Here is a 72089-nt window from a genome sequence, read left to right as displayed (position 1 = left end):
TAATACCGCTGGTCTGTTCGCTGTCCGACCGCCGCCTCTCCGCCGACCGCCAAGGTCAGAATGAGGGCCTAAGTCCGAACGTAAAAAGTTGACCGGGACCTCCCAGCCATCGTATCCGAGAAGGGCTCCATGGACGTCGGATCAAGATCCAGGTTTACCCCGGTCGAAGGATTTTCATCTCGAAAAAACGACTAAGGCCCATATTTATACTTTTTGACGCTAAACTGCGCTAACGCAGTTTAGCGTCAATAAGTTTTGCGCCGTCTAACGCCATTCTGAAGCGCCAAGCGGGCGCCGTATTTATGGAATGGCGTTAGACGGCGCAATCAGACCGGCGCTGCCTGGTTTGCGTGGGAAAAAACCACGTAGACCAGACAGCGCCGGCGTAGGGGGAAAATGGCGCATGGGCGTCTTAAAATGGGGCAAGTCAGGTTACGTCGAAAAAATCGTCTTAACCCGACTTGCGCCATTTTTTAACGACGCCCATCCCCCATCAACATGACTCCTATCATTGTAAAGATAGGAGTCATGCCCCCTTGCCCAATGGCCATGCCCAGGGGACTTCTGTCCCCTGGGCATGGTCATTGGGCATAGTGGCATGTAGGGGGGCACAAATAAGGCCCCCCTATGCCACCAAAAAAAAATATAAAAAATAAAAAATTATACTTACCTGAACTTACCTGAATGTCCCTGGGGTGGGTCCCTCCATCCTTGGGGGTCCTCCTGGGGTGGGCAAGGGTGGCAGGGGGGGTCCCTGGGGGCATGGGAGGGCCCCTGTGGGCTCATTTTGAGCCCACAGGCCCCTTAACGCCTGCCCTGAGCAGGCGTTAAAAAGTGGCGCAAATGCGCCGTTTTTAGCCACGCCAACTCCCGGGCGTCTCTTTTGCCCGGGAGTATAAATACCACGTAAAGGCCTGGGAGTCATTTTTTAGACGGGAACGCCTCCCTTGCATATCATTAACGCAAGGAAGGGGTTCACGCTAAAAAATGACGCACATTCCGGGAACTTTGGCGCTATTCGCCTCTAACGCCATAGTATAAATATGGCGTTAGTTGGCGTTAGTTTTGCGTCGAAATTGCGTAAAAAAAAACGACGCAATTTCGGCGCAAACGGAGTATAAATATGGCCCTAAGTCCGAAGGTAAAAGTCTCCACCGAGGAAACCCACATCGCGTATCCGGACAAGGGCTCCAGGAGGTCGGATTCAACTGGCAGGTTCGTCCCGGTGAAGAAAAACTTCAAAATAAAGACTAAGTCAGAAGGTAACTTTTTAACCGAGGCCTCCCGCGACCTGTAGCCGAGCAGGGCTCCATCGCGGTCGGCCTGAAAGTTTGACTTTGCCCCGGTCGAGGTGCAACCAGATGACCCGATTGGCGCTTTTTGTTTCTAAGCGCTAGAAAAGTAATAATTCTTTAAAAATTCATATCTCCGGTTCCCCTGAACCGATTTTAATCGTTTTTGTGTCATTTTAAAGATAAAAATATAAACTATTTTCATAAATTGGTTTTGGATTTTTAAACTGTTTCCTGTGTTTTATTTAATTACTGTTTTGTGATATTTGAATGCTTTACACTTTGTCTCCTAAGTTAAGCCTTGACGCTCGTTGCCAAGCTACCAAGGGTTGAGCTGGGATTAATTTACTGAGACCTAACTGTACCTATGTGGAGGTTAGTGGCTTGTTGCTAGGTGTAGGTACCTACCTGCCCTACCAATAACCCATTTTCCAACACTGCGCACTTTACCACTGCTAACCAGTGCTAAAGTGCATATGCTCTCTCCCTTTAAACATGGTAACTTTGGATCATACCCAATTGGACTATTTAATTTGCTTATAAATCCCTAGTAATGTGCACTATATGTGCCCAGGGCCTGTAAATTAAATGCTACTAGTGGGCCTGCAGCACCGATTGTGCCACCCACTTTAGTAGCCACTTCGGTTTGGCATTTAAAAGTACTTGCCAAGCCTAAACCTCCCCTTTCGCTACATATGAGTCACCTCTAGTGTGTGCCCCAGGTAACCCCTAGAGCAGGTTGCTGTGTGGGTAAAAGGAAGGCCATGTACTTGTGTAGTTTACATGTTCTGGTAGTGTAAAACTCCTAAATTAATTTTTACACTACTGTGAGGCCTGCTCCCTTCATAGGCTAACATTGGGGCTGCCCCCATACATTATTGAAGTGGTAGCTGCTGATCTGAAAGGAGTAGGAAGGTCATATTTAGTATGGCCAGAATGGTAATACAAAGTCCTGCTGACTGGTGACGTTCGATTTAATGTTACTATTCTAGAAATGCAACTTTTAGAAAGTGAGCATTTCTTTGCACTTAAATCTTTCTGTGCCTTACCATCCAAGTCTGGCGGGGCTTAGTTGACAGCTCCTTGTGCATTCACTCAGACACACCCCAAACACAGGGTATTCAGCCTCACTTGCATACATCTGCATTTTGAATGGGTCTTCCTGGGCTGGGAGGGCGGAGGGCCTGCCCTCACACAAAGGACTGCCAAACCCCCTACTGGGACCCTGGCAGACAGGATTGAACTGAAAGGGGACCTGGTGCACTTCTAAGCCACTCTATGAAGTCTCCCCCACTTCAAAGGCACATTTGGGTATAAAACAGGGCCTCTGCCCTACCACCTCAGACACTTGCTGGAGAAGAAACCTGAACCTGCATCCTGCCAAGAAGAACTGCCTGGCTGCTCAAAGGACTCACCTGACTGCTTTCTACAAAGGACTGCTGCCTTGCTGTTGGCCTGCTGCCTTTCTGAACTCTTGCCTTACTGCAGAAGTGCTCTCCAAGGGCTTAGATAGAGCTTGACTCCTGTTCCCTGAAGTCTCAGGACCAAAAAGACTTCCATCTTTCAACTGGACTCCTTGTGCGCCGAAAAATTTGACGCACATCTTGCTCCATGGTGAAAAATTCACCTCACGCCAATCCGGAAAGACGGCGCTCGACCCCGCAAGGAAAAAATCGATTCGACGCCTGCGGTGGGACGGAACTTTGACACATGGCCCGTCTGGACAACGCCGCCCGACTTCCAGAGAGGAAATCGACGCAACGCCTGCCGTGAGGGAGAAAATTCCACGCACAGCCCACTGGAACGACGCACAGCCGGACAACAAGCCCAGGAATCCACACACAGACCCCAGGGCGTCTGAAAACCCCGTGACCAACAGAGGAGACTGACCGCGCACCGGAAATTGACGCAACGCCTTCCCCGCATGAAAAATAATGACGCAAGTCCGTGTGTGAAGGGGCAAAACCGACGCACACACCATTTTTCCACGCATCTCCTCCTCTGCGGCCCTTTCACTCCAAACCAGGTACTTTGTGCTTGAAAGAGACTTTGTTTGCTTTTTAAAGACGTAAGACACTTCATATCACTTTTCAGTGATATCGCTACAATTTCTTATTGCATCTTGTATCATTTTTGACCTGCAAATACTCAGATAAATATTGTGTATTTTTCTAAACACTGTGTGGTGTATTTTTGTGGTGCTATATTGTGTTATTGTATGATTTATTGCACTAATACTTTACACATTGCCCTCTAAGTTAAGCCTGACTGCTCAGTGCCAAGCTACCAGAGGGTGGGCACAGGATAATTTGGATTGTGTGTGACTTACCCTGACTAGAGTGAGGGTCCTTGCTTGGACAGGGGATAACCTGACTGCCAACCAAAGACCCCATTTCTAACACCCACCTACACAAGTGAGGTATCATTTTTACAGGGAGACTGGGGGGAATGTTGGGTGGTAGGAAATGTGTCCCGGTGCAGTGATCCCACACAAAAATGTGGGAAAAATTTGATTTTTTTAGCTAAATTTGAGGTTTGCTGAGGATTCTGGGTAAGAAAATACTGGTGGATTCACGCAAGTCACACCTCCCTGGATTCCCTCGGGTGTCTAGTTTTCGGACATGTTTGGGTGTAGTAGGTTTCCCTATATGGCTGCTGAGCCCAGGACCAAAAACGCAGGTGCCCCATCACAAAAACAGGTAGTTTTGTATTTGATAATTTTGATGTGTCAAGATAGTGTTTTGGGGCATTTCCTTTCGCGGGCACTAGGCCTACCCATACAAGTGAGGTACCATTTTTATCAGGAGACTTGGGGGAACGCTGGGTAGAAGAAAATTCGTGGCTCTACTCAGATTCCAGAACTTTCTGTCACCAAAATGTGAGGAAAAGGTGTTTTTTTTTTGTCAAATTCTGAGGTTTGCAAAGGATTCTGGGTAACAGAACCTGGTGAGAGCCCCCTCAAGTCACCCCATCCTGGATTCCCCTAGGTGTCTAGTTTTCAAAAATACACAGGTTTGGTAGGTTTCCCTAGGTGCAGGCTGAGCTAGAGGCCAAAATCCAAGGCTTGGCACTTTGCAAAAAACAGCTCTGTTTTCTTTGGGAAAATGTGATGTGTCCATGTTGTGTTTTGGGGCATTTCCTGTTTCGAGCACTAGGCCTACCCATACAAGTGAGGTACCATTTTTATCAAAAGATTTGAGGGAACGATGGGTGGAAGGAAATTTGTGGTTCCTCTCAGGTTCCAGAACTTTCAGTCACCGAAATGTGAGGAAAACTTATTTTTTGGCCACATTTTGAGGTTTGCAAAGGATTCTGGGTAACAGAACCTGGTGAGAGCCCCACAAGTCATGCCATCTTGGATTTCACTAGGTGTCTAGTTTTCATAAATGCACAGGTTTGGTAGGTTTCCTTAGGTGCCGGTTGAGCTAGAGGCCAAAATCCACACCTAGGCACTTCCCAAAAAAACAGCTGTTTTCTTTGGGAAAATGTGATTTGTCCACATTGAGTTTTGGGGCATTTCCTGTCATGGGCACTAGGCCTACCCACACAAGTGAGGTACCATTTTGTATCGGGAGACTTAAGGGAACACTGAGTGGAAGAAAATTTGTGGCTCCTCTCAGATTCCAGAACTTTCCGTCACCAAAATGTGAGGAAAAATACCTATTTTTCACTCTTTATATTTCACCAAATGAATTGCTGTATACCTGGTATAGAATGAAAACCCATTGCAAGGTGCAGCTCATTTATTGGCTCTGAGTACCTAGTGTTCTTGATGAACCTACAAGCCCTATATACCCCTGCAACCAGAAGAGTCCAGCAGATGTAACGGTATATTGCTTTAAAAAATCTGACATCGCAGGAAAAAGTTACGTGGAGAAAAATTGCTGTTTTTTTCACCTCAATTTCAATTTTTTTTAATTTCAGCTGTTATTTTCTGTAAAAAAAAAAAAAAAACTTGCAGGATCTACACAAATTACCCCTTGCTGAATTCAGAATGTTGTCTACTTTTCAGAAGTGTTTAGCTTTCTGGGATCCAGCATGGGTTTCACACCCATTTCTGTCACTAACTGTAAGGAGGGTAAAAGCACAAAAAATAGTAAAAATTGGGTATGTCCCAGTAAAATGCCAACATTTTTTGAAAAACTTGTTTTTCTGATTCAAGTCTGCCTGTTCCTGAAGCTGGGAAGATGGTGATTTTAGCACCACAAACCCTTCATTGGTGCCATTTTCAGGGAAAAAAACACAAGCCTTCTTCTGCAGCCCTTTTTTTTTACCATTTTTTGAGAAAAACAAAACAAAACTGTTGCTGTATTTTGGCTGATTTCTTAGTTTCCTTCAGGAGAACCCACAAACTCTGGGTATCTCTAGAATCCCTAAGATGTTGGAAAAAAAGGATGCTAATTTGGTGTGAGTAGCTTATGTGGACAACAAGTTATGAGGGCCTAAGCGCGAGCTGACCCAAATAGCCAAAAAAAGGCCTGGCACCTGAGGGGGAAAAATTAAGGCAGTGAAGGGGTTAAGGCATTTTAGACAATTAATTTGGGGTACTAAAGTTATTGTGAGGAGTGACCACAAACCTTTCACCAATGTTCTCATTTTGCAAGGTTTAGGTAATGTGTTTCCAAGAATAGATAAGTTATCCATGCTGTTATTGGATTATGCATATGAGGTACGCTATGTCCCAGGTGCTCACAACAAAATAGCAGATTTTTTAAGCAGACTACCTTTACCGTCTAGTGATGAAAATAGTAGTGAATGGGAGATTGTTTGGTGGCCATGGTAATTGCAGAGTAATTACAAAGTATAGAACCTGAAGCATGGATGGTTTCCCTGGCACAGGATGATGTTTTAAATACGGTCAGTAAATATATAAAGGAAGGGTGGCCAGAAAAGAGCAACTTGGAAAATGTATTGGTGCCTTTTTGGGAAGTGAGGCATGAATTATCTGTGGAAGAAGAATTCTTATGGAGGGGGCGAATACTTATTCCACCTAAGGCGTTGAGCGATAGTGTTGCTAATTTATGTCATGAGGGTCACCTTGGTATAGTAAAAAACAAATGTAGAGACAAGCAATCTTATTGGTGGCCTGGTGTAGATAAAGAAATTGAAAGGTTGGTGAGAGAATATATTAAAATTATTAATTCGGACAAGACATTGACTAAGTTTAAACGCCCATTACGTCCTCTGGAATCTCCACATATGCCCTGGGAAAGAATTGAAGTAGATATTTTTGGTCCTGTATAAGATAGTAATGGCATACCCAAACTTGTACTAGTAATGGTGGATCATTTTTCAAAATGGCCCGAAATCAAGGTATTACAAAAAGCAGATTGTTGGGCATTAGCGGATTTCATGGAGGAAGTATTTGGTCAGGAAGGATTAGCTAAAGAGGTAATCAATAATAATGGAGGGCAGTTTATTTCCATTCATTTAAAGAACTGGCATTACTCATAAAACCACATCCATGTATCATCCAGAAGGAAATGAAATAGTTGGGCGATTCAACAGAGTGATTAAAGGGATAAATGAATTGTCCAGCAATAATAATTTGGATTAAGAAAATGAATTGAAGAAAATCATTGTTTTATATAGATTGATGTGGTGTAATTCAGCAGATCATAGCCCGTTTGAAATATTGAGAAGGAGATCACCACACACCAAGGAAAATGTGGGGTGGTTAGGAATCACAAAGGAAGTGAATTGGCCATCAAGAAGAGAAAACTTTGTGTGGCATCTGGGCAAGAGAAATATAAACAAAGATATAACCGTTTGCATGGTGTGAAAAAGGTGAATCTAAAAGTGGGAGATGTGGTGAAATGTGAAGAAGGGTTTGCTTGTCAGAAAAGAGGATAGCAGATTTTCTGAACCTTTAAAAGTAATCAAACTTTCATGTAATACTGGTCTACTGGCAGTGTTCAGGGGGGGGATTTATTGTCAGGAAGGAAGCTACAAACTAAACAATATGATTGGATTAATGACACGTCTATACCAAATACTTCTATGCCAAGTCAGGCATCTGTGCCAATTCTAATGAGAGATCTCAATCAAGCTCCTATAATACCGCAACAAGAACATGTGAGAGAAAGGGAGGAAAGCTGTGTTCGCAATAATAAGGGGTGCCGTTTAAACAGTAATCAGGGATCTAATACTCAAAAAATTACCAAGTCGAGTAGATTAATTGTGAAACCCAAACGCTTTGATGGCTTTGTCTAGTAGTGCTGATACATATATAGGTTTTTTTTTACATGCAAAATCTCATTTATCCAATGTATATAGGAGGAATATTATTGCATTGTAAGATTTTATGTATCAAATTCACACATGCGTTTCCTTGTTGTAAATATTCCTCTAATATGGATACTTTATCCAAACTTAGATTTCTCTATTATTTGTTATGAATTATTAACTTTGCTTTGCATTAATATTTAAGGGGGGGGGAGGATGGTGTTATGTTATACTTGTTAGTACCAATGGTTGGTTGTATCTGTATGTGACCTCATATATAGAGTGTGGGTGAAGATTCATGGTGAGAGACCGTTCAGAGAAGACGGTGGCTTTCTTGCTGTTGCTTGGATCGAAGCAATAAATATTTAACATGAACTAGCCTAAGAGTCCATGGATTTAGCACAAGATTAGTACCTCTCAATTGTGCATAGCACAATGGAAATCTTGAATTCAATATGAATTTGTATCATGTGAAATTAAATTCTAAACAACATTTGTGATTATGGTGTGCAGCCAGGGAGGTAGAAGATGACAAAAATTGCACTTAGCTTTATCTAGCCAAGTAGTAGGTTTGGTTCCCAATACAATCATCCCATACACTACAGTTGGTATTAATTTACTTCCAAATACCTTAATCAGGGCGGTTGTATCTGGGCCTGTCATGTGTGTTAGTAATTGTGGCCTTCTGAAATAGAGAACTATCTACTGCTGAAACATCAGCAAAAAGCAAAAAGCTTAGGTGTCATCACTGACTGCAAGCTCACCTTGAAAACTCAGATAGACTTTGTGATTTCAACCTGTTTGGTGTTTCTCATGAAAATTAAAAGGATTGCCAGGTACTTTACTCACGATGTCTGAATTTTGGTGTTCATGGCATTAATTACAACTCTTTAGATCTCAGTCTTCCCAAAAAACAGTTACGCCCATTGCAGATTGTTCAAAACCAGGCAGCCAGACGTATTCTTATACTACCTAGGAACTGCCATATCACTCCTTTTTTTAGAGCTCTTCATTGGCTCCCACTAAACATTGGATTTCTTTCTAAATCTGTTCTACCATCTTCAAGGCATTTTTGGGACAATGGCACCCAATTTTAAAAAAACAGAATTGCGAATGATTTACCAGCTAGGAGTCACAATCTCGTCCTCTAATCTTCTGATTATTTCAAAATGTAATAGGAAGAGGATGGATGATGCCAGGTTTTCTGTACAAGCTCCCTCAATTTGGCATTCTTTGCCTCCATCAATATGCCATAAGACTGATTATTTGAAATTTAGGAAAGCGCTAAAGACTTGGCTGTTTTGGCAAGCTTATTAGTCACTATTCCATTTTAACGTGCATTAGACTCGGTTTATACTTCCTGCCTGCATTTTCTTGGTGCCAAGAAACCCTCTGGTAAACATGCGCTCTATAAGTTTACTTTTACATAACATGACATTTTTGCATTGCCAAGTTTAAGGCTTGGTCTGAGCACTTTAGGCCTTTCACATGGGCTTGTGATAGACCTGTTCCATTGAGCCATACTCCTTGATATTTGTATGTTGTTACGCTCTCTACTTTCTCATTTTTCAAATACCAGGAGCCTTTTTCATTTAATTTGAGGCTGAATATTATTATTTCTACTTTTCATTTATGCAAATGATCAACATTCTTGCAGCTACCTTCAACCTACCTATCAACATAATGATATGTTCCTTCATGCCCATGTATTAATGAATCCCAGATTTTCTTGCCCACAACTCTATAATTACGCTACTTGTAGAAAGGTTTTGGGCCCTTGAATCTTAAATCTGCAGCATCATAAGTTCCTGAATCCAACCTCAGATGTGCTGAAGCAAATTTACTTTTTTAAGGTCAAGGACGAAATTCTGAGGACAGCACAGAAAGCTTAACCTTTTATGTGCAAAGAGGCCCAATCCAGCTATTTCAGGATATTTCAGCAGCTACTCTTGTAAAAGAATCCCTCAAGATCGTCACTGACTCTTAACTCCAAACACATTCAGGATATATGGGTACAATCTTTCCACCCATTCCTTTCCATAAATAGCAAATAACACCGTCTGTCCTCCAGAAAAGAGGCAATTGAGGCACTAGAACTCAATCCAGATCATGGAGGAAGAAGACCATTCATCTGAGAATATGTGGTCAGAATGCCAATCACAATGCTTGTGGAAAGCCAGAAAGTGAGCTAGGACATCTGCATCACCCATAGAGTTTGTCTCACAAAGAAAATTGGATTCTAGGGGGGTAGCTGACCTGGGGAGGTCTCCCCCTGGGATTCCTGGGGGAACGGAGCAGTCCATGACCTTTGAGGCGTTGGGTATTTAGTCGGCCATTTTAAAGTGAAGTCTACCATTTTGTCAACGCAATACAGTGGCTGGCTGGCCATCAGGGGTCAAGACATTTTTGGTAGAAAATGTTTTAATGCGGTAGTAAATAACAAGATATGATATTGTGGTTAGTGGTGGTGTTAGCGCTGTGCTAATAGTTTGTCACCATTGCCACTTCATGGAAGTGAACATTTTTCTCACCGTTACGATGGCTGAGGAGAAGGTGCATCAGGCTTTCCTATTACTCAAAGAGGCATGCAGATTGGTCCTGCTTGCACACACCTCGCTGCCTTAAGCGTGACTGGTGAGGCGAGCTGCGGCAGGCTAAGTGGCGGCGGTGTTCGCTTGCTCGCCGCTGTGTCCTGGAATTGGTGTGCAGGTAAGTTGTTGGGGCCGATCTCGTACGTCTGTGAGTGGCCCCCTGTGATCAGGGTGGCCCAGGGGAATTGCAGCCCACGTTTATAAGCTGCATTGCGACAATTCAGAGTGTTGAGTCAGTCTTGAAGGCTGTGGAGGGTGGTACGGCTTCTGTAAGTGTACTGCCCCTCCCAGCATTAAGGGACAAACACGGGGGAAGGAAAGGGGTGGAGCTTGGGCTGCGGCAGTGAAAGGCAGAGGAATGGGAGAGGTGGGAGAGAAGGAGGGAGGATGCCTGTTTTTTTGGGAAGTCTGGTCCCGGCAAAAAGGAAGCGTGGTGACCAGGATGAAGGCTGGGAGGTAGCTTCTGTTGCTCCTTATGAACCACAGATGTTTAGACTACCTGAAGAATTACTAGATTTGATTGGGGTGAGGGAGGCGATGGGGAAGGGGAGCAACAAGTTGAGGTTTCTTGGGAGAGAGCGGAACAGCACGGTTAGTGTATTAACCTCAGCAAGGACATTACGGGGGCCATGAGGCGGGGCCTGGGATGATGGTGGGGGAGCAGGAGCCAGGGGTTCACAGTTTAGAGGTTGGAAAGGGCCCAGCATCAGCGCTAGTAGCGGCCCTTCTAGAGTGGAGTGAGGCGGAGGAGGAGGATGGGGAGGGCGCACAGCCGTGTAAGCCTCCCAGTAAGATTTATGGTAGACGGGCAGCTTGGGACAGGGTGCCGGGGTGGTGCAAGGAAAGGAGTATGGGGCTTGGGGTGAGAGGTTGGGGATTTCATGAGTGGAGGATTTAGTTGGGGTGACCAGGGATGGGAAGGGGAGGAGTCGGAAGCGGGTTGGGAGGGAGGAGAAGCCTCAGATAAGGATATGTCCAGCACACTGGGCCTCTTTTCTCCTTTTCTGCAGCATACAGTGACTGGCACATCAAATACCTCAGGGGAGCTTGGGGCAGCTCATTACGCTTGAGAAGAGAAGGTAGGTCCCCGAGCGGCCAGCTGGACCAACGGGGAAATAGAGAGGGCGGCTGTTCTGAAACACAGTGACGTTGGAGCAGTGCACTGGGATGACAGGTCTCGTGCACCCAACACCTAGACACAGAATGCTATGGCTATGTGGAAGAACGACCGGGTGCGTCTGGCCTAGCTTCTCTAGAGTTCAGTGGTGACACAGTGCTTGATTATGATGAGAAGAGCTTGGAGGAAGGGCAGGTGTGCGAGGAGTATGGGTCACATGAGAGAGAAAGAAGGAATGGTGGCATAGTGAAAAGGGATCTGGGCAAAAGGGGATGCGGGTGTGGGGGACAGATGGTGCTGTTCATTGTGTATTACAGGTATCAAGTGCTCGGGTCATGACGGTTTGCAAGGTGTGGCAAAAATGGATGAACTGGCAAGGCAGAAGAGTCAAGAGCGGCTACTGACCTTTACGCCAGATAAGCAGATGCAGAAGCACAATACAATGGTACCAGTGGTAGGGGAGGCCATGGAACTGGGTGGGAGTGAGGCCCACCTTAGGAAAGGAGGATATATGTAACCTATACCGGTGTTGGGCACGGATGTGGACATAGGGTCAGAGGTGGGCTTAGTTTCTATAAAAGGTATAAAAGGGCAAGTGGCAGAGGAAGCAGCAGTGACTGGAGGGGAGGCCATAGGGGAGCAGATGGTTGAGGAGACAACGGAAAAAGGAAAGGAGGGCCCAGGGAGCAAGGAGGTTACGGTTAGAAAACGTACCTATAAGGGGACTTCATAGCTGCTGGAAGCGCATTTAATGCTAGACACAAAAGGGAAGATATGGAAAGGGGAGTATGTTGAAATGTTGAAACTCCTTCATAGGGAAGTGCGGGCTAAAGAAGGTTCAAAGGAAAGGAGGCTGAACTGGCTAAGCACCCTAAGGTACCCGTAGCAATTGAGAACTGGACTGCAGCTTTTTTTATAATTGCCAGTGTGTACTGCAAAAGGTATCCAGAGCGCTCAGTAGCCCTTCTTATGTACATGGATGTGATTAGGAAGGCACAGTTCAACTACAGTGGTTATGCCTGGGTGCAGTATAATGAGGAGTTCCTGCCCTATATGGTGGTAGTTCAATGGGGCGAGCTAGATCTGTCGTAGCATAGCATGGGTCTGGACAAATTTGAGAAACAGTATTTAGAACTAGAGGCCTTCCCATTTATCGCCCCTTTTGGGAACGCTCCACCCGCAGCAGGGTGGGGTCTACCAAAGGTCAATCTAAGAGGCTCAGAAGTGGAGAAGACGGGGCATGATCAGATTTTAATAAAGGTCTATGGTGGTCATTACAACCCTGGCGGACGGTGTTAAAGCTGCGGAAATACTGCTAACAGGCCGGCGGACAAAAAAAGGGAATTATGACCCTGGCGGAAACCGCCAACAAAGACAGCCACTTTAATACTCCGACCGCCACGGCGGTACAGACAAGCAGCGCGGCGGTTACCGCCAACAGACAGGCAGGAGACAATGTACCGCCCACACTATTACAACCCGCCAATCCGCCACCTTTTCCGGGGAGGATTCATCGTGGATAAAAACACGGCGGAAACAGCTTTTGCTATGGGAAAACGCTCACCTGAACACATCCCACGAGGAACGACGACTCCATGGACCCGGAATTACAAATACTCCCTGCCCTTGTCTTTCTGCTCCTCTACGAACAACAACTACGTAGGCGCAGAAGACACTGGTGAGTACTGCACCTACGACACAGGGGAGGGGGGAGGGAAAAGTTAGGGGGACACCCACCAAACACCCCACCCTCGCATATCACAACATACACACCAATGCATTCACAGAAATCACAAGAACAACCCACAATCCCCCCGGAAGAATGAAAAGACAATGCGAAATTCGGTCAAACATTATAATGTGCCAATATACATGTCATACAAAAATATACAGATATATATTAGAAAATGACTCATAATTATATACAATACGAGAAGTAGTGCAGATATGTACACAACAATGTCCGTGCACCAACTGTCCAAAAATGCATGGGCGAGGCCAACAAACGACACCTGACCACAATCGGAGAGAACACTGCCGGGGCATCAGATAGAAATACTACAGGCACCTCAGGGGGAAGGGAAGGGGGGGCACCTCAGCCACATGAATGCGAAGCCAGATACACGACGGGGCACCATGCTCATTGATGTGTCCTGGGGAGTGCAAAGCCACAGTCTCTCAAGTCTATACAGTGGGTGGTTTGCCCACTGTGCCATCCTGGGGAGTGCAAAGCCACAGTCTCTCAAGTCTATACAGTGGGTGGCTTGCCCACTGTGCCATCCTGGGGAGTGCAAAGCCACAGTCTCTCAAGTCCATACAGTGGGTGGCTTGCCCACTGTGCCATCCTGGGGAGTGCAAAGTCACAGTCTCTCAAGTCTATACAGTGGGTGGCTTGCCCATAGTGCCATCCTGGGGAGTGCAAAGCCACAGTCTCTCAAGTCCATACAGTGGGTGGCTTGCCTACTGTGCCGTCCTGGGGAGTGCAAAGCCACAGTCTCTCAAGTCTATACAGTGGGTGGTTTGCCCACTGTGCCATCCTGGGGAGTGCAAAGCTACAGTCTCTCAAGTAGATGCAGTTCTCTACTGGTACTGGGTGGGACTGGTGCCCATACTGGATGAGTCTCCATGTGAAAGTTCCTGTCCTGTCACTGTCCCAGCTGCACATGGGATAATGATGCCTGATGTGGCAGTCCATTCATTCCTACACGGTGCCTGCCCTGTTCAGCGGTGCTTTGCCATGGCGGTCTTTGCCCTGTTCAGCAGGTCTCCACCATGGCGGTCTTTGCCCTGTTCAGTGGTGCTTTGCCATGGCGGTCTTTGCCCTGTTCAGCGGTGCTTTGCCATGGCGCCCTGTTCAGCGGTGCTTTGCCATGGCGGTCTTTGCCCTGTTCAGCGGTGCTTTGCCATGGCGGTCTTTGCCCTGTTCAGCGGTCTTCACCATGGCGGTCTTTGCCCTGTTCAGCGGTGCTTTGCCATGGCGGTCTTTGCCCTGTTCAGCGGTGTTTTGCCATGGTGGTCTTTGCCCTGTTCAGCGGTGCTTTGCCATGGCGGTCTTTGCCCTGTTCAGCGGTCTTCACCATGGCGGTCTTTGCCCTGTTCAGCGGTGCTTTGCCATTGCGGTCTTTGCCCTGTTCAGCGGTGCTTTGCCATGGCGGTCTTTGCCCTGTTCAGCGGTGCTTTGCCATGGCGGTCTTTGCCCTGTTCAGCGGTCTTCACCATGGCGGTTTTTGCCCTGTTCAGCGGTGCTTTGCCATGGCAGTTCTGGACTGTTCAGCGGTGCTTTGCCATGGCGGTCTTTGCCCTGTTCAGCGGTGCTTTGCCATGGCGGTTCTGGTACGGACATTGGTGTGTGGCATGACGTTCCCTACGCTGGGCATTGGTGTGTGGCATGACGATCTCTACACTGACCATTGGTGTGTGGCATGACGTTCCATCATTGCCCAGCGGGGCTGTGGCAGCCGGGGCTCTCCTGGGCTGTGACTCCGGCGGTGGACGCAGTACCAGTGACGATACTCGGGCCCTCCTGGGCTGTGACTCTGGCGGTGGTCTCTGGACCAGTGACGATACTTGGGCCCTCCTGGGCTGTGACTCTGGCGGTGGTCTCTGGACCAGTGACGATACTTGGGCCCTCCTGGGCTGTGACTCTGGCAGTGGTCTCTGGACCAGTGACGATACTTGGGCCCTCCTGGGCTGTGACTCTGGCGGTGGACTCTGGACCAGTGATGATACTTGGGCCCCCCTGGGCTCTGACTCTGGCGGTGGTCTCTGGACCAGTAACGATACTTGGGCCCCCCTGGGCTGTGACTCTGGCGGTGGTCTCTGGACCAGTGACGATACTTGGGCCCTCCTGGGCTGTGACTCTGGCGGTGGACTCTGGACCAATGACGGCGGTGCTGGCGGTTGTGTCTGGACCACCGTAAATGATGGCGCACTTCTCTGCCGTGACACTCACAACAGGCTGGCAAGACTTCCTCTGGACCTTCCCCACCTTTGGTGGAGTCACAGCTGACTCTCCAATCCCCTTCGAACCCAGGTCAGTTGTTGTCCCACCAGGAGTCTTAACACGGTCCCGTCGTCCACTCTCCAATTTTAGAGCCTTTACAGGGGGTGGGCTGCCAATTCCTTGGCTCCGGGTCCTACTGCCTGCCCTAGTGGCCGGTGCACTCCACAATCCCTGAACACGCACCACTGGTATTGGAGGCTTTTTTGGCTGAGGCGCTACAACGGGACTGATGAATTGGAGGGGGTGGTAGGGGCAAAAAGGTCAATTTTACACAGGGACAGTTTCTGACGAACACTGGGATGGGTAGCTGGAGGGGGTCTGGGAGTGGAGGAAGAGGAGGTGGTTGTAGGAGGTGTTACTTTAGCTGTTTTGGGTGCAGGTGCAGGTACAGGAGGCTGTCGTGAGGTGAATGGATGTTGGGTGAGTGGTTGCCGGCGTTTGTGTACTTTGGGAGGGGGCGTCACAGACACACTGGGAGAGGACACAGGGGACGTGTAAATGGCAGTGGAGGTGGTGAGTGCAGGTGAGTGGCTTGTGGTGCTGGGTGTCCTGGTGCAATTCCTGGTGCCTGTAGATGTGGTGCATGCAGGTGTGTGTAGACGAGACTGGGAGGGAGGAGGGAGAAGAGGAGGTGTGGGACACAGTGGAGACAGTGGATGTTGCTGTGTCTGTATGGGTGTGATGCTTGTGTCAGTGCCTGTGGGATGTGTGGTGCCTATGTTTGCTTGAGCTACTTTTGGGTGTTGACTTGTGTGCATGCTGGTCTGTAGGTGTGCTTGGGATGGGCTGGGGTACAGGGGATTGGGTCTGGGTGGAGGAAGTTCGAGGGGGGATGCTCGACACAGGGACAATGGCTGCCGTGCTCCTGCACTCTGCACATGCAATTTCTGGATGATGGCCTACATGGCAATGGTGGACATCTGCGCACATGGATGCCACAGGGGCCAATATACCTCGACTTGGCACTCTGCTGAGGTGGGGTTGAGTTCCACATGGCCTACATTATGGAGGGGCCTTGCCTACCTAACTCGCCCTGGCCTAGGGACACCCACAGCCCACCTCCCCCACCCAGACACCTCCACTGCACGCAAAGTCAGCAGAATGAGGTTGTACTCACCCCCTTGTGTCTGCTGTGATGTCCTCAAGCACCCATCCAACTCCGGGTAGGCCACTGCCAGGATCCGGAACATCAGGGGGGTCATGGTGCGACGGGCACCCCTCCCACGTTGGGAGGCCATCCCCAGCTGAGCCTCCGCCGTCTACTTGCTGCAGCGGCGAATGTCCTCCCATCTCTTCCGGCAGTGGGTGCCCCGTCTGTGGTGGGCCCCCAGGGTCCGGACCTCCTTGGCGATGGCACGCCAGATGTCCCTCTTCTGGTGGGCACTGACCTACATGACATGCACAAGGGAAGAGGAACCGTCATTACCAACTGCACCGTCGTTGTGAGTGGCCCCCTCCCTACTCTGGCCATGTGGCCCATTCATTCCCATGCATTAATGTTCAATCAACTCTGCCCACTTCCCTCTTCCACCCAGCCCTCTCCGCCCAGGCCTAGCCCATACAACGTGCTCCCTGGGGGAGGACTTCATCCACTAGTTTCTCCAACTCCTGTGCAGTGAAGGCAGGGGCCCTTTCCCCAGATGCAGCAGCCATTGTCGCTTCCAGACCGAGGTCACAGCAGCACTAGCAGTGTAGGTCCTCTGCTGTCGAAGGTCAGGTATCTAGTGAGTGAACAGATAGAAAATGGCAGTGACGTCCGCGGCAGTGACGTCCGCGGCGGTGCGCATCATCACCGCCGGCACACCTGTTCATTGGCTCCTGGGACCCATAGGGTCCACTGTTAACCAATGCAGCATTGTGCTGCGGTCTGCGACCGCCTACCACAACGGTGTGCAACGCCAGCGCAGTTACCCATTGTCCCAGTTTAGAGGTCAGTCAGCCACCATTTCAGGGGCCCCCATGGCTTCATTTACTACTGCGTCACACATAGCTAGGCCTACACTCAACACACATACAGGAAGGGTTTTGTGAGTGGTGTAGTCTTGTGTGTAACTGTGAGTACATACCTGGAGGAATAGTGACTGGTTCTTCGCTGTTGTCCTTCGTAGGCACCGTCAGCTGGGACATATGAGAAGATGGCGGAATCCTCTGGTGTACCGACCGCTGGTGGACCTGTTGATAATGGAAGAAAGACATATCATCGTCACCTACCGGTTTGACCGTGCCACTATCCAGGAACTATGTAGCCAGTTGGAGCCAGACCTGATGTCACCGATCCGCCATCCGACTGGAATCCACCTTGACGTGCAGGTGCTGTCAGTGCTCCATTTCCTTGCTAGTGGGTCTTTGCAGACAACAGTGGCCATGTCATCAGGGATGTCCCAGCCTATGTTTTCCAACGTGCTGTTCAGAGTGTTGTCTGCCCTGCTGAAACACGTAAGGAGATAGATCATTTTCCCTCAGGTGGAGGATTTGCCTACAGTGAAGGGTGACTTCTATGCCCTTGGACATATCCCCAACGTCATAGGTGCCATTGATGGGACCCATGTAGCTCTGGTCCCCCCCCACAGTAGTGAACAGGTGTACAGGAACAGGAAGAGTTATCATTTCATGAATGTCCAGATGGTCTGTTTGGCAGACCAGTACATCTCGCAGGTAAATGCTATGTTCCCTGGCTCAGTGCATGACGCCTACATCCTGCGGAATAGTAGCATCCCTGATATGATGGGTCAACTCCAGAGGCACCGGGTATGGCTATTGGGGGGACTCTGGTTATCCAAACCTTTCGTGGCTATTGACCCCAGTGAGGAATCCCAGGACCAGGGCAGAGGAACTGTACAATGATGCCCATGGGCGGACTAGGAGGGTGATCGAACGCACCTTCAGCCTCCTGAAGGCCAGGTTCAGGTGCCTCCATATGACAGGTGGATCCCTATTCTACTCACCGAAGAAGGTGTGCGACATCATCATCGCCTGCTCCATGCTCCATAATTTGGCTTTGCGACGCCAGGTGCCTTTTCTGCAGGAGAATGATCCAGATGACGGTGTTGTAGCAGCTGTGGAGTCTGTGGAGCCTGTGGACAGTGATGAGGATGAAGCTGAGGAAGAAGAAAACGACAAGAGGGAGTCAGTCATACAGCAATATTTCCAGTGAGACACAGGTGAGAACATTTTCTGGTTTGACATTACATTAACTTTCACACATCTACCTCTATCCTGTTTGTCTATTTCAATCACTATTTGTTAACTGGGTTGTACCCTTCCATTACGGTTTCACAGGTGTGGTAACCTACGTGTCAACTGCTTGCATCCTTCAAGGGCTTGTGATGTGTGACATAGGTATGTTAGCCTTACAATGGTACAGCCATTATGACACTGTCATTGATAATACAAAGTACAAAATCATAGACTGACTCCAGATTGTTTTGTGTTTCAAGGGTGTTTATTTAAGTGCTCAAAAAATGAAGGGGGGTTGTAAATTGGTGATGGGAGATGGTGGAGGAATGTCCATGGCAGAGTCCAGTCTATTAGTCTCACAGGTGCACTGCCCATCTGGGCATAGGAAGTGGAGCTGGGGCAGTTCGAATATGGACAGGGTAACAAAGTGGGACAGTGGGAGGACAATCAGGGTGGTCTTATTTCCTAGCGGGGGTCTTGCCATCTTGCTCTGTCCTGTTCCTGGATCTCAGGGTCCGCTTGTGTGGTGGTTGTCCGTCTGCAGGGGGTGGGTGCTGGTGTGGTGGTCCTGTGGCGGGGCGTCCTGTCCACTAGCGCCGGCGGAGGTGGTGGGCATTTCATCGTCCTGGCTAGTCTCAGGGGCCCCTTGGAGTGCCACGGTGTCCCTCAAGGTCTGCTGTATGTCCGTCAGCACCCCTACGATGGTGCCCAGGGCGGAGCTGCTGATTCTGAGCTCCTCCCTGAACCCCAACTACTGCTCCTCCTGCAGGGTCTCCTGCAACTTGTCCAGGACCGTAGCCATCGTCTCCTGGGAGTGGTGGTATGCTCCAATGATGGAGGAGAGGGCCTCGTGGAGAGTTGGTTCCCTTGGCCTGTCCTCCCTCTGTCGCACAGCAGCCCTCCCAGTTCCCCTATGTTCCTGTGCCTCCGTCCCCTGGACCGTGTGCCCACTACCACTGCCCCCAGGTCCCTGTTGTTGTTGGGAGGGTGGGTTACCCTGGGTGCCCTGTAGTGGTGGACACACCGCTGATTGACCTGTCCTGGGTAGGGAGGTTTGGGCCCGCTGGGTGGGTGCTGTGCTGGTGTTACCAGAGGGATGGTAGGTCGGTGTTGGGCTGTGCCTGTGCAAGGGGAACCGACTGTCCTGAGGCCCACGATGGTCCGGGCTGGTCATCAAGATCCAGTAGGGCAGAGCTGCTTTCGTCACTGTGGGCCTCTTCTGGGGGTGGAGTGGTGTTGTCTGGACCCTCTGGTGTGGTGACGGTCCTTCGGGTTCCTGCAGGGGCATAAGAGCATGATTATTGCATGTGTGTGTGTAATGGTGTGCAATGGGTGAACCCCAGTGCAAGCATTTCTGTGTGGGGGCTTGTGTGATGATGGTTGGGGGCGGTGTTCTGGGTATGTGCAGTGAGCATGCTTTGGTGAGGGGTGACCATGCTTAGTTGTGTCATGCAGGGCTTGGTGTTGGGATGGGTGGTTGGTGTTATGGGTACATTAGTGATGAGTTGCAGTGATAGGGGGGGGCGTGAGGATGGGGGTGTGTGATAGCATGCAGGTAGGGTGGGGGATCTGATAGTTGAGATTTGACATACCAGTGTCCCATCCTCCACCGACTCCTCCGAGGCCCTCAGGATGCAGGATGGTCAAGACTTGCTCCTCCCATGTTGTTAGTTGTGGGGGAGGAGGTGAGGGTCCGCCGCTAGTCCGCTGTCCCACAGCGTTGACCCTGTCGACTATTCTGCGCCATAACTCCATCTTCCTGGCTATTGATGTGTGCTGTACCTGTGAGCCAAATAGCTGTGGCTCTACCTGTATGATTTCCTCCACCATGACCCTGAGCTCCTCCTCGGAGAAGCGGGGGTGTCTTTGGCGTGCCATGGGGTGGTGTGTGTGATGTGTGGGGTGGTGTATGTGTTGATGAGTGTGGTGAGTGTAGTGGTGTGTGGTGTTTTGTGCGTGGAAGTTGTGTGGGTGATGGTGATGTGTGCCTCTGTGTGATGGGGTTGTCAATTGCTGTGCTGTCTCTCTGGCCTTCTTTCAGAATTTGTGGTCGTAGGGGTTTGTGGGTGATGTGGGTGTGTGTTTTATATTGTATTGGGTGTGTGGGAGTGTTGTTTGTATGTGTATCAGGTGTGTATATTTCAAATTGTCCAATGTGGCGGTGTTTCGTAGATGTGTGTGTATTTTGAGCGCGGCGGTGTGTACCGCCAATGGAATACTGCGGTTGAAAGACCGCCGCGTGGATTCGTGGGTCGTAATAGCATGGGCGTGTTTCTGTTGGTGTGGAGGTGGAGGATTTGTTTCCGCATGTTTATCGCTGACCTTTGGTGTGGCGGTGTTGTGTGGGTGTCTGAATTGCGGCGGATTCCGAGATGTGTGTCATAATAGCTGTGACGGTCTACTGCGGCCGCGGCGGTGTATTGGCGGTCTTCTGCACGGCGGTAAGCGACTTTTACCGCCAATGTTGTAATGACCCCCTATGTACAAGAGAGTACTGCTGTTTCCGGCTTGACCGTTCTAGATGCTCGGGAAGGCACTCATTGCTCAACTGTTACGGGGAACAGGCACCTGGTGGGTCAGAGGGACAGTGGGAATCACCACAAGTGAGCAGAGGGGGTCTCAGCAGTTCAATACAAACACATCAAAGGGGGGACAAGGCACGCATGGCACTGGGGGAAAGAGCCCCAGTTAATCTGGAGAAGCTTGAATTCTCGTTACAGCAGTATGACAGGATGACACTACTTTACTATAGGAGGGTTTCACATCGAGGTTTAGACTGGGATACACAGGACATAGAGGGTGACAGTGGGCAGAGAATTTGAAATCAGTTGGGGTACACAAACAGGTGACACAGGCGAAGCTACAGAAGGAGATTGCTGAAAGCCGCATGACAGGCCCTTTTCTTGATTGACCAATGGAAAACCTGATGATTTTGCCCATTGGCGTAGTTCCAAAAACAGAGGCAGGGCACTTTCATTTGATTCAATATTTGTCATGGCCAGAGGACTCTTCGGTAAATGGCTTGATTCCTGAAGTGTCTGTTTCATACGCCTCAGTGGATGTGGTTTGCATTGGTGGAGCAGGTCAGACAGGGGGCCTTGATGGCTAAGAGCAACATCAAGTCAGCTCTTTGTCTGCTGCTGGTACACCCTGATGACCTTGAACTTTTGGGGATCCAGTTTGAAGGCTGTTGGTATATCGATAAAGCACTGCCAATGGGCTGTTCCATTTCATGTGCCCTTTTTGAATGTTTCAGCACATTCTTGCAATGGCTTTTTAAACAGAGTACAGGACATTAAGGAATAACACACTACCTAGATGACTTTTTCTTAGTAGGGAAACCTGCGTCAAACCAATGCATAGAAATGTTTGAGGCTTTTCAGGATGTAATGAGGGAGTTGGGGGTGCCTTTGGCACAAAAAAGACAGTAGGGCCTGTCACATCATTGTCTTTTTTGGGATTTGAGATAGATTCATTGAACATGGAGGCCCTTCTCCCTTTGGACAAGAAGGTTGCCATGGCTCAATTGTTAGGTCACATGCTTGATAAGGAGAAAGTCACAGTTGGAGAGATTCAAGTGTTGTTGGGCCATTTGAACTTCACGTGTAAAGTGGTCAGGGCAGGGAGGACCTTCTATAGGCGGTTGGGGTTGCCCTTGGCGGGCAGGCGTTTACCTCATCACCATGTCTGCTTGTCAGCGTGGGTGAAGGAAAATTTAAGAATGTGGCTAAAGTGTTTGGAAGAATTCAGTGGAGTACCTTTGAGGTGATAGCAGGACATGGAGTGGGATGTCCAGCTTATTTTCAGATGCAGCAAGGGGGATTGGCTTTGGTATTTATTGGCAGGGTAGGTGGTGTGCGGAGGAGTGGCCACAGCAGTGGAAAGGTGGAAGCAGAAGCATTGCCTTTTTGGAATTTGTTCCTTTGGTGTTAGCAGTGACCTTATAGGGAAGGGAGCTGGCACACAAGAAAGTTCTTTTTAGAGTAGACAATATGGCAGTAGTGCATGTTTTCAACTGACAATCTGCAAGGGATGTTCAGATGGCTAAATTGCTGCACACCTATGTATTGCTTTGTTTAAGGCATTATATTTCTTTTAGAGCAAGGCATGTTCTTGGTATGGGCAATGACACTGCAGATGCTTTGTGTCATTCACAGTGGGAGAGGTTCGTTGGTCTGGCCACGGATGCAGAACTCAGGAAATTGCAGATGTGTAGAAGGCTGGCCTGGTTTATAATGGGTACCAAAGGTACTTACACCTTGTAGGAAAGTACCATCTTGCCTGGCATGTCACCCCAATTTTTACTGTATGTATGTTTGTTTTTGCCTGTGTCACTGGAATCCTGCTAGCCAGGACCCCAGTGCTCATAAAGTGTGCCCTGTATGTGTTCCCTGTGTGGTGCCTAACTGTACCACTGAGGCTCTGCTAACCAGAACCTCAGTGTTTATGCTCTCTCTGCTTTTAAAATTGTCACTGCAGGCTAGTAACTAATTTTACCAATTCAGATTGGCACACTGGAACACCCTTATAATTCCCTAGCATATGGTACCTAGGCACCCAGGGTATTGGGGTTCCAGGAGATCCCTTGGGCTGCAGCATTTCTTTTGCCACCCATAGGGAGCTCGGACAATTCTTACACAGGACTGCCACTGCAGCCTGAGTGAAATAACGTCCACATTATTTCACAGCCATTTTACACTGCACTTAAGTCTCTTATAAGTCACCTATATGTCTAACGCTCACTTAGTGAAGGTTAGGTGCAAAGTTACTTAGTGTGAGGGCACCATGGCACTAGCCAAGGTGACCCCACATTGTTCAGGGCAATTTCCCCAGACTTTGTGAGTGCGGGGACACCATTCCACGTGTGCACTACATATAAGTCAATACCTATATGTAGCGTCACAATGGAACTCCGAACATATCCATGTAACATGTCTAGGATCATGGAATTGTCACCCCAATACCATTCTGGTATTGGGGGGACAATCCTACGCATCCCCGGGGCTCCAGCATAGAGCCCGGGTACTGCCAAACTAACTTTCTGGGGTTTTCTCTGCAGCTACCGCTGCTGCCCACCCTCAGACAGGTTTCTGCCCCCCTGGGGCCTGGGCAGCCCAGTCCCAGGAAGGCATAACAAAGAATTTCCTCTGAGAGAGGGTGTTATTTTCCTTTGGAAATAGGTGTGAAGGGCCTGAGAGGAGTAGCCTCTCCTGACCTCTGGAAATGCTTTGAAGTGCACAGATGGTGCCCTCCTTGCATAAGCCAGTTTACACCGGTTCAGGGACCCCCCAGCCCTGGTCTGGCGCGAAACTGGACAAAGGAAAGGGGAGTGACCACTCCCCTGACCAGCACCTCCCAGGGGAGGTGCTGAGAGCTCCTCCAGTGTGTCCCAGACCTCTGCCATCCTGGATGCAGAGGTGTGAGGGCACAATGGACAGCTCTGATGGCCAGTGCCAGCAGGTGATGTCAGAGACCCCTCCTGATAGGTGCTTACCTTTCTCTGTAGCCAATCCTCCTCTGAGGGCTATTTAGGGTCTCTTCTGTGGGTATCTCACCAGATAACGAATGTAAGAGCTCGGCAGAGTTCCTAAGCACTTCCCTCTTCGACTTTTGCCAAGGATCGACCGCCGACTGCTCCAGGACGCCTGCAAAACTGCAACAAAGTAGCAAGAAGACTACCAGCAACATTGTAGCGCCTCATCCTGCCGGCTTTCTCGACTGTTTCCTGGTGGTGCATGCTCTGAGGGCTGTCTGCCTTCACCCTGCACTGGAAGCCAAGAAGAAATATCCTGTGGGTCGACGGAATCTTCCCCCTGCCAACGCAGGCACCAAACTTCTGCATCACTGGTCCTCTGGGTCCCCTCTCATCTTGACGAGCATGGTCCCTGGAACACAGGAGCTGGATCCAAGTGTCCCCGACAGTCCAGTGGCCCTTTTCTCAAAATTTGGTGAAGGTAAGTCCTTGCCTCCCCACGGCAGACAGTAATCCTGTGTACTGCGTGAACTGCAGCTGCTCGGGCTTGTGTGCACTTTTGCAAGACTTCCTTCGTGCACAGCCTAGCCCAGATCCCCAGCACTCTGTCCTGCATTGCCAAACTCGCTGAGTTGGAGTCCGACTTCGTGGGACCTTCTTTTGTTGTGCTGAGTCGACCATTGTGCTCAGATTCTGCAGAGGCTGCCTGCTTCTGCGTGGGGTCTCCGTGTTGCTGAGCGCCTCCTCTGTCTCCTCCTCCAAGGGGCGACCTCCTGGTCCTTCCTGGGCCCTGGCAGCACCCAGAACTTTCAACCCCAACTCTTGCAGCTAGCAAGGCTTGTTTGCAGTCTTTCTGCGTGGAAACAACTCTGCATCCTCCAGCACACCATGGGACATCTTCTGACCAAAGGAGAAGTTCCTGGCACCTTCCGTTGTTGCAGAATCTTTGGCTTCTTCCACCCAGAGTCAACCCTTTTGCACCTTCATCTTGGGTTTAGTGGGCTGCTGCCCACCCTGGGCACTTGCGTGACTCTTGGACTTGGTCCCCTTCCTTTACAGGTCCTCAGGTCCACACTTGTTATCTTTGCAGAATCCCCTATCTCGACTTTACTGTCTTTCTGGGGTACTAGGGTAAACTTACTCTGACTTTTTAGGGTCTTGGGGTGGGTATCTTGGACACCCTTGGTGTTTTCTTACACTCCCAGTGACCCTCTACACACTACACTAGGTCTGGGGTCCATTCGTGGTTCACATTCCACTTTTGGAGTACAGGGTTTGTGTTGCCCCTAGGCCTATTGTCTCCTATTGCATTCTATTGTTTCTACACTGTTTGCACTACTTTTCTAACTGTTTACTTACCTGATTTTGGTTTGTGTGTGTATATTTTGTGTATATTACTTACCTCCTAAGGGAGTATATCCTCTGAGATACTTTTGGCATATTGTCACTAAAATAAAGTACCTTTATTTTTTGTAATTCTGAGTATTGTGTTTCATATCATATAGTACTAAGTGATATAAGTGGTATAGTAGGAGCCTTGTATGTCTCCTAGTTCAGCCTAAGCTGCTCTGCTATAGCTACCTCTATCAGCCTAAACTACTAGAACACTTCTAATCTACTAATAAGGGATAACTGGGCCTGGCACAAGGTGTAAGTACCAACAGGTACCCACTATAAGCCAGGCCAGCCTCCTACATTGGTGGTGCAGCGGTGGGATAGGTACTTGTAACTGCTTTAGCACTTTGTCATTGGTGCTTTTCATAAGCAAAACATATACCAAATACTTCAGAGCATACACATTGACCTAAACAGTTTAACTTTCCTTCTCTAAAACTTTCTAAAAAGTTTCTGAAAACTTTTTCTCTGTTCTTTCAAAAGTTCCAAAAACTTTTTTCTCTTTCTGTCCTAAACCTTTTCTATCATGTCTGCAGTAGAGCTTACTTCCACAGTTGTCCAGGCAACATATGGGAATCTAAACTTTAAAAGTTTGAGGGGTCTCTGCATAGAAAGAGGTTTAGCAATTGGAAAGAATCCTACAAAAGATCTTCTCCTCAGCCTTCTCCTAGAAAGTGACCAGAACCAGTCTGGCTCATCCCACAAACAGGAGGTAGAGGGAGGGATACCCAGTCAGACTCAGAGGAGTCCCCTGAGGTTGCTGGGGAGGGTTCTTCCAAAGACCTGCCACCTAGCAGGCCACCTAGTGACACTGGTAGTGGGAGAGGGTCACACATTAGTAGGGCACTTTTCACTCCTAAAGACCAGGTTACTAGGGTCCAGCCAGTTAGGGACAGGTCTCTCTCTGCCAATTCCCACATTTTCTCTGTATCTCACAATTCCCAAGCCACCCACCCTGAGGATAACTTAATGGAAAGGGAACTCAGAAAGATGAGGTTGGAAGAGGCCAGGCTGAAGCTTAAACAGCAGCAGCTGGCCTTAGACATGGAATATCTGGATGTGGAAAAGGAAAGACAAAGTGGAGAAGTGTGGTACAATGGTTAGAGTGGCATACCCTAATGCAGATATCCGGCCTGGGACCAGGGTTCAATTCCCACCTCAGCAAATCTTGGGCTCAATTCCCTTGGACCAGATAATTCTCGCCTTGGTGCCTAATCTAATTAATGGGTCCCACTCCGTAACTCTGGGCAATAGCATGCTTAATCTCTACAACGGCCTTCCCAGGGCTTGGATGCCTAGCTTCACCCTGGGGCTGTCCAGGAGTGGGTGCCTCACAGGGAAAAGCCAGGAAGGGTTCTGCAGCAGTATGTGTACAGTGCCTTGAGACCCTAACGGTTGAGTAGTGCGCTATACAAAGGTGAAATTTACAGTTTTACAGAGGATGGGGTTAGTTCCCCATGGTGGCAGCAGCAGTGTTTTTCATAGCAATCCTGTTAGAGAATAAGATTCCAAAAACCTGCATAAGATAGTCCCCCATTACAAGGAGGGGGATAACATTAACAAGTGGTTTGCTGCACTTGAGAGGGCCTGTATGGTAAAGTTGGTACCTCAAAGACAGTGGGCTGCTATCTTGTGGCTATCTTTCACTGGTAAGGGTAGGGATATGCTCCTTACTGACAGAGAAAGTGATGCTAATAACTACAAAGTTTTGAAGGATGCACTCTTGGATGGATTTGGCTTAACCACTGAACAATACAGGATTAAGTTCAGAGACACCAGAAAAGAGTCCTCTCAAGACTGGACAGACTTTGTAGACTGTTCAGTGAAGGCCTTGGAGGGTTGGTTACATGGCAGTAAGGTGACTGACTATGAAAGCCTGTAAAATCTAATCCTGAGAGAGCATATTTTGAACAATTGTGTGTCTGATTTGTTGCACCAGTACTTGGTAGACTCAGATCTGACCTCTCCCCAAGAATTGGGAAAGAAGGCATACAAATGGGTCAGAACAAGAGTGAACAGAAAAGTTCATGCAGGGGGTGAAAAGGATGGCAAGAAGAAGGATGGTAAGTCTTCTGACAAGGGTGGGGACAAAGATAAAAAAACATTCTGAGTCTTCATCAGGCCCACAAAAATCCTCTGGGGGTTGACTTTGCCACCTTGGTTGCCTGTCCCCTTAATATGGGTAAGTACAAGCAACTACCCCTAATTAACGGTGTTGAGGTTGAGGCCTACAGGGACATAGGAGCCAGCGTAACTATGGTTATAGAGAAACTGGTTCACCCTGATCAACACCTACTTGGTCAGCAGTACCAAGTGACTGATGCTCACAATAACACACTTAGCCACCCCATGGCTGTTGTGAATCTCAACTAGGGGGGGTTACTGGTCCAATGAAAGTTGTGATAGCCACCAAATTACCTGTATATTGCTTACTAGGCAATGATTTGGAGATATCAGCTTGGGCTGAAGTGGAGTTGGAGGCTCATGCAGCAATGCTGGGCATTCCTGGGCATAATTTTTGCTTTAACAAGGGCTCAGGCCAAGAAGCAAAAAGGACAGGGAAACTTGAATCCTGGAACAATGGACCAACTGCTCCCAAAACCTAGGAGTAGGAAGGGTAAATCCTTGCCACTATCCCTCCCTCACCAGAAGATTCCCCTTTTGAGGAAGAGGAATCCTCTCCCTGTGCAGAACCTACACGAGGTGAGCTGGCAACAGACACTGCTGAGCTTTTGGGTGCAGAGGGGCCTGCTAGGGAAGAGCTGAGTGTGGCACAGCAGACCTGTCCCACACTTGAGGGTTTGAGACAGCAAGCTGTCAAGCAGCAGAATGGGGATGTCAGTGATAGCCATAAGGTGTATTGGGAAGACAACCTCCTATATACTGAATCAAGGGACCCTAAACCTGGAGCTACCAGGAGATTGGTCATCCCTTTGCAATACAGAGAGTTTCTTCTTACGTTGGCACATGACATTCCTTTGGCTGGGCGTTTGGGCCAAAGTAAAACGCAGGACAGGCTTGTTCCCCTGTTTCACTGGCCACATATGTCAGAGGACACCAAAGAGTTTTGTCGCTCTCGTGTGACCTACTAAGCCAGTGGCAAAACTGGTGGCACTCCAAAGGCCCCCTTAATTCCACTTCCTGTGGTTGGGGTGCCCTTTGAAAGGGTAGGGGTTGACATAGTTGGCCCCCTTGACCCTCTAACAGCTTCAGGCAATAGGTTTATCCTTGTGGTAGTGGACCATGCCACTAGGTACCCTGAAGCAATCCCCTTAAGGACCACTACAGCTCCTGCAGTGGCAATGGTCCTCCTGAGAATCTTTTCCAGGGTGGGGTTCCCTAAGGAAGTGGTGTCAGACATAGGTAGTAACTTTATGTCTGCATACCTCAAAGCAATATGGAAGGAGTGTGCTGTAACATACAAGTTCACTACTCCTTATCATCCACAAACAAATGGTCTGGTTGAGAGGTTTAATAAAACTCTCAAAGGTATGATAATGGGACTCCCTGAAAAACTCAGAAGGAGATGGGATGTCCTGTCACCTTGCCTCCTTTTTGCTTACAGGGAGTGTAGGAAAGTACCATCTTGCCTGGCATGTTACCCCCATATTTCACTGTAAATATGTTGTTTTAGTCTATGTGTCACTGGGACCCTGCCAGGCAGGGCCCCAGTGCTCATAAGTATGTGCCCTGTATGTGTTCCCTGTGTGATGCCTAACTGTCTCACTGAGCCTCTGCTAACCAGAACCTCAGTGGTTATGCTCTGTCTGCTATCCAGATTTGTCACTAACAGACTAGTGACTACATTTACCAATTCACATTGGCATACTGGTACACCCATATAATTCCCTAGTGTAAGGAAATGGCTCCCTGTTGCAATTACTCCCCACTTTTTGCCTGATATTGATGCTGACTTGACTGAGAAGTGTGCTGGGACCCTGCTAACCAGGCCCCAGCACCAGTGTTCTTTCACCTAAAATGTACCATTGTTTCCACAATTGGCACACCCCTGGCACACAGATAAGTCCCTTGTAAAAGGTACCAGTGGTTCCAAGGGCCCTGTGACCATGGAAGGTCCCTAAGGGCTGCAGCACATGTTGTGCCACCCTAAGGGACCCCTCACCTAACACATGCACACTGCCATTGCAGATTGTGTGTGTTGGTGGGGAGAAAAAGGCAAAGTCCACATGGCATCCCCCGCAGGATGCCATGCACACAAAATACTACCTGTGGCATAGGTAAGTCACCCCTCTAGCAGGCCTTACAGCACTAAGGCAGGGTGCACTATACCACAGGTGAGGGCATAGCTGCATGAGAAATATGCCCCTACAGTGTCTAAGTCTATTCTTAGACATTGTAAGAACAGTTGTGGTCATATTAAGTACATGGTCTGGGAGTTTGTCAAAAACGAACTCCACAGCTCCATAATGGCTACACTGACCAGTGGGAAGTTTGGTATCAAACTTCTCAGAATAATAATCCCACACTGATGCCAGTGTTGGATTTATTAAAAAATGCACACAAAGGGCATCTTAGAGATGCCCCCTGTATTGTACCCAATTGTTCAGTGCAGGACTGACTGGTCTGTGCCAGCCTGCTGCTGAGAGACGAGTTTCTGACCCCATGTAGTGAGGGCCTTTGTGCTCTCTGAGGACAGAAACAAAAGCCTGCTCTGGGTGGAGGTGCTTCACACCTCCCCCCTGCAGGAACTTTAACACCTAGCAGTGAGCCTCAAAGGCTCAGGATTTGTGTTACAATGCCCCAGGGCACTCCAGCTAGTGGAGATGCCCACCCCCTGGACACAGCCCCCACTTTTGGCGGCAAGTCCAGGGGAGATAATGAGAAAAACAAGGAGTCACCACCCACCAGTCAGGACAGCCCCTAAGGTGTCCTGAGCTGAGGTGACCCCTGCCTTTAGAAATCCTCCATCTTGATTTTGGAGGATTCCCCCAATAGGAATAGGGATGTGCCCCCCCTCCCCTCAGGGAGGAGGCACAAAGATGGTGTAGCCACCCTCAAGGACAGTAGCCATTGGCTACTGCCCTCCCAGACCTAAACACACCCCTAAATTCTGTATTTAGGGGCTCCCCAGAACATAGGAAACTAGATTCCTGCAACCTAAGGCGAAGAAGGACTGCTGACCTGAAGCCCTGCAGAGAAGACGGAGCCACCAACTGCTTTGGCCCCAGCCCTACCGGTCTGTCTCCCCACTTCGACAAAAACTGCAACAGCGACGCGTTCCCCAGGGTCCAGCGACCTCTGAAGCCTCAGAGGACTACCCTGCATCTAAAAGGACTAAGAACTCCTGAGGACAGCGGCCCTGTTCCAAAGAAACTAAAACTTGCAATAAAGAAACAACTTTTAAAGGACTCCAGATTTTCCGCCTGAAGCGTGAGACTTTCCACTCTGCATCCGACGCCCCCGGCTCGACCTGCGGAGAAACAACACTACAGGGAGGACTCCCCGGCAACAGCGAGCCTGTGAGTAGCCAGAGTTGACCCCACTGAGCCCCCACAGCGACGCCTGCAGAGGAAATCCAGAGGCTCCCCCTGACCGCGACTGCCTGCTTCAAAGAACCCAACGCCTGGTAAAGACACTGCACCCTCAGCCCCCAGGACCTGAAGGATCCAACCTCCAGTGCAAGAGCGACCCCCAGGTGGCCCTCCCTTGCCCAGGTGGTGGCTACCCCGAGGAGCCCCCCCCTTGCCTGCCTGCTTCGCTGAAGAGACCCCTGGGTCTCCCATTGAAACCAATTGCAAACCCGACACCTGTTTGCACTCTGCACCCGGCCGCCCCTGTGCCGCTGAGGGTGTACTTTTTGTGCTGACTTGTGTCCCCCCTGGTACCCTACAAAACCCCCCTGGCCTGCCCTCCAAAGTCGCTGGTACTTACCTGTTGGCAGACTGGAACCGGGGCACCCCCTTCTCCATTGAAGCCTAAGCTTTTTGGGCACCACTTTGACCTCTGCGCCTGACCGGCCCTGAGCTGCTGGTGTGTAACTTTGGGGTTGCCCTGAACCCCCAACGGTGGGATACCTTGAACCCAACTTTGAACCCTGTAAGTGCTTTACTTACCTGAACAACTAACAAATACTTACCTCCCCCAGGAACGGTTGAATTTTGCACTGTATCCAATTTTAAAATAGCTTATTGCCATTTTTGCTAAATCTGTACATGCTATTGTGTTGATTCAATGTTCCTATGATACCTGAGTGAAAAACCTTTCATTCAAAGTATTGTTTGTAAATCTTGAACCTGTGTTTCTTAACATAAACTATGAAAATATATTTTTCTATACAAAAACCTATTGGCCTGGAATTGTCTTTGAGTGTGTGTTCCTCATTTATTGCCTGTGTGTGTACAACAAATGCTTAACACTACCCTCTGATAAGCCTACTGCTTGACCACACTACCACAAAATAGAGCATTAGAATTATCTCTTTTGCCACTATCTTACCTCTAAGGGGAACCCTTGGACTCTGTGAATGCTATTTCTTACTTTGAAATAGTACATACAGAGCCAACTTCCTACATTGGTGGCAGCGGTGGGATACTAGACTTTGCATTTGCTGGACTTCTCAGGCAATACCTGATCACACGACTTCCCAAAATTGTCATTAGAAACAGATTTTTGAAATTTGAGCTTTTTTCTACATTTTTAAAAGAAGTCCTGCTAGGGCCTTGTGTTATTCCCTGTTAGCATTTCTTTTAGAGTTTAAAAGTTTTATAAAAGTTTGGATTAAGTTCTAGAAATAGTTTTAGATTCTTAAAAAGTATCCCAACTTTTAGAGAAATAGGGGGTCATTCCAACCCTGGCGGTCGGTGATAAAGCGGCGGCCAATCCGCCAACAGGCAGGCGGTCAAAAAAATGAAATTCTGACCCTGGTGGGAACCGCCAACACAGCCCGCCACTTTAACACTCCGACCGCCACGGCGGGACAAACAAACAGCGCGGCGGTCACCGCCAACAGGCAGGCAGCAGACAATGTACCGCCCACCCTATCACAACTCACCAATCCGCCACCTTTTCCGGGGCGGGAGCCCCACCGATAAAAACACGGCAGAAACAGACCACGAACGGGAAAACGCTCACCTCTATACACTCCACGAGGAAGGAGGACAGCATGGAACCCGAATTAAACATCCTACCAGCTATTGTCTACCTGCTCATCTACCAGGAGTACGAACGCCGGCGCAGACGACAACGGTGAGTACTGCACCTATGACACAGGGGAGGGGGGAGGAGGAAAGGTTACGGGCACACACATACGCGATACACCCACCCCCCCACCCCAAATACCTACACACCAATGCAGAGCAACAAGTCAGAGTAAAACCCCCCAAACCCCACGGAATAATGCAAAGACAAAATTAAAATGATCTTTAAAATTTAAGTATATTATAGCTCAATTGAAGTTATGGGAAATATGCAATATGAAATATACATCTTAAAGAATGAACATAGTGAAAAATATATACATAGGCAATAAGTCCTGCACATTTTGGCAAAGTTCCATAGTCCGTGGGCCAATGTGCACAAACACATGGGCAAAGCCCACACACGAGACCAGATACCATTGGAGAGAACACTGCTGGGGCATCAGATGATAAAACTACAGGCACCTCAGGGGGAAGGGAAGGGGGGGCACCTCAGCCACATGAGTCCACAACGCCAGATCCACGAGGGGCCTCCATGCCCACTGTACCATCCTGGGGAGTGCAAAGCCACAGTCTCTCAAGTCTCTACAGTGGGTGGGTTGCCCACTGTTCCATCCTGGGGAGTGCAAAGCCACAGTCTCTCAAGTCTCTACAGTGGGTGGGTTGCCCACTGTTCCATTCTGGGGAGTGCAAAGCCACAGTCCATCAGATGGATTACCGACTCCACTGGTAATGGAGGAGGCATGGTGGCCACAGTGCTTCGTGAAGCCCTGCTCGACACAGAACCGGCACTGCCAATGGGCCAGCGGTGCTTGAGACGGCGGTGCCCAGCGGAGCGGTGCTTGAGATGAAGGGCCCAGCGGAGCGGTGCTTGAGACGGCGGTGCCCAGCGGAGTGGTGCTTGAGATGAAGGGCCCAGCGGAGCGGTGCTTGAGACGGTGGTGACCAGCGGAGCGGTGATTGACAGGAAGGGCCCAGCGGAGCGGTGCTTGACAGGAAGGGCCCAGCGGAGCAGTGCTTGAGACGGCGGTGCCCAGCGGAGCGGTGCTTGACAGGAAGGGCCCAGCGGAGCGGTGCTTGAGACGGCGGTGCCCAGCGGAGCGGTGCTTGACAGGAAGGGCCCAGCGGAGCGGTGCTTGACAGGAAGGGCCCAGCGGAGCGGTGCTTGAGACGGCGGTGCCCAGCGGAGCGGTGCTTGACAGGAAGGGCCCAGCGGAGCGGTGCTTGAGACGGCGGTGCCCAGCGGAGCGGTGCTTGAGATGAAGGGCCCAGCGGAGCGGTGCTTGACAGGAAGGGCCCAGCGGAGTGGTGCTTGAGACGGCGGTGCCCAGCGGAGTGGTGCTTGACAGGAAGGGCCCAGCGGAGCGGTGCTTGACAGGAAGGGCCCAGCGGAGCGGTGCTTGAGACGGCGGTACCCAGCGGAGCGGTGCTTGACAGGAAGGGCCCAGCGGAGCGGTGCTTAAGACGGCGGTCCCTGTTCAGCGGTGCTTGTCTTGGCGGGGCCCTGTTCAGCGGTGCTTGTCTTGGCGGGGCCCTGTTCAGCGGTGCTTGTCACGGCGGCCCCTGTTCAGCTGTGCTTGTCTTGGCGGGGCACTGTTCAGCGGTGCTTGTCTTGGCGGGGCCCTGTTCAGCGGTGCTTGTCACGGCGGCCCCTGTTCAGCGGTGCTTGTCTTGGCGGGGCCCTGTTCAGCGGTGCTTGTCACGGCGGCCCCTGTTCAGCGGTGCTTGTCTTGGCGGGGCCCTGTTCAGTGGTGCTTGTCTTGGCAGGCCCTGTTCAGCGGTGCTTGTCACGGCGGCCCCTGTTCAGCGGTGCTTGTCTTGGCGGGGCCCTGTTCAGCGGTGCTTGTCTTGGCGGGGCCCTGTTCAGCGGTGCTTGTCACGGCGGCCCCTGTTCAGCGGTGCTTGTCTTGGCGGGGCCCTGTTCAGCGGTGCTTGTCACGGCGGCCCCTGTTCAGCGGTGCTTGTCTTGGCGGGGCCCTGTTCAGTGGTGCTTGTCTTGGCAGGCCCTGTTCAGCGGTGCTTGTCACGGCGGCCCCTGTTCAGCGGTGCTTGTCTTGGCGGGGCCCTGTTCAGCGGTGCTTGTCTTGGCGGGGCCCTGTTCAGCGGTGCTTGTCACGGCGGCCCCTGTTCAGCGGTGCTTGTCTTGGCGGGGCCCTGTTCAGCGGTGCTTGTCACGGCGGCCCCTGTTCAGCGGTGCTTGTCTTGGTGGGGCCCTGTTCAGCGGTGCTTGTCTTGGCGGGGCCCTGTTCAGCGGTGCTTGTCACGGCGGCCCCTGTTCAGCGGTGCTTGTCTTGGCGGGGCCCTGTTCAGCGGTGCTTGTCACGGCGGTCCCTGTTCAGCTGTGTTTGTCTTGGCGGGGCCCTGTTCAACGGTGCTTGTCTTGGCGGGGCCCTGTTCAGCGGTGCTTGTCACGGCGGCCCCTGTTCATCGGTGCTTGTCTTGGCGGGGCCCTGTTCAGCGGTGCTTGTCACGGCGGTCCCTGTTCAGCTGTGTTTGTCTTGGCGGGGCCCTGTTCAACGGTACTTGTCACGGCGGTCCCTGTTCAGCGGTGCTTGTCCTGTGTTTCTAGGGAAACAGATATTGCCAATATTGCTCAGTCGCCATCCGACCTTTCGGTTGCGGGGCCCTCCTCTGATGGAGTCTTGGGCCCGTGGGTGTCGTCCGTCACACCCGGAATGGGGCTGGTGGGGCCCTCCTGGTCAGCTCTCCTGCTGCCTGACTTGTCCGCCCTGCTGCCCTTGCCCTCCTTCGCTGAAGCTCTGTGGCCCTTGCCTCCTTTTGTTGATGTGGCAGGTGACGGAGCAAGGCTACTGTCCTTGGTGGCAGCCGTCTCAGGCTTGTCGCGCCGGCCCTTCCCTTTTTTGGTCCTCTTCCCAGGGGGTGGGCTGGCTGTCCCCTTGCTGCTGGCCGATGTTCCTGCCCTAGGAGCTGGTGGACTCCAATAGCCCTGAACTATGGTCCTAGTAGATGCAGGGCTGGTGGTGGCTGAGGTGCTCTTTGGACTCTTACCAGATGGAGGGGGTGGGTCAGTGGTTGGAAAGAGGTCAAGGTTGGAAAGGAAAAGCAATTTTGAAAGACAGGGACGGGTAGGTGTAGTGGGTATGGGTGTGGAGGAAGAGGATGTGGTTGTAGGAGAGTCAAGTGTGCTGTCTTTGGGTGCAGGTGCTTGTGACGGAGGCTGTCGTGAGGTGGATGGCTGTTGGGTGGGTGGCTGCCTGCGTTTGTGTGGTTTGGAAGAGGGGGTGACAGACACACTGGGAGAGGACACAGGGGACGTGTAAATGGCAGTGGGGGTGGTGACTGCACGTGTGCGGACTATACTGGAGGGTGTGCTGGTGATGGAAGTACTGGCTGATGGTGGTGTGCATGCAGGTGTGAGTGGAGACGTCACAGGGAGGGAGGAGGGAGATGAGGAGGTGGGGGACACAGAGGTGGTAGTGACTGTTGGCATGTCTGCATCTGGATGTTGCTTGGGTGAATGCTTGTGTGATCTGTGGTGCTTATGTCTGGATGAGCTGCCCTTGGGTGTTGAGGTGTGTGCAGGGTGGTCTGATGGTGTGGATGGGATAGGCAGAGGAACAGGAGACTGGGACTGGGTGGAGGGAGTTTGAAGAGGGAGGCTGGAGACAGGGACAATGGCTGCCGTCAGTGCTGAGGCCAGAGCGTTGAACGATTGCTGACCGGCTGCCTGACCCGAATGAATGCCCTCCAGGTATGCATTGCTCCGATGCACCTCCCTTTCTACACCCTGGATGGCATTCAAAAGGGTAGACTGCCCAACAATGATGGTCCTCAGGAGGTCAACGACCTCCTCACTGAGGGCAGCAGGGGTAACTGGGGCAGGGCCTGAGGTGCCTGGGGCGAAGGAGATGGCCGGCTTCCTGGCCGAGCGGGCACGGGGCGAACGCTGAGGGGCTGCTGGGAGGGCGGAGCTGGTGCGCTGGGTGGCGGCTGTACCTGTTGTGGCGGTGGGCACGGATGTTGCCGCCACCGCAAGGGAGCTCCCTTCCGAGGACGTGCCTGTGTCGCTGACGTCTCCACGGGTCCCCGTTGTGGAGCCCCCCTCGCCCTCCGTCTCACTGGTGTACTCGGAGTCGGTTGCATGGCCCTCCGGGGCCATGTGAGATGCAGCTCCCTCGTGCGCCGATGCCACTTCTCCTCCGCCTGATGATGCTAATGCACACATGAACAGGAAGACAAAGAAAATGGGGGGGGAGAAATGAAGACAGGTTGAGCGCATGCATTGGCAACACCGTTGTCGGAGAGGACAGACACAGAAGCCCCCAGCACTAGGCCGCGCAATCGGGGTACACTACTCAGTTATTGTGACTAAGCCTACAGGTCTATGTACGACAAATGCACACATAGGTGAGGCCGGACCATGGATAGCTGTACTTGGCACCCTACAGAGGTGGGGGGTGGGGGCACAGGGCCATGCCTAACGGAGGGGCCTAGCCTACAGAAAGCGCCCTGGCATAGAGATAGCCACAGCCCTCCTCCCCCACCCAGACACCTCCACTGCGCGCAAAGATAGCAGAATGTGCTGATACTCACCCCCTTGTGTCTGCTGTGTTGTCCTCACGCGCCCATCCAAATCGGGGTAGGCCACCGCCAGGATCCGGAACATCAGGGGGGTCAATTGGCGGCTGGCACCCCTCCTACGTTGGGAGGCCATCCCCAGCAGAGCCTCAGCGCTCTTTCTGGTCCCGCGGCGGATGTCCTCCCACCTCTTTCGGCAGTGGGTGCCCTGTCTGTTGTGGACCCCCAGGGCCCGGACGTCCTTGGCGATGGCACGCCAAATTTCGATCTACTGATGGGCGCTGACCTATGTGACATGTACAGGGTGGGAAAGGAAATATCATCACTTTTCTGCATGGTCAATGTGAGTGGCCCCCCCTCACCAACCTTGTCATGTGGCACATGCTCTCATCTGTCGTGCGTTGCACTCCTCATTCGCTCACCTCCCCACCATCTTACATCCACCCCACGCAACACAGGCATAGCCCATACAACGTGCACCCTGTGTACTAACCTGTTGGTCTGGAGGACCGTAGAGTAGCACATACTGGGGGAGGACCCCATCAACAAGTTTCTCCAATTCTTCTGAAGTGTAGGCACGGGCCCTTTCCCCAGTCGCAGCAGCCATTGTATCTTCCAGACTGAGGTCACAGCAGCACTTGCAGTATAGGTCCTCTCCTGTGGATGATCAGGTCTCGAGTGATTAATCAGATAGAAAATGGCGGTCACGCCCATGGTGGTGCGTACCGCCGCGGTGCGTACCACGACCGCCGGCGCACATCGTCATTGGCTCCTGAAACCCATAGGGTGCAATGTTAACCAAAGCGGCTTTGCACCGCGGTCTTCGACCGCCTACCGCCATGATGTGCCACGCCAGCGCATTGACCTCACATCCCACTGTCACACTTCACAGGTCAGGCAGCCGCCATTTCAAGGGCCCACATGGCATAATTTCTACTGCGTCACACAGGCCTAGGCCTTGCACTGCCACTCATACAAGCCTTTCACTGCATAGCGAATCGTGTACTGTGCAAGCTGTGGTTACATACCTGTGGGTTGCTTGACTCTGTGCTCCATGTTGTCCTTCCTAGGCACCGTCCGCTGGGACTTGCGAGGAGAAGGATGAATCCTCCCGTGTACCAACCGTTGGTGGACCTGTCGACAATGGAAGAACGACATATCATACTTACATACAGGCTTGACAGAGCCACTATACATGAACTGTGTGCCCAGCTGGAGCCAGACCTGATGTCCCCCATCCGCCAACCCACAGGGATTCCCCCTCTGGTGCAGGTTCTGTCAGTACTCCATTTTTTGGCAAGTGGGTCTTTTCAGACAACAGTGGCCATGTCATCAGGGATGTCTCAGCCTATGTTTTCTAAGGTTTTGTCCAGAGTGTTGTCTGCCCTGATGAAATACATGCGAAGCTACATTGTGTTACCTGACGTGGGCGATTTGGCTACAGTGAAGGGTGATTTCTATGCCCTTGGACATATTCCCAACATCATTGGTGCCATTGATGGGACCCATGTGGCTTTGGTTCCCCCCAAAGAAAGTGAGCAGGTGTACAGAAACAGAAAAAGTTATCATTCGATGAATGTCCAGGTGGTCTGTTTGGCTGACCAGTACATCTCCCATGTAAATGCCAAGTTCCCTGGGTCTGTGCATGACGCGTACATCATGCGAAATAGCAGCATCCCTTATGTGATGGAACAGCTACAGAGACACCGTGTGTGGCTAATAGGTGACTCTGGTTACCCCAACCTGTCGTGGCTACTGACCCCAGTGAGGAATCCCCGGACCAGGGCAGAGGAACTGTACAATGAGGCCCATGGGCGAACTAGGAGGATCATAGAAAGGACCTTCGGGGTCCTGAAGACCAGGTTTAGGTGCCTGCATATGACAGGTGGATCCCTAATGTACTCACCAAAGAAGGTGTGCCATATCATCGTGGCCTGCTGTATGCTTCACAATCTTGCTTTGCGACGCCAGGTGCCTTTTCTGCAGGAGGATGGTCCAGATGATGGTGTTGTAGCAGCTGTGGAGCCAGTGGAGAGTGAAGAGGAGGAAGACGATGGGGACGACACGGACAACAGGGATACAGTCATACAACAATATTTTCAGTAGCACACAGGTAAGAATCACCCACGCCATTTTACATTTACTTAAGGCCTCCTGCGTCTCTACTGTCTGTGTTTCCCCCCAGTTCCTTTTAACTGATTTGTGACTTTCCCTTCCCTTTTCAGAGCTCTATGACCCACTGCGTGACTTCTGCTTTGTTTGCCCATGGACTAAAGCTTATTGACATTGGTATGTTGTCATCACAATGTAACTGAACATTATTGCACCGTTATGTGTAATACATTTGTTAAGAATACAAGCAGACTCCTGATTTTTTAAGTGCAATAAGTGATTTATTTCAAGTGCTACATATAGGTACATGATTGTAAAACGTGATGGGTGGGGGTGGAGTAATGTCCATGGCAGAGTCCAGTTCTCGGTCTCACAGGTGCATTGTCCATATGCCTGTGGAAGGATGGAGCAGGGGCAGTTAAAGGTTGGACAGGGTGACAATGTGGGACAGTGGGATGACATCAGGGGGTATCCTATGCTGGCGGGGGTCTTGGCATCCTACTCTGTCTTCTTGTGAGATCTCAGGTTCCGCTTGCGGGTGGTTCTTCTTCTGCAGGAGGTGGGGTTCTGGTGGCCTGTCGTTGTGTGGGGGCCTCCTGTCCACTAGCGCCGGCGGAGGTGGTAGGCTGTTCCTGGTCTGGGTTAGTGACAGGGGCCCTTTGGGATGCCACATGGTCCCGCAATGTGGTGACTATCTGGTTAAGGGCCACGACGATGGTCCCCATTGCGGAACCAATGTTCCTCAGTTCCTCTCTGAACCCCATGTCCCGTTCCTCCTGCAGGGCCTGGATCTCCTGGAACCTGGCCAGTACCGTAGCCATCATCTCCTGGGAGTGGTGGTAGGCTCCCATGATGGAGGAGAGGGCCTCTTGGAGAGTGGGTTCCCTGGGCCTGTCCCCCCCCTGTCGCACAGCAGCCCTCCCAGTTCCCCTGTGTTCCTGGGCCTCTGTCCCCTGGACGGTGTGCCCACTACCACTGCCCCCAGGTCCCTGTTGTTGTTGGGGTGGTGGGTCAACCTGGGTGCCCTGTAGTGGTGGACACACCGCTGATTGACGTGTCCTGGAGACAGAGGCATGGGCCCGCTGGGTGGGAGCTGTGCTGGTGTTCCCAGAGGGGGTTAGGTCTGCTGTAGCCTATGGCTGTCTGTGGGGAACCGACTGTCCAGAGGTCCCCGATGGGCCGGGCTGGTCATCTGGGTCCAGGGAGACAGAGCTGCTGTCATCGCTGGGGGCCTCTTCTGGGGGTGGGATGGACATCTCTGTACCCTCCGTGGCGGTGTGGTGGCGTTCGGGTCCTGCAGGGGTATAAGGGTATGGTTATTGCTTCTGTGTGTGGCATTTCGTGTGATGGGTGGGTGGCCGTGTACCCAAGTGCAGGCATTCCCTTGTGGGGGCTTTTGTGAGGGTGGCTTGTGGGGGTGATGTGTGTGTGCAGTGGGCATGCTTTGGTGATGGGTGTCCATGCTTTGTGGTCGCATGCAGGGCTTGGTGTTGGGATGGGTGGGTTGTGATGGTGAGCCATTTGCAAGGAGTTTGTGTGATGGGGTGGGGGTGAGGGTGGGGGTATGTGCTGGCATGCAGGTGGGGTGGGGGTGTGAAGAAGTAGTTAAGATTTGACTTACCAGAGTCCATTCCTCCGCCTACTCCTGCGAGGCCCTCAGGATGCAGGATGTGCAAGACTTCCTCCTCCCATGCTGTAAATTCTGGGGGAGCAGATGGGGGTCCGCCGCCAGTCTTCTGCACCGCAATGTTGTGCCTTGATACCATGGAACGCACCTTCCCCCGTAGGTCGTTCCAGCGCTTCCTTATGTCATCCCGATTGCGTGGATGCTGTCCCACCGCGTTGACCCTGTCCACTATCCTTTGCCATAGCTCCATCTTCCTAGCAATTGTGGTGTGCTGCACCTGTGCCCCGAAGAGCTGGGGCTCTACACAAACTATTTCCTCCACCATGACCCTGAGTTCTGCGTCAGAGAACCTGGGGTGTCTTTGGGGTGCCATGGGGTGGTGTGGATGAGGTGAGGGATGTTGTATGTGTTGTAGAGTGTGATGTGTGTGGTGGTGTATGGTGTTTTGTGCGTGGTAATTGTGTGGGTGATGTTGTGATTTGCCTCTGTGTGATGGTCTACTCTAAGCAGTGCTGTCTCTCTCTGTCCTTCAGTCGCAATTGTGGTCGTAAGGGTTTGTGGGTGATGTGGGTGTGTGTTTTATATTGTATTGGGTGTGTGGGAGTGTTGTTTGTATGTGTATCAGGTGTGTGTATTTCAAATTGTCCAATGTGGTTGTGTTTTGTAAGGGTGTGTGTATTTTGACTGCGGCGGTGTGTACTGCCAATGGAATACCGTGGTTGAAAGACCGTCGCGTGGATTCGTCGGTCGGAATGGCATGGGCGTATTTCTGTTGCCGTGACGGTGGAGGTTTGGTCATCGCCATTTTTTCGCTGACCTTTGGTGTGGCTGACTTTTGTGGATGTCGGGTTTTTGGCGGTTTTCAAGTTGTGGGTCAGAATGACCGTGGCGGTTTACCACGGCCGCGGCGGCGTTATGGCGGTCTTCTGACCGGCGGTAAGCGCCTTTTACCGCCGAGGTCAGAATGACCCCCATAATGTCTAGTACAGATGAGAAGGTGCTGGAGCTCAACCTCACCCCTTACCTGCATCTTAGGGTGTCAGAGTTAAGGACTCTGTAAAATTAAAAAGATAAAAACTGGATCAAACCCTACCAAAGTACAGCTCCAGGAGCTTTTGGTAGAGTTTGCTAGAGACAACCCCTCTGAAGACAACCTTACAGAGGGGGAAGCTAGTGACCTGGAGGATAATTTCCCACCTCCTGTCCTAGTTAGGGAGACCAGGGTTTCTCCAACCCTGACTCCACAAGTGATAGTCAGAGATGCTGCTTCTCCCACAGGGGAGTCCAGCAACTCTGGAAGCATTGAGGGCAGCCTCAATGAAGACGATCTCCTGTTAGCCAGGATGGCCAAAAGATTGGCTTTGGAGAAACAGCTCCTAGCCATAGAAAGGGAAAGACAAGAGATGGGCTTAGCTCCCATCAATGGTGGCAGCAACATAAAGAGGGTCAGAGAGAATACTGACATCCTAAAAATCCCCAAAGGGATTGTAACAAAATATGAAGATGGTCATGACATCACCAAGTGGTTCACAACTTTTGAGAGGGCTTGTGCAACCAGAAAAGTAAACAGATCTCACTGGGGTGCTCTCCTTTGGGAAATGTTCACTGGAAAGTGTAGGGATAGACTCCTCACACTCTCTGGAAAAGATGCAGAATCATATGACCTCATGAAGGTTACCCTGATTGAGGGCTTTGGATTCTCCACTGAGGAGTACAGGATTAGGTTCAGGGGGGCTAAAAAAGCCTTGAGCCAGACCTGGGTTGATTTTGTAGACTACTCAGTGAAAACACTGGATAGTTGGGTAACTGGAAATGACGTGCATGACTATGTTGGGCTTTATAATTTGTTTATGAAAGAACACATTTTAACTAACTGCTTCAATGAAAAGTTGCATCAGTATCTGGTAGACCTAGGTTCAATTTCTCCCCAAGAATTGGGAAAGAAGGCAGACCACTGGGTCAAGACTAGGGTAACCAAAACTTCCACTGGGTGTGACCAAAATAAAGGGGTTACAAAGCCTCCCCAGGAGAAAGTGGGTGACACTAGAAACAAAGAAAAAGAGTCCTCTGTAGGCCCCCAAAACCCAGACCAGGTGGGGGGCCCCAAGACACAACTCAAAACAAAGGTGGGTACCAGGGTAAGAACTGGGATGCCACTAAGGCATGGGGCCAAAACTGTAGACAGACAGGGCACCACACCAAGGACACTTCTTGTCCCAAAAACAAACCCACTAGCAAACTCCCAGGGGTGACCAGTGTAGCCATTGGGGATGACTCCTCAGATGAGGAGGTCTTCATAGCCTTCAACTGGAAAAAGGGCCCGACAGGTGAGTTGGAGATTCTAGAGGGAAGTAGACACTTTCACCACCAACTGGTGAATGGAATCCCAGCCACTGCCCTGAAAGACACTTGTGCCAGTCACACTATTGTGCATGACAGGCTGGTGTTCTCAAACCAGTACATCCCAGGTGAGACTGCCAGAGTAAGAGTTAGCCCAGACAGGGTCAATGATAGGCCTGTGGCTTTTGTGCCCATAGTAGTGGGTGGGACTTTTAGCTGGAGAAGGGTGGTAGTCAATACAGACCTCCCCCTTGATTGTCTCCTTGGAAATGACTACCCAGAGGTTAGTCAGAGCCCAAGAGAGGAACTGGTCCAGTGCCAGTCCTCTCCCAAGGATTCTGGAGGTGCTACCCCTGCAGTAACTGCAGGTAGGCCCCAAAAGAAAAAGAAAGGAAAACAGAGTAGGAAAGGTGGACAACCTTTAGCCAAGGTTCCAGCAAGCCATGGAGATTCTGCTCCAGTAGGGGAGAACTCCAAAAATGGCACTGGTAAAGTCCAACCTGACCCACAAGAAGTCCTGGCTAGTCAGGCAACTGTTAAACCTGAGTGGGTGGCTCCTCAGTTAACAGAAGAAAGAGTGGAAGAAGGCTGTTTACTACAAGATGTAGTAACCCCCACTCTTACACAGCAGACAGGCACCCTGAACCCAAAGAAGGCTGTAACATAGCTCCTTCCCTTGCAGGTGAAGAGCTAACGGTGTGGTTCTGGGCACTGATTGCTGTCAGTGGCCTCTGCTGGGTGTTAGCCTTTATGGCTGCACTATCCTTGGCATGGTGGTCTGATCTCATGCCAAATAGTAAGTTAGGCCCCCTGCCCCTGTTGGTCATGGTGGGGTTACTCCAGCTCTGGGTAACTTCTTTGGGTAAGCTACGGGTGACCCTGGCTAAAATAAGATTAGCAGAGGTGGATACCTCTAATCCCAAAATAGAGAGAATGGGTGAAGACATTAAAAGCACAGACAAGAGGCAATTCAGACTAGGTCCTATCACTGTGGAAGTGGGTCAGTTCCCCAGAGGGAATGACCTGAACAGGAGGATGTAAGGCAGAGTAGGCCCTGCAACAAACCAGCCTATTTCCTCTACTCTTCCTCGCCTGACAGACTAGGAAGACTCTCCCAGCTTTGGCTGAGTCTCCTGGCCTTTGGGCTGTGGGGGCTTGTGTAAGGAAATGGCTTCCTGTTGGAATTACCCCCCACTTTTTGCCTGATACTGATGCTGACTTGACTGAGAAGTGTGCTGGGACCCTGCTAACCAGGCCCCAACACCAGTGTTCTTTCACCTAAAATGTACCATTGTTTCCACAATTGGCACACCCCTGGCACACAGATAAGTCCCTTGTGAAAGGTACCAGTGGTACAAAGGGCCCTGTGACCAGGGAAGGTCCCTAAGGGCTGCAGCATATGTTGTGCCATCCCAAGGGACCCCTCAATTAACACATGCACACTGCCATTGCAGATTGTGGGCCATATTTATACTCCGTTTGCGCCGAAATTGCGTCGTTTTTTTTGACGCAATTTCGACGCAAAACTAACGCCAACTAACGCCATATTTATACTATGGCGTTAGAGGCGAATAGCGCCAAAGTTCCCGGAATGTGCGTCATTTTTTAGCGTGAACCCCTTCCTTGCGTTAATGATATGCAAGGGAGGCGTTCCCGTCTAAAAAATGACTCCCAGGCCTTTACGTGGTATTTATACTCCCGGGCAAAAGAGACGCCCGGGAGTTGGCGTGGCTAAAAACGGCGCATTTGCGCCACTTTTTAACGCCTGCTCAGGGCAGGCGTTAAGGGGCCTGTGGGCTCAAAATGAGCCCACAGGTGCCCTCCCATGCCCCCAGGGACCCCCCCTGCCACCCTTGCCCACCCCAGGAGGACCCCCAAGGATGGAGGGACCCACCCCAGGGACATTCAGGTAAGTTCAGGTAAGTATAATTTTTTATTTTTTTATATTTTGTTTTGGTGGCATAGGGGGGCCTTATTTGTGCCCCCCTACATGCCACTATGCCCAATGACCATGCCCAGGGGACATAAGTCCCCTGGGCATGGCCATTGGGCAAGGGGGCATGACTCCTATCTTTACAATGATAGGAGTCATGTTGATGGGGGATGGGCGTCGTTAAAAAATGGCGCAAGTCGGGTTAAGACGATTTTTTCGACGTAACCTGACTTGCCCCATTTTAAGACGCCCATGCGCCATTTTCCCCCTACGCCGGCGCTGTCTGGTCTACGTGGTTTTTTCCCACGCAAACCAGGCAGCGCCGGTCTGATTGCGCCGTCTAACGCCATTCCATAAATACGGCGCCCGCATGGCGCTTCAGAATGGCGTTAGACGGCGCAAAACTTTTTGACGCTAAACTGCGTTAGCGCAGTTTAGCGTCAAAAAGTATAAATATGGGCCTGTGTGTGTTGGTGGGGAGAAAAAGGCAAAGTCGACATGGCATCCCCCTCAGGATGCCATGCACACAAAATGCTGCCTGTGGCATAGGTAAGTCACCCCTCTAGCAGGCCTTACAGCCCTAAGGCAGGGTGCAGTATACCACAGGTGAGGGCATAGCTGCATGAGCAATATGCCCCTACAGTGTCTATTCTTAGACATTGTAAGTGCAGTTGTGGCCATATTAAGTATATGGTCTGAGAGTTTGTCAAAAACGAACTCCACAGCTCCATAATGGCTACCTGGAATAGTATGAAGTTTGGTATCAAACTTCTCAGAATAATAAACCCACACTGATGCCAGTGTTGGATTTATTAAAAAATGCACACAGAGGGCATCTTAGAGATGCCCCCTATATTTTACCCAATTGTTCAGTGCAGGACTGACTGGTCTGTGCCAGCCTGCTGCTGAGAGCCGAGTTTCTGACCCCATATGGTGAGGGCCTTTGTGCTCTCTGAGGACAGAAACAAAAGCCTGCTCTGGGTGGAGGTGCTTCACACCTCCCCCCTGCAGGAACTGTAACACCTAGCAGTGAGCCTCAAAGGCTCAGGATTTGTGTTACAATTCCCCAGGGCACTCTAGTGGAGATGCCCGCCCCCTGGACACAGCCCCCACTTTTGGCGGCAAGTCCAGGGGAGATAATGAGAAAAACAAGGAGTCACCACCCGCCAGTCAGGACAGCCCCTAAGGTGTCCTGAGCTGAGGTGGCCCCTGCCTTTAGAAATCCTCCATCTTGATTTTGGAGCATTCCCCCAATAGGAACAGAGATGTGCCCCCCTCCCCTCAGGGAGGAGGCACAAAGAGGGTGTAGCCACCCTCAAGGACAGTAGCCATTGGCTACTGCCCTCCCAGACCTAAACACGCCCCTAAATTCAGTATTTAGGGGCTCCCCAGAACCTAGGAAACTAGATTCCTGCAATCTAAGACGAAGAAGGACTGCTGACCTGAAGCACTGCAGAGAAGACGGAGACACCAACTGCTTTGGCCCCAGCCCTACCGGCCTGTCCCCCACTTCGAGAAAAACTGCAACAGCGACGCGTTCCCCAGGGTCCAGTGACCTCTGAAGCCTCAGAGGACTACCCTGCATCTAAAAGGACTAAGAACTCCCGAGGACAGCGGCCCTGTTCCAAAGAAACTAAAACTCGCAACAAAGAAACAACTTTTAAAGGACTCCACGTTTCCCGCCGGAAGCGTGAGACTTTCCACTTTGCACCCGACGCCCCCGGCTCGACCTGCAGAGAAAAAACACTACAGGGAGGACCCCCCGGCGACAGCGAGCCTGTGAGTAGCCAGAGTTGACCCCCCTGAGCCCCCGCAGCGACGCCTGCAGAGGGAATCCAGAGGCTCTCTCTGACTGCGACTGCCTGCTTCAAAGAACCCAACGCCTGGTAAAGATACTGCACCCGCAGCCCCCAGGACCTGAAGGATCCGACCTCCAGTGCAGGAACAACCCCCAGGTGGCCCTCTCCCTTGACCAGGTGGTAGCTCCCCCGAGGAGCCCCCCCCTTGCCTGCCTGCTTCGCTGAAGAGACCCCTGGATCTCCCATTGAAACCAATTGCAAACCCAACGCCTGTTTGCACTCTGCACCCAGCTGCCCCTGTGCCGCTGAGGGTGTACTTTTTGTGCTGACTTGTGTCCCCCCCAGTGCCCTACAAAACCCCCCTGGTCTGCCCTCCGAAGTCGCGGGTACTTACCTGCTGGCAGACTGGAACCGGGGCACCTCCTTCCCTATTGAAGCCTATGCGTTTTGGGCACCACTTTGACCTCTGCACCTGACCGCCCTGAGCTGCTTGTGTGGTAACTTTGGGGTTGGCCTGAACCCCCAACGGTGGGCTACCTTGGATCCAACTTTGAACTCTGTAATTGCTTTACTTACCTGAACAACTAACAAATACTTACCTCCCCCAGGAACTGTTGAATTGTGCACTGTGTCCAATTTTTAAATAGCTTATTGCCATTTTTGCTAAAACTCTACATTCTATTGTGTTGATTAAAAGTTCCTAAGATTCCCGAGTGAAATACCTTTCATTTAAAGTATTGTTTGTAAATCTTGAACCTGTGGTTCTTAAAATAAACTAAGAAAATATATTTTTCTCTATAAAAACCTATTGGCCTGGAATTGTCTTTGAGTGTGTGTTCCTCATTTATTGCCTGTGTGTGTACAACAAATTCTTAACACTACCCTCTGATAAGCCTACTGCTCGACCACACTACCACAAAATAGAGCATTAGAATTATCTCCTTTTGCCACTATCTTACCTCTAAGGGGAACCCTTGGACTCTGTGCATGCTATTTCTTACTTTGAAATATTACATACAGAGCCAACTTCCTACACCTAGTATATGGTACTGAGGTACCCAGGGTATTGGGGTTCCAGGAGATCCCTATGGGCTGCAGCATTTCTTTTGCCACCCATAGGGAGCTCTGACAATTCTTACACAGGCCTGCCACTGCAGCCTGAGTAAAATAACGTCCACGTTATTTCACAGCCATTTACCACTGCACATAAGTAACTTATAAGTCACCTATATGTCTAACCTTCACCTGGTGAAGGTTGGGTGCAAAGTTACTTAGTGTGTGGGCACCCTGGCACTAGCCAAGGTGCCCCCACATTGTTCAGGGCAATTTCCCCAGGCTTTGTGAGTGCTGGGACACCATTACACGCGTGCACTATACATAGGTCACTACCTATGTATGGCATCACAATGGTAACTCCGAACATGGTCATGTAACATGTCTAAGATCATGCAATTGTCACCCCAATACCCATCTGGTATTGGGGGGACAATTCCATGATCCCCCGGGTCTCTAGCACAGTACCCTTTCCGGGGTCTCCACTGCAGCTACTGCTGCTGCCAACCCCTCAGACAGGTTTCTGCCCTCCTGGGGTCCAGGCAGCCCTGGCCAAGGAAGGCAGAACAAAGGATTTCCTCTGAGAGATGGTGTCACACCCTCTCCCTTTGGAAATAGGTGTGAAGGGCTGGGGAGGAGTAGCCTCCCCAGCCTCTGGAAATGCTTTGATGGGCACAGATGGTGCCCATCTCTGCATAAGCCAGTCTACACCTGTTCAGGGATCCCCCAGCCCTGCTCTGGCACGGAACTGGACAAAGGAAAGGGGAGTGACCACTCCCCTGACCAGTACCTCCCAGGGGAGGTACCCAGAGCTCCTCCAGTGTGTCACAGACCTCTGCCATCTTGGAAACAGAGGTGTTGGGGGCACACTGGACTGCTGTGAGTGGCCAGTGCCAGCAGGTGACGTTAGAGTCTCCTTCTGATAGGCTCTTACCTCTCTTGGTAGCCAATACTCCTAAGTTGAAATTTGTCATCTGTGTCAAAGCATTCACAACCCACCCACCCTGAGGATAACTTGTTGGAAAGGGAACTCAAAAAAAAGTTGAGGGTTGAAGAGACCAGACTGAAGCTTAAACAGCAACAGATGGCTTTAGATAGGGAATCCCTACACCTCTAGAAGGAAAGACAGAGGTTGGGGGTTGGACCCCATGGTGGCAGCAGCAGTATTCCTGATAGTAATCCTGTTGGAGAGCATGATTCCAGGAATCTGCACAAGATAGTCCCCCCTTACAAGGAGGGGGATGACATCAACAAGTGGTTTGCTGCACTTGAGCTGGCGTGTATGGTACAGGGGGTCCCTCAAAGGCAGTGGGCTGTTATATTGTGGCTATCTTTCACTGGAAAGGGTAGAGAAAGGCTCCTTACTGTTAGAGAAAGTGAAGCTAACAATTTTACAGTTTTGAAGGATGCACTCTTGGATGGATTTGGCTTAACCACTGAACAATACAGGATTAAGTTCAGAGACACCAGAAAAGAGTCCTCTCAAGACTGGACAAACATTGTGGACTGTTCAGTGAAGGTCTTGGAGGGGTGGTTACATGGCAGTCTATGTGTCACTGGGTGTCTGGGTGGGTCTATGTGCTTCCTGGGCCAGGCAGCCCTGGCCCAGGAAGGCAGAACAAAGGATTTCCTCTGAGAGAGGGTGTCACACCCTCTCCCTTTAGAAATAGGTGTGAAGGGCTGGGGAGGAGTAGCCTCCCCCAGCCTCTGGAAATGCTTTGATGGGCACAGATGGTGCCCATCTCTGCATAAGCCAGTCTACACCGGTTCAGGAATCCCCCAGCCCTGCTCTGGCACCGAACTGGACAAAGGAAAGGGGAGTGAGCACTCCCCTGACCAGTACCTCCCAGGGGAGGTGCCCAGAGCTCCTCCAGTGTGTCCCAGATCTCTGCCATCTTGGAAACAGAGGTGTTGGGGGCACACTGGACTGCTCTGAGTGGCCAGTGCCGACAGGTGACGTCAGAGGCTCCTTCTGATAGCCTCTTACCTCTCTTGGTAGCCAATCCTCCTAACTTGGTAGCCAAACCTCCTTTTCTGGCTATTTAGGGTCTCTGCTTTGGGGAATTCTTCAGATAAGGAATGCAAGAGCTCACCAGAGTTCCTCTGCATCTCCCTCTTCACCTTCTACCAAGGATCGACCGCTGACTGCTCCAGGACGCCTGCAAAACTGCAACAAAGTATCAAGACGACTACCAGCAACATTGTAGTGCCTAATCCTGCCGGCTTTCTTGACTGTTTCCTGGTGGTGCATGCTCTGGGGGTAGCCTGCCTTCACCCTGCACCAGAAGCTCCGAAGAAATCTCCAGTGGGTCGACAGAATCTTCCCCTGCTAACGCAGGCACCAAAAGTCTGCATCACTGGTCATCTGGGTCCCCTCTCAGCCCGACGAGCGTGGTCCCTGGAACACAGCAACTCTGTCCAAGTGACTCCCACAGTCCAGTGACTCTTCAGTCCAAGTTTGGTGGAGGTAAGTCCTTGCTTCCCCACGCTAGACTGCAAAGCTGTGTACTGCGTGATTTACAGCTGCTCCGGCTCCTGTGCACTCTTCCAGGATTTCCTTCGTACACAGCCAAGCCTGGGTCCCCGGCACTCCATCCTGCAGTGCACAACCTTCTGAGTTGTCCTCCGGCATCATGCAACTCCCTTTTGTGATTTCACGTGGACTCCGGTTCACTTTTCTTCTAAGTGCCTATTGGGGTACTTCTGTGGGTGCTGCCTGCTTTTGTGAGGGCTCTCTGAGTTGCTGAGCACCTCATCTGTCTCCTCCTCCAAGTGGCGACATCCTGGTCCCTCCTGGGCCACAGCAGAACCCTAAAACCTCTACCACAACCCTTGCAGCTAGCAAGGCTTGTTTGTAGTTCTTCTGCAGGGGAACACCTCTGCAAGCTTCATCGCGACGTGGGACATCAGTTTTCCAAAGGAGAAGTCCCTAGTCCTCTTCTTTCTTTGCAGAACTCCAAGCTTCTTCCAACCGGTGGCAGCTTCCTTGCATCTTCAGCTGGCATTTCCTGGGCTCCTGCCCACTCTCGACACTGTCGCGACTATTGGACTTGGTCCCCTTGTCTTACAGGTACTCAGGTCCGGAAATCCACTGTTGTTGCATTGCTGGTGTTTGTTCTTCCCGCAGAATCCCCCTATCACGACTGCTGTGATCTCTGGGGGTAGTAGGTGTACTTTACTCCTACTTTCAGGGTCTTGGGGTGGGCTATTTTGATAACCCACACTGTTTTCTTACAGTCCCAGCGACCCTCTGCAAGCTCACATAGGTTTGGGGTCCATTCGTGGTTCACATTCCACTTTTGGAGTATATGGTTTGTGTTGCCCCTATACCTATGTGCTCCTATTGCAATCTATTGTAATTCTACACTGTTTGGATTACTTTTCTTGCTATTACTTACCTAATTTTGGTTTGTGTACATATAGCTTGTGTATATATCTTCTTACTGAGGATACTCACTGAGATATTTTTGGCATATTGTCATAAAAATAAAGTTCCTTTATTTTTAGTAACTCTGGGGCATATTTATACTCCGTTTGCGCCGAATTTGCGTCGTTTTTTTCGACGCAAATTCGACGCAAAACTAACTCCATATTTATACTTTGGCGTTAGACGCGTCTAGCGCCAAAGTTCATGGAGTTAGCGTCATTTTTTGGCGTGAACACCTTCCTTGCGTTAATGAGATGCAAGGTAGGCGTTCCCGTCTTAAAAAATGACTCCCAGGCATGTGCGTGGTATTTATACTCCCGGGCAAAAATGACGCCCGGGAGTGGGCGGGGCAAAAAAACCCGCATTTGCGCCTCTTTTTAACGCCTGGGTCAGGGCAGGCGTTAAGGGACCTGTGGGCTCAGAATGAGCCCAGAGGTTCCCTCCCCTGCCCCCAGGGACACCCCCTGCCACCCTTGCCCACCCCAGGAGGACACCCAAGGATGGAAGGACCCATCCCAGGGAAGAAAAGGTAAGTTGGGGTAAGTATTTTTTGTAAAAAAAATTTGTGGCATAGGGGGTCTGCTTTGTGCCCCCCTACATGCCACTATGCCCAATGACCATGCCCAGGGGACATAAGTCCCCTGGGCATGGCCATTGGGCAAGGGGGCATGACTCCTGTCTTTGCTAAGACAGGAGTCATGTTAATGGCGTCTGGGCGCCAAAAAAAAATGGCGCAAATCGGGTTAAGACGATTTTTTTGCCTCAGCCTGACTTGCCCCATTTTTGGATGCCCAAACGCCATTTTTCCCTACGCCGGCGCTGCCTGGTGTACGTGTTTTTTATTCACGCACACCAGGCAGCGCCGGTCGGCTAACGCCGGCTAACGCCATTCAATAAATACGGCGCCCGCATGGCGCTTCAGAATGGTGTTAGCCGGCGCTAATTTTTTTGGCGCAAAACTGCATTAGCGCAGTTTTGCGTCAAAAAGTATAAATATGGCCCTCTGTGTATTGTGTTTTCTTATGATATTGTGCATATGATATAAGTGGTATAGTAGGAGCTTTACATGTCCCCTAGTTCAGCCTAAGCTGCTTTGCCATAGCTAACTTCTATCAGCCTAAGCTGCTAGAAACACCTCTTCTACACTAATAAGGGATAACTGGACCTGGCACAAGGTGTAAGTACCTCTGGTACCCACTACAAGCCAGGCCAGCCTCCTACATTGGTTGTGCAGCGGTGGGATAAGTACTTGTAACTACTTACCACTTTGTCATTGTGTACTTTTCATAAGGGAATCATATACAAAACAGTTCAGTGTATGTACACTTAACCAAAACATTTTGCTTTTCTTCTCTCAAACTTTTTACAAAGTTTTGAAAAGTTTCCTAAAACTTCTAAAAGTTTTCTAAAAGTTAGAAAAAGTTTTTTCTCTGTTCTTTAAAAAGTTCTGAAATCTTTTCTTCCTTCTCCCTATCTCTAAACCTTTTGCTATCATGTCTGTGGTAGATTCAGCTCTTAAAACTGTCAATACAACTTATGACAATTTGAACTACAAGAGCCTAAGGAGTCTCTGCTTAGATAGAGGTTTAGTTATAGGAAAGAACCCTACAAAGGAGTTTCTGTTTAACATGCTTATTGTAAATTATGAGTCCCAAGCAGGCCCATCAGATGAGAGGTTAATAGAAGGTTCCCATTCTGACTTAATGTAGCACCTTGAGGAAGGTGGGGAGGGTTCTGAACAGGATCTGCCCCCTAGCAGGACACCCAGTAATGTTGGTTGTAATGGAGGTTCCCATCACAGTAGGGAAGCCTTTATTCCTAGAGGCCACATTTCTAGGGTTCAGTCAGTTAGGGACAGATCCCCCTCTGTTGTTTCCAATTTGTCATCTGTGTCAAAGCATTCACAACCCACCCACCCTGAGGATAACTTGTTGGAAAGGGAACTCAAAAAAAAGTTGAGGGTTGAAGAGACCAGACTGAAGCTTAAACAGCAACAGATGGCTTTAGATAGGGAATCCCTACACCTCTAGAAGGAAAGACAGAGGTTGGGGGTTGGACCCCATGGTGGCAGCAGCAGTATTCCTGATAGTAATCCTGTTGGAGAGCATGATTCCAGGAATCTGCACAAGATAGTCCCCCCTTACAAGGAGGGGGATGACATCAACAAGTGGTTTGCTGCACTTGAGCTGGCGTGTATGGTACAGGGGGTCCCTCAAAGGCAGTGGGCTGTTATATTGTGGCTATCTTTCACTGGAAAGGGTAGAGAAAGGCTCCTTACTGTTAGAGAAAGTGAAGCTAACAATTTTACAGTTTTGAAGGATGCACTCTTGGATGGATTTGGCTTAACCACTGAACAATACAGGATTAAGTTCAGAGACACCAGAAAAGAGTCCTCTCAAGACTGGACAAACATTGTGGACTGTTCAGTGAAGGTCTTGGAGGGGTGGTTACATGGCAGTCTATGTGTCACTGGGTGTCTGGGTGGGTCTATGTGCTTCCTGGGCCAGGCAGCCCTGGCCCAGGAAGGCAGAACAAAGGATTTCCTCTGAGAGAGGGTGTCACACCCTCTCCCTTTAGAAATAGGTGTGAAGGGCTGGGGAGGAGTAGCCTCCCCCAGCCTCTGGAAATGCTTTGATGGGCACAGATGGTGCCCATCTCTGCATAAGCCAGTCTACACCGGTTCAGGAATCCCCCAGCCCTGCTCTGGCACCGAACTGGACAAAGGAAAGGGGAGTGAGCACTCCCCTGACCAGTACCTCCCAGGGGAGGTGCCCAGAGCTCCTCCAGTGTGTCCCAGATCTCTGCCATCTTGGAAACAGAGGTGTTGGGGGCACACTGGACTGCTCTGAGTGGCCAGTGCCGACAGGTGACGTCAGAGGCTCCTTCTGATAGCCTCTTACCTCTCTTGGTAGCCAATCCTCCTAACTTGGTAGCCAAACCTCCTTTTCTGGCTATTTAGGGTCTCTGCTTTGGGGAATTCTTCAGATAAGGAATGCAAGAGCTCACCAGAGTTCCTCTGCATCTCCCTCTTCACCTTCTACCAAGGATCGACCGCTGACTGCTCCAGGACGCCTGCAAAACTGCAACAAAGTATCAAGACGACTACCAGCAACATTGTAGTGCCTAATCCTGCCGGCTTTCTTGACTGTTTCCTGGTGGTGCATGCTCTGGGGGTAGCCTGCCTTCACCCTGCACCAGAAGCTCCGAAGAAATCTCCAGTGGGTCGACAGAATCTTCCCCTGCTAACGCAGGCACCAAAAGACTGCATCACTGGTCCTCTGGGTCCCCTCTCAGCCCGACGAACTTGGTCCCTGGAACACAGCAACTCTGTCCAAGTGACTCCCACAGTCCAGTGACTCTTCAGTCCAAGTTTGGTGGAGGTAAGTCCTTGCCTCCCCACGCTAGACTGCAAAGCTGTGTACCACGTGATTTGCAGCTGCTCCGGCTCCTGTGCAATCTTCCAGGATTTCCTTCATGCGCAGCCAAGCCTAGGTCCCCGGCTCTCCATTCTGCAGTGCACAACCTTCTGAGTTGTCCTCCGGCGTCGTGGGACTCCCTTTTGTGACTTTGCATGGAGTCTGGTTCACTTTTCTTCTAAGTGCCTGTTGGGGTACTTCTGCGGGTGCTGCCTGCTTTTGTGAGGGCTTTCTGAGTTGCTGAGCACCCCCTCTGTCTCCTCCTCCAAGTGGCGACATCCTGGTCCCTCCTGGTCCCTCCTGGGCTACAGCAGCACCCAAAAACCTTTACCGCTACCCTTGCAGCTAGCAAGGCTTGTTTGTGGTCTTTCTGCGTGGGAACACCTCTGCAAGCTTCATCGCAACGTGGGACATCAGTTTTCCAAAGGAGAAGTCCCGAGTCCTCTTCTTTCTTGCAGAACTCCAAGCTTCTTCCAACCGGTGGCAGCTTCCTTGCATCTTCAGCTGGCATTTGCTGGGCTCCTGCCCACTCTTGACACTGTCGCGATTATTGGACTTGGTCCCCTTGTCTTACAGGTACTCAGGTCCAGAAGTCCACTGTTGTTGCATTGCTGGTGTTTGTTCTTCCTGCAGAATCCCCCATCACGACTTCTGTGCTCTCTGGGGGTAGTAGGTGTATTTTACTCCTACTTTTCAGGGTCTTGGGGTGGGCTATTTTTCTAACCCTCACTGTTTTCTTACAGTCCCAGCGACCTTCTACAAGCTCACATAGGTTTGGGGTCCATTCGTGGTTCGCATTCCACTTTTGAAGTATATGGTTTGTGTTGCCCCTATACCTATGTGCTCCTATTGCAATCTATTGTAATTCTACACTGTTTGCATTACTTTTCTTGCTATTACTTACCTAATTTTGGTTTGTGTACATATAACTTGTGTATATAACTTATCTTCTTACTGAGGATACTCACTGAGATACTTTTGGCATATTGTCATAAAAATAAAGTACCTTTATTTTTTAGTAACTCTGTTTATTGTGTTTTCTTATGATATTGTGCATATGATATAAGTGGTATAGTAGGAGCTTTACATGTCCCCTAGTTCAGCCTAAGCTGCTTTGCCATAGCTAACTTCTATCAGCCTAAGCTGCTAGAAACCCCTCTTCTACACTAATAAGGGATAACTGGACCTGGCACAAGGTGTAAGTACATCTGGTACCCACTATAAGCCAGGCCAGCCTCCTACAGGGAGGTACCCCAAAAAGGAGTGAGCTTTAGCCCCTTTGAACTCCTCTTTGGGCACCCTGTGAGAAGTCCCCTTGCACTTGTTAAGGAGGGTTGGGAACAACCTTTAAAAGCTCCTCAACAGGACATAGTGGACTATGTACTTGGCCTAAGATCAAGAATGGCTGAGTACATGAAAAAGGCCAGTAAAAACCTTCAGGCCAGCCAGGAGCTGCAAAAGCAATGGCATGACCATAAGGCTGTCCTGATCCAGTACCAACCAGGACAGAAGGTGTGGGTATTGGAGACTGTGGCACCAAGAGCACTCCAGGGCAAATGGAGTGGACCCCATCTGATTGTTGATGTTACCTACTTGGTAGACCTGGGCACTGCCAGGAGTCCCCTTAGGGAGCTCCATGTCAACCACCTAAAACCCTACTATGACAGGGCTGATCTCACCCTGCTCATGGCAACTGATGAGTGACAGGAAGACGTGAGTGACCCTCTCCCTGATCTCTTCTCCACCACTGAAGCTGAAGGCTTAGTGGAGGGAGTAGTACTTGCAGATTGTCTTACTGCTGAGCAGAAAGATAACTGTGTAAATCTTTTAAGTCAGTTTTCTGAACTCTTCTCACTGATACCAGGTACCACTACTTAGTGTGAGCATGCAATCAATACTGGAGACAGTTTACCTCTCAAGAGTAAGATTTATAGGCAGCCTGACCATGTCAGAGACCCCCAGTTCCTGCTCTGGCATGAAACTGGACAAAGGAAAGGGGAGTGACCACTCCCCTGTCCATCACCACCCCAGGGGTGGTGCCCAGAGCTCCTCCTGAGTGTCCCTGGGTTTTGCCATCTTGGCATCTTTTACTTCATCTTCTACTGACGAATATACATCTAGACCCTCCAGGAACTCTACAACTGCAACACAGAAGCAAAGACGACTCCTGCAACATTGTATCTTCAGCTCCTGCCAGCAATTGCAACTGTTTACAGGTCGTGCATCCTCTGAGGGCAGCCAGTCTTCAACCTGCACCAGAAGAAGCAAAGGACTCTCCCTTGAAGTGAAGGAGTCACTTCTCTGCTTCAACAGGCACCCCTCTGCAGCGATGACCTGTAGAGTGGGTCCCCTCTCTTGACGAAGTGTGCGGATCCAGCAACACGGGTGGTGGACTGAAGTTGTCCCGGCGGTCCTAAGGTCCAGCTGTCCAACTTTGTTGGAGGTAAGAGCATGCCTCCCCACGCAAGATAGTACCCCCATGCACCACGTGATTTTCAGTTGCCAAGGCTTGTGTGCGACCTTACACAAAGTTCTTCATGCACAGCACAGCTCCAGCCCTCAGCACTCCTTCCTGCGATGCACAGCACCCTGAGTGGTTCTCCGACGGTGTGGGATTGCTTTGTGTAGTGCTGTGTGGGCCTCCATTTGCACCTTCTTTGGCCCCGTGCTGTTGGACTCCTGTGCGCACTGCCTGGTCTTCTGAGGGCTCTCTGAGTTGCTGAGAGCCCCTTCTGTCTCCACCTCATGGGTAGAGGCCACCAGGTCTCGGGCAGTGCCATTTTCTGCTTACCGCAAACTTTGTGTGTGCCAAGGCTTGTTGGCGGAATCCATTGATGCAAACCAGACTGCAATCATCCATCCGGCGTGGGACATCATCCACACCAACCAGGAACCTGCATCCGTCTTCTTGGGTGCAGTACTGACTTTTCTTCCTCACTGGTGGTTCTTCTTTTGCACCTTCATCCGGGTTAGCTGAGGCTCCTGTTCTCCCTGGAATCTTCAGTTCTTCTTGGACTTGGTCCACTTCTTCCACAGGTCTTCAAGTCCAGGAATAAATCATTGGTGTCTTGCAGTCTCTTCTGATTCTTGCATTATCTTCTATCACGACTTCTTGTTCTAGGAAACTTTGGGCCATATTTATACTTTTTGACGCAAAACTGCACTGATGCAGTTTTGCTTCAAAAAGTTTAACGCTGGCTAATGCTATTTCTTTGCGCCACCCGGGCGTCAAATTTATACTTTGACGCTCCGTGGCACAAATCATGGGCTAGTCTTTTTTTTTTACTCTAACCGTTGCCACACATCGTAAAGAAAAACGATGTTAACGCAGCTAAAATGACTTTTATCCGGTTTACGACGTTGCAAACCGGATACACGCCTTTTTTTGCCGTAATAGCATCAAAAAGCTACGCAAACAAAGCAAAAATGTGCAGAGGAGTCCCAAAATGGATCCCAGAACCCATGAGAGACCCCAGGAAGACTACAGGAACCAGCCAGGAGGACCCAGACAAGACCCAGGAGAGGGAGAAGAAAAAAAAGAAGTGCCGGTTCAGTGCAGAGGAGCATGAAATACTGGTGAAAGAGGTGACGGAACACCACAATCAACTTTTTATCACCTCAAAATTGCCAATTGGGATAAGAGAGGCAATTTGGCAACAAATTGTCGATAAGATCAACAGTGTGACAGAAGTACAGAGAACAGTCACTGAGTGCAAGAAACGCTAGCATGACTGCAAGGGCAGGACCAGGGAAAGATGACAAGGTACAGGAAGGCAGCACTGCAGACTGGTGGTGGGAGTCCAGCACCGCAGGAGGCCCTGGACCACATGGAGGAGATGGTGGCAGCCGTCTTCCCTGAAGAGATTGTCACAGGGATTCAAGGACAGGACACCGCATCCTACCAGGAAACAACACAGATGCAGGGTAAGTTGCATGGGGGACAAAAATGCCTAAATGTTAACTGCAAGCAGGGGGGGACAGACCTACTACACAATGCATGTCAGCCATGATAATCAGGTAGTGGAAAGGGCAAAGGGCACAGCACGGGAGCATGGGCTGTGCAGGGGAAACCTGGGGCACAGCACAACACTACACCAACAACCTTTGCATGGGGGTACTCTGCCATGCCAAGGCTGTTGGAAAGGCAAAGCCAGTCCAGGAGGGTAAGGTACAACGTAAAACAGGGCTGCTGTCACACGACAGCTGGTATTGTCGCTACATGAACTAGGGCTCAATTTCCAGTGTCAGGCCATATCCGCAAGTGGTATTTACCATTGACAACAGTTGCCATTACCACCAGTTATGTGCCCATGGATGAAACACACCCAAAATAGAGGGTTCAGGATGACGACGTTATCAATCCCCTGTAATTACTAACAATGTGCAAATACTGTCAAATGCTCATGTCTATAGGCGCAATAAACATCAGGTATTGTTATTAACATTATGAGGTACACAGCAGTAATGTAATACCCATGCTGCACATTTCAAGGTCAACCCTGTGCCAGTGTTACAATAGTTACAATGCCACCTTGCAACATCCCAACTGTCATACTGCTAAGACAACAGCATTGAGGGTGAGGACATATGTGTCTAGCTAGTGAAACACACCCACACAGTCATAAGAGGAAATGGAACACTGATAGGACCATCAGTGCAATCCAATGTAGCACACATTCCCCAACAGCAGCAGTACACACTACCAATGCTGACACCTGTATCGTGCCATGCCAATGCTATACATAGTATATGCTAGGCCTCAGCAACATATAGGTGGATGTGAAATATCAGAGACTGGGTCAGTTCCAGATTGTTAAGTGTGGTGCAAGTGCCATCAGAACACCCACAGTCAGTGCAAGGCCTCACCATGCTAATGGAAGTAGACGGAGGGTTGAGTAGGACAAGGTGGCAACATACAATTTGGACAGAACCTACACCTAGAGGATGTGATGCAGACAATTCCCCAAACTGCCCAACCTACATGTGACATGCTGGTGGGGCATAGGTCTGTGAGAATGCTAATCTCAATGACAGGAACAATGACCAGGAACCAAGATTACAATGTTCAACTAATAGGAATTCAGGAATATTACATTACAAATGCCACAACATAGACACACTAATTGTACAATATCTCATTGCAGAGGACGAAGGGTCTCCTGGGGATATGCCTGTCCTGGACTTCCCTGATGACATGGATGACGAGCTGACAAACATTAGCCAGCAGACCCTCCAAGGTGTCCTTGGAACCCTCCAGACCTCACCTTCAGTCGCAAGGAGGAGCACAGAAGTAGCATCCATCACAGAGGAACCACCCACCACCCCAGTAGTACAACCTGCCTGCTCCAACCCAGCTGAGGACTCTGAGGACACTGGTACCACCTTTGAGAGGACTGTAGTTGGAGTACAGCGGGTGCTGGCCAAGGGGGTGCGGGAGGGGATGCAAAATATGGCAGCCAGCCTTGAGGGGATGCGTTCGTGCATGATGTCATCTGCAGAATAGGCAGCAGCCACGCAAGCGATAACATCCATACAGCAGGGACTACAACAAAGTGTAAGGGTATTCACCACCTCAGTAAGGGAGTTGCCACAACACCTAGCATCCCAAACCTTTCACTGCGTGCACAAATGCAATCATGACCCCTTCAGGGCCGACCTGGCTGCCTACCACAGTGATGTAGCTGCTATACTCAAGAACCAGCAGCTCCTCTTGCTGCAGTAATGCCCTTAATAGCCCCACAGTTGGCAACTACCGGGATTTCTGACTCCACGTCTTCAAACACTGAAGTGTGTGTTGCCCCTTCAAACCCACCACCACCAAGGGCAGAGGAGACGACACACACATCAGAAGATGAAGGCGTGTAACAGATCACCTTCACTCATAGGAGTACCCAGTAGCACCAGTCCATGCTACATGGGCTCTGATATCCTAGCTCCTGTGCTTGTTACCATGCCAGTCTTGCAACAGTTGGTCACATGCACTGTTCTCCAGCACACTGTTTACCTTGACACTCTGCTCTGTGATTGTCTCTCACTACCTCATTGGCAATTCATGTTCCTTTGCACTGTATGACACTTCTCCCCAGCATGTCCAATGACATGTCCCATTGCACTTGTGTTGCATCACAATAGAAGGTGTCACACTAATGGACTCACAATCCTAGACTATGTAATGATTGCACTACAGCACTTTAAAATAAATACCACTTACACAACCACTTTGTCTCTGTGTAATGTGACACATCAACTGTGTAGGAGATTAGTGGTGTATGTCACATGTCAATGGCCATAGAATGTCAATACAACTGCGTTGAAAGATTGTGGGCTGATAACTATGCACTGGGGTCTGGATAGTATCATCATCTGCGCTTCCTGAGGCTTATTTCTGAAGTAAATTGAAAAATAACAGTATAATGCTGTGTTGGACAGAAAAAGTCAGCTTCAAGGTATGTATAAGCTGAAAATCAATTTGGCCAACATTCCCTTCAAGACAATCTTTATTTATGTGATATTTGACTATAAACTTTCATCACACACACACACACACACCATACAGCAGGAATGGATGTGTACAAGTGTATGGACCAATATGTAACCTGGGAATACAATGTAAGAAATTATAAGTGTGAGTTATGTATACAATACTAAATAAAATTATAACATCACTCATCTTATCAGGGTTCACATAAACATCAGGCTGCAGGCAGACATACTACAGTGCCCAAGATTCCAATTCAGGTCTCAAACGATGACAGATTTAAAAACACATCCAAACTTCACAACACATTGGGAACCATAGTAACTTTGAGTGGTGGGTGCAATGGGTGGCAGATGCATAGAGAAGTAGCTTTGGTGTAGCTGGCAATGTGACCCCACGTTAGGAATTGTGAATAACCATGTCAATAATGGGATTCGGATGCAGGATGGAACACAAATGCAAACACTAAATTGACACTGTTCACCCATGTCAAGGCCCTGATCCCCAAACATATGACACATACTGTAAAGGAGTAGCTAAAAATATACTTAACAGTAATAAAGGATTCTAAAACTAGGGGAAACACCTTAACTAACCTAGCCTATCCTAACTACACATTACACGCAACTGGCCTTAACTACCCTAATCTAAACTTACCTATCACATTTAACTAAACACTCTAAACATCAACCCCCCACACCCCTTATACAACATATACTAACCTAAACACATACTATCTTATCCTAAACAAATACATATTTTTTTGTAATGTCTTAATATTTGTATATTTTTATGTTTTTTCAATTTTTGTTATACACATAAACCCCAACATCATCCTCCACCCACCCACCCACAAAAAAACACATGTAATAATATAGCCCCCTCTACCCCACAACCCACTTATACTAACTAAACTAACAGCCTACTCTAACCTAAGACTAAACTCACTAAAGATAAGAACTAGGAATGAGGGGGGAGGGGAGGGAATCATGGCTGAGGGTCCGAAAGTCACAAATTTGCCCTCCGCAGGATCTTCTTTATACCTTGCAGTCTCCTGCTATTGCGGGACACCTCCTGCTGCAACCTGCCCATCCTGTGCAACATCCGTTGCATGTCACGTCTCATGGACTGAAATTCTGCCTTGTCTATCATAGCAGCTCGGGTTGTCTGTGTTCCACTAGTTGAGGGCACTGCTGGTGCCGGTGCCGTGCTTGGAGGTGGGGGTGCAGGAGCTGCTGTCTGCGGGCCTGGAGCAGATGAGTTTGACAGACCTGCAACAGTGGCTGTCTTCCTTTGGCCAACTGTGGTCTGAGCTGTTGTGCTGGTGGTGGTGGCTGTTGTGGGCAAGGATGGCCCCCCGTTGGGCAAATGCCCTCCAGACCCCTGTGGCTCTCTCATGGCGATAACACTGTTCCATATAGCGGAACCCAGACTTCACATCTGGTATGCGGCAGTAACGCATTGCCCGCCTCTGGAATTCCCTGATTTCATGGGCATTCATTTTGGCAGCTGTACAAATAGAGAAAGACAAACATTAATGACATCATTGTGTGATATATATACAGATGATATTGTAACACTTCCTCAAAATTAGCTGAAACTGTCCAAATCACTGTACAGATCATAGAATGTTCCTGAGGAATGACAGGCCAACGCAGCCTACAAATCTACTATCTAACAGCACAGCAATGCTCAAAAAGGTGTGTACCTACTTAAATGATCTGTGGATCATTGTACTGCTATTAGTCACATAACAAATGCTGCAAGTACTCCACATGTGTCAGGCCAACTAATGACTATCTTCTGGATGACAACCAAGGCCCACAAGTCCTGTGATTTGTGAATGGAATTGCCTGGACAGTATGCAGTTGCTAATCATGAGGGGGTATCCTAGGTTGGAACAAATGAATGTTGGAATTACATGTCTGTCTTCTACACTGGGATCCTCAGACCTAGGTACACATATTTCATATCCCTAACTCTGTGCCTCAGGGGTGATGGACATGCAACACATACTTTCAAAGATCAAGGACAGCCAGGAAGCTTTGGACAGCTGTCCATGGGTTTAGTCAGTCCACCACAGGTAAGGAGGGCTGCCAACTAAGATTGACTCAAACACTGGACAATCACATCCACATTTATGTTCCTAATTGCGACCATTTGTCAACATCATGTGATCTCACTGATACCTTTCCAAAAACAAGCACATAGATGCAAGTACCCATCTGGGCTTTAGCTGCATGCGCACCTATGACATTCAAAGTGCCACATAAACGGAGCACAACATGTGGAGCTAGATGCTGCTAGGAAGTCAAACATACAGTCCTACATGTTCATTACTTAACAGGGATGCTCAAGTCTGTGGGTCATACTTCGGCATCACTGGTCTGTTTGAATCAGGGTATGACTTGCTGACTAAATCATGAAAATGTCCACCTCCTAATTAATCATTGGCATACATGTAGCAACAAATATCACCCTGTTCACCTGCCCATGCCTATAACGCAGCACTAGAATCCCAATATGTGACTCTCCGCCACTGATTGTCCAACTCAAACATGGAACAAAATGCCAAACTCCAGTCATGTCACATATCAGATCATGTGCCAGCACATCATACCTTGCAATGTGTCCAACACACAGGAGTCAATCACACAACAGCTGCAAACAAAACACAGGATTAACATATCAACACTTACTGGATACGTCTGGGTCCGCAAATCGAGCCACTTCACCGATTGCGTAGGGGGCTGGGCCACTTGTAAAACATCGAAGGGTGAAATGTGCTTAATGTCTGCTCTGTGTACAAAACTTAGAACAACAAATCACTGTGTGTGACATTTTTTATGATAGAGCAGCACCTCAGGCATGTAGACACACCAACAGACATGCTACTGCAAACATGCATTGACCCGGTTACTCCAGTGAGTGATAGACACACATATGCACACATGCACTGGCCCTAACAATAATGTGGTGCCAAACATGATTACTCAATTGTGTGCAGAATTATTTCTAGAGGGTACTCCATTTCTTCATTTGTTGTTATGAGAGGCATGCAAAGCCACATTCCTGGTGCACTCCAATATCAGTCACTCAGGTATTGTGGCTTGTGCGTCAAGGGAGAATGAGGTACTGTGTGATGCTCATGGGGGTTGAGTTTAGTTCTGGAATTATTGTGCTTTCTATGGTCCATTATATGTGTGCCTGTGTTGTATGTAGGTTACATATGCCACATTGGCAGTGTACCCAGAGCCGTATATGCCCCCTATGACAGCATGATGGCACGGATCCTATGTGTTACTTGATGACAATGTTACAATAAACATGGATTGGCCATTTATCTAAATCAAAACAACAAAGAAATATATGATGACAGTGTCTAATTTGATCATCCGTGACAGAATGCGTGGGCACAGGTGTAGTCATTGCACCTGAAATGTATTACTCAGGGCCCTGTGTACCTATATCAGGTATTGTAGATCACAGTTAGCCACATTCATTATCGTACATTTGCCAAGTTGGGTGACCTAACTTGGATGACGTAGGTCTCAATTTGTATGCACCTTGGGAATGGCAGCACTCCTGGGAATGCTGGCCTGCTGATCTTAGCATACACCCATGTCTGTGATAGCCTTCATACTGAGAAGTTAACAATTGTACATATGCTGCACTAGATCAGCAGCAGTGTACCAAACGTAAACTACCAAACTATTTTGTCACTTTAAATGTATGATGGAAGCAGTCAGGGGTCCCTTGCACAACATAATTCAAATAAATAATTTGTGACCATGCATTCACAAAGTTCAGGGGTCCCATGATGACCCATTAACTGTAGAAAACTATTTAGCTATTAAGAGACACATGGCAAATGCATCAGCTCTGTACCAGCAATTGTGCCCAAGGCAAAATAAAACACACAGGAACAATGAACTTAGGGCCAGATGTTCTTTTTTTTATGTGTAGCATTTGCTTCATTTGTTTACGCTACAGCTACGGAAAGTAGCACAAAATATTTAGATATTATCAAGTGTGCATTACTTTGGCATCCATAATTAATTTAAATGCTGCACAAACCAAGTCGAAATATCATCCTAAGATATTACCAGAGGTTAGGAAGATCTTTTTACGTATGGCCATGAATACTGTTCAGACATGTATTAAAAAAATTGTGGACTACATTGGTTCCTTGCATTAGCATGTGAAATAGATCTCATTCCTGGTACACTCATAGGGTCTGAATAATACTTTCGTTTGTGCTGCATTACCATCATCTATTGATGTCAAAGCAGCACTAATTTACAAAATCAAGTTGTCTTTTGAAAGTTTGTGCAGCTTTTGCATCAACAAATGATGGTAATGCATAGCACATATTGTATAAATCAGGGCCACTGTATGTTCAACTGAATTCCACATGTCCACAAACATTGCATGCAGCATGTCACAAAATCTGCTACTGTCACTACAGAGCATTTTACTGTATACATTAGTCTAATCTGTACTCACACAGGGCCACCAATCACCACACACAGGTGGTCCAGCAGGTCTTGCTCTCTGGCCACAAGGTCAGCCCAGCGATGTTTTACGTTGGTGGTCATTGCACTGACTGTTGAACACTCTCTTTAGGTGGAACAGCACCTTGGACCACCTGAGCCTCCTCACGTCGGTGTGATACCCCTGTATCACCCTGCCACGAGCCTCTAACATCAGGGGGAGGAAGTGGCACACCAGCCAAATAAAAGCCCCCAGCTCCTCCTCACTCATTCTCCCCAGATGTGGCCTTCCCAACAGCACAAAAATAATAGGGTTCGGAAAGGGAAAAGAGGGAAATACAGGGAAAGGAGGTCTGGAAATTAAACTTAAAGAACCCACAAACAGCCCAACAATACCCCAACTAACAATACCCACTACACACTCCCAACAGTACAAAGACAAAATTAGACACAAAAAATGACAAAAACACACTTACACTGATTTACAGAGACACTTACAAAAACAACAGATGACAATTGAAATGGCACACAGGAGACAAAAGCACAATATTGACAGACACAACTCTCTACACAGCCACACAGTCTGGAAGAATCACAGACTGCAAAATGAAAGTGAAAGTACACTCACTGTACCATTTCTGTAAACAGGATATCTTATTACATCACTTCCTGTCTCAAATGTGGTGCGTTTGTATTATGATTCGTGGAATTTTATGACCCTTACGGGCTTCGCGTCAATATTATTTGACGCATATGCTTAAAAATTCCCCTGCATTCAAAGATCAATGTATTTTTCATGGATAACCGATTTCATGTGGTGCATTGTTGGAATTAACGCTAGGGACCAATAAATGTATAATGGGTGTGAGTGTCATTTTTTAACGCATATGCGTCATATTTTGATGCATATGCGTCTTTTTTGACGCTTTTGTATCAAAATATCTGTCTATAACTGTGTTTGTGTCATTTTTCTCATTTTTAACATACATGAAGGCTATAACTATGCAAAGATAGGCTGTAAGGGCCTGCTGTGTGTGTTCTAGTGTTTGGGCACATGTGGCAGACCAAACTACTGCGGACCATAATACTAATTTTGTTGTGCCGGATTAGCACTCTTGACTGACGCAACAGCAACACAAACTTTTGGAATTAAAATTGGTATTTCCTAGTTTGAGCAGAAGGTGCATTAATAGAGGATAGCATGGCTACACAACTTTAAAAAATCACTCAAGGCCTGTGTGTCTTTGTCTGTGAATTGGCTATTTCAATTGTTGTTGGGCCTCTGTGAGAACGTCACAAGACGTGTTTTGCATAATGTGCTTGTATGCATGTGTTGTAATTGTGGATAACCATCCGATGCCATTCATTGAGGTACATCAGTCATGATATGTGTTTGTCATATCTGTTGCATCTTATGCTATGTGAACTTCCATGACTTTGGGGACAAAACATCTCCCATGACAAACTATGCACACGATAGATGGAGGACGGTTGATAATGGCAATGTAAAAAATGTAAGCCATCACATATAATGGAATGTTAGATACCACTTCATGGTCACTTGTGTGTATACTACCCATGACCCAGGCATTTGAACATGCTAGGTAAGCACAGTGTTTGTGACAAAGAGTCCCAACTCCAATCCAAAAAGTTTTGGTACACCACAGTTTGAGTCATGTAAATGACCTATGTTTCTCCTGTGGCTGTGGAGGACCAGCAGACCATGCTGCATGTGTTCACATATTTCCAGTGGTTCATTGCACAAAGGTGTCCAGTTCAAGTGTGTGGCCATGTGTACCCTGTGTCAGTATTGGCCTCCATGTTGTCATAGTTATGTGCAGGGCTAGTCATGAGTCTGTGGTGCCATTCCCTCAATTAACAGAGTATCCTTCAAAGCAGATTTGCCCTAAAAACAAAGAGAAACTAACGACACACATGGTGATAGTCCAGCTATGGCACGGCAGAACTTTTGGAAGGCTGACGACAGACCAACCTTGGTGTGCTCAAATACGTTATGGATCAGTAATCTGAAAAAGGCAGGTTTTATCACAACATTTGTACACAGGATGGGCTCTAAAATTCCCACTGCAACAGGGAACATCAGTGCCTCTGTGCTGATTAATCTCACAGCTAGTCACCACGCAAGCCCCATCAGAAGGTGGCGGCAGAAGTGAATCTGTGTCTGGACCGTCAGGGCACACACATGTTTTGTCCTTACATATACCTTAGAAACCCTTGTTTGTTGTGCTGTAGGCACCGTACCTAATCCATGCATACAGCCATAGCACACTGTCACTGTTTGGCACTAATGAATATATGCAAAACCAGACAAGGGATGGGGGCTGGATTAGGCAATTTGAATATATGTCCCACACCAGAAAACAATAAGGGAAATTACTAAACTATACTATATAATTGAGGATTCATAGTAGACCTACCAGACACAATACCCCAGGAGAAAAGAGAGGACATGGAAAGCAACTATGAGACAAATGTAGCCAAGGGGAACCTCTATGGTTAACGCAAAGACAGGAACCAGTCAGGCTAACAGGATGCATGCTCTGTCAGGAACAAACATGAACAAGGCAAATACACAGTGAGCAGACTCTGACTGGCAAAAGCTGGAACAACACTGTGGGAACAATAAACTGTTTTGTGCTGTGTCTGCAACGTTATACAATCCCCCAAGGGCTCTGTTACACAAGTGATTTGTACACCTATGCACAACAAGGAGATTCAGAAAATGTCAGCTTCTAAGCAGTTCCAGGCAGCAGCAATGGCAGGGCAGGTTTAATTTGGCTGGTCTGCATGGAAGTGCTCACAGGTATGTGCAGCTTCAGTCTCTCAAGTCCTGGAGTTGAGAATCAAGTTCAAAGGACCAACTGGACCTTTCACATGGGAAGCAATGGACAGCTGATTACAGGTCCAACCGACTACCAGGGAATGCATTATCGGACCTGAAGTCCATGCAGAATGATTAACTATGACTATGGCATGCCATACTGAAGAGGGAAATACACAGGAGTCAGAATGGGAGTCTGGGTGTGTGTAGATGAATGATTATCAGGGTACAAATAGTCCATTTACAGGGCCCACTAGAGAAGGGTGGGCAGAGACAGAAAACATGGTAGTGGCAGGACTTAACACCTGGGATGGACTGCGCAGGGCATGTCTTGTGAGCAATGCTTGTCATATCTGGGGCACTCATGCTATCCATTTTCTGCTTAGATGGACTCCTTGTCACACATGCTCCTTGCACAGATAGCTGATGTCACACTTACTGCTGTCAAGGGTCTGGTCATACATTTGTGTTAGCAATCCAGTGCCTCATGTATGAGACACTTTTTTTCCTTATGATTGATGGTGTCTTAGTTGTGTGTCATGTGCTGCAATGGACCATGTTGGCAACATGGATATGTCACATAGCTGTGTCCTCTGATATTGCCCTTCACATGTGAAATAGACAGGATATATGTCATTTACACTGTGTGTGAAGTTAAGTGTACATTCATACCCATCAAATGTGATGTGGCTTCTTCAGTATCCTAATCTGTATATCTGCAAAGCTCCATGAGGCTAAACTCTGATTATGATTCCTAGGATCATGTGATGCATAAATAATTACCCAGACCATGATTTAGTGATGAAGTGAGGTGTTTAATGACATATGGTAAGACAGTGGTGATGGTGACTAAAGTTAAAAGAAGTTTAGTACAATGTGTTGTCTCCGAAGCAATCCTGCTGCAGTGTTTGGATAGTCACCCTCATGTTGATGGACAACATCCTCCTCATCTTCCTCTTCAGGTATTTGTGGGTCTGGTTCATAGAGGGGAATGTTCCTCCTTACACAACTGTTGTGCAGGATGGCACAGGTCAAAATGATCTTGCAGACTATTTCAGGTGAATATAGGAGGCTGCCTCCGGTGATGTCGAGGCACCTGACTCTGGACTTCAAGATGCCAAAAGTTCTCTCAACTATGGTGCGTAGCCTCCGATGTGCCTCATTATAGGCACGCTCTGCTACTGTGCTTGGGTTGGCAAATGGGGTCATGATCCATGGCTGGATCCCGTAACCCTGATCAGCTGAAGGAGAAATAAGTGTATATATTTGGATGTTGGTTGTACCTTGATTATCACTTTGCATGGCAGTTGTTATCTTCTGTCGTCTGTGACTCATCTGTGTTTGTGTTATTGTGTGGGATCCTAGGCTTCTAGGATGTTCTTTCTGCATTGGGTTGTTTAATTATCAAAACTGGTGTTTGGCTGATTGACCTGATATCAATGGTATATTTGTAAACTTGTGGTTCATTGTGTATCTCCCATGCATTATGTCATGTGAAAGAAGTATCCATGTGCCTTCACTGGAGGTGACATGATACTTACACACACAGAATTGATTCCACTGTGGTGGTAACACGGTTGCACTATATGGCCTCAACATCCCATCCAATTCACCATATGTAATTGCATGTGAAATACAACAGTGAGGCCCTATGATTTGGCTAGGTGACAATGTACAACACATCTCCATAAGTTGGCAGCACTGAAGTGTTCACAATTGACAATGCACAAATATGCCATGTGTGACAAGTTCTAGCAAACCCATTTTTGTGCCCTCACCAAGTTGGCTCATGTGCAAACGTGTGCCCACACTACTGAACCTGCTCCAGGTAAGCTGGCTAACTTGGTTGTGGGGGTGAAGGTTTTAGTGTCAGAAGGTCCATGTGCCTGTACGTCTGTTATGTATGTGTGTAATTGTCTCAATCCGTATGAGTAGCAGTGTGCACTTTGCATTAGTGTCACATCAATTTGTGTTCATAGCACAGTCCACTTCCTTATTGCTAGCGGGCAATGTCACCCCAGGAGTAATATGAGATGTTGGTACTGCCTCAATGATTCCATGTCACCTTCATTAGAGTCAGCATCATCATGCTGTGTGTCTCATGGTCTTTGACCTGCAGCGAAACACATTACACACCCCTTACACAGTATGTATTGCTTGGAAGGGTGCGTGATTGAGTGTTATTGATGTGCTATTGGAAGATTCATCTTCCAAGTTGTACTGCCAGTTAAGGCCATGCATTGTCACTGTGTGGTTTTAAATTGGTCCCTTGTGGCTCTGGAGTGGCATCTGTTGTTATTTGCATCTGTCATTTGTCCATAGGTGTGTATTGCATTGGGTCAGCATATCAACCATGACTAGCAGTGTCACAACCTTAGTGTCTTCCTGGCCACGTGTCAATGTAGTGGTGTATGTGTTGTGTGTCCTACAGGGTTGCTGTGCTGTGTGTATATTACTACGTTTCTGTACTTACCAACAAGTAGACCATTGCCATATCGTCCATCCTGGAAGTGTTGATTGATGGTGCTGTGGCGGAAGATGAATGAATCATGTACACTCCCAGGATATTTTGCTACGATGTTGGTGATCAATCCCCGGTGATCCACAATGGTCTGCACATTGATGGAGTGTGTGTGCTTCCTCTTGCGGTATAGATGCTCCGTTGCAGCAGGTAACACAATCTGTACATGTGTACAGTCAATGGCACCAAGCACGTGTGGCAAGCCATTGATTTGATAGAAGCCCTGTTTGGTCTCCTGCTGCTTCTGCTGTGTGTTGGGGAAGCTGATGTGGTGGGGTGTGAGGGAGATGATGGCATCCAGTACCTTGGGAAGGAAGGCAGTGCATGAGTGCTGTGAGATCCCGGCAACCAGGGCACCAGTGGTCTGAAAAGAGCCACTTGCCAGCAAGTGCAGGACAGCTAGCAGCTTGGTCTCTGGTGGAATGATGTAGGGTGTCTGCAAGCTGGGTGCCAACTGTGGCTCAATGTGGCGCAGCAGCTGCTGTATGGCTTGCCAGTTTAGTCTATACTTCTGGATGATGTTGTGTTCCCTGAGGCCCTGAAGGGTTGTCCTGGTCCAGAATATCCTCTCCTGCCTTCGGCGTTGCCTTTGGGGTCCCTATTGGTGTGGTGGAAGCTGCTGCTGTTGCTACTGTGCTCTGCGTCTTCGTGCATGCTGGATGAATAGCACCTCCATGTCTTCCTTTTGGAGCTCTGATGTTGCTTCTGTGGGGTTTCCTTAAGTACTGGTGTGTTTGCCCTATTTTAACGCCTGCCCTGACCCAGGTGTTAATTTTTGGCACAAATCCGGATGTGCGCCATTTTCCCGCTCCGCCTCCCAGTCGTGCAGCATTTTTGCGCAGTTGGATAAATATGGCGCACAGGTCAGTCAAACACAAGCTTTATTCGATCAGCGGATCATCAAAGCAATGCACAATAAATATCATCATAAGAGTATAAAAAACAATTTTCATTTTAAAATCATAAAAACAAATAAAAGGTCATCCCCACTGCACCATCCAAGAATATCTCATCCAGTCATTCTTAAAATCCATTGCTGACATAAAGGTTACGTATACGCCATGCTGCCAATAAGTACT

Source organism: Pleurodeles waltl, chromosome 5, assembly GCF_031143425.1.
Source record: "Pleurodeles waltl isolate 20211129_DDA chromosome 5, aPleWal1.hap1.20221129, whole genome shotgun sequence".
In the NCBI taxonomy this organism is placed as follows: Eukaryota; Metazoa; Chordata; class Amphibia; order Caudata; family Salamandridae; genus Pleurodeles; species Pleurodeles waltl.
Note: the sequence above shows the minus strand (reverse complement) of the source record.